Source organism: Cuculus canorus, chromosome 2 (assembly GCF_017976375.1).
Source record: "Cuculus canorus isolate bCucCan1 chromosome 2, bCucCan1.pri, whole genome shotgun sequence".
Classification (NCBI taxonomy): domain Eukaryota; kingdom Metazoa; phylum Chordata; class Aves; order Cuculiformes; family Cuculidae; genus Cuculus; species Cuculus canorus.
The window spans coordinates 84,386,752-84,458,840 of NC_071402.1; positions in this window are offsets into that span (position 1 = coordinate 84,386,752).

Below are 72,089 nucleotides of genomic sequence, written 5' to 3' on the forward strand. Positions count from 1 at the left end.
GGGAGACAGCACACAAGTATGTTGGAAGGCCTCTCTCACCTGGCAGCTTCTATCTTTTAGAAAGAGCTGATGGCTGAACTCCAGCAAGGACACTAACAGCTGCAATGTTTTACTTGTACCTGCCCTGGCTGAGTGTGTCTGTCGATAAAAATCCAGCAACGAGTTCAGTCAGAGGTTGCAGCAGTTTAAGTGATCAGATTTCTGCTGACTGCCAATCAGTACGTAGAGTGTCCAGTTAAAAGCCCAGAAGTATTACAGCACCATTTCCACCTTAAAAAAAGTTTGGGATGGAAAGCATTGTCTTGGGGCATCAGGCATGCTACTACTCTCATTCATTTCTGGCAGCAGTTGGAGCTCCTGGCTAGTCCTGCACCTTGCATCTGAGCGAGGAACAGGCTACCCTGGCTGTAGGTCTATTCAGCGTTTGTCCTGCAGGTCTGCCTCACGGTTCAGGCACCTCCATGCCCTTAAAAACTTGTGATGAGTGAAATGGAATAACAGCCTTTGAAAAATAACTATCTTTATTATGATAAACAACATATCATCAGAGGTAAATATGAATTATTCTGGAAGATAGCCTCCCAATCCAGGTGTCTTAGCCTTTGGGCAACTACGGGTCCATCAGGAGTGAAGATTTTGTGTGTCTTCCTCTTGCTGTGCCAGGGTAACCTCAACTACATTGTATTGCCTTATGCAATAAGAGATTTCCTCAGAGAGAGGAGAGAGGGAGAAAGTCAACTTGACTGACTGAAGCAGCTTAGAGGGCCATTTGTGGAAAAAAGCTACAGTTACCACAGTCACTTGATTGGATATTGCTCCTTAAAGGAAAGAGTGGGAAGGAGCAAATGAAAGATGGTATTATCAAAGACTCATCACTTCTAGCTGGAGTAGATGATATCACAGAGGGATTTATCACTGTTTCTTTGACTGCTGAAATGCACAAAGAGAGTAATCCATCGAGGAGGATCCAGCAGCTGCATTGGGAAGATTGGAGAATTTAGCTTTGAATGACCTCCTTGTAAGCTCATTGCTTATTGTCAAGAAAGCCATAAACGCTGACTTTATGTGAGTGATTCACAGTGGGAATGGGAAAGATTTAACAAGCCTAGAAATAAAATGTTAGTTTTGAGTGGGCGTTTTAGTTTTATTTAGGTATATTACTTCCTCATCCTGTCCTTCAATGTGATAATTGTTTCAGTCCTGCCACAGTGCTTTTGGCATATTTTTCTCTTAATAAACTTTCTTAGAGGTAGGATTGTCTTAAGCTTCTTCTCCAACATGGTCACCAGATTTCACCTCAATCAGTTTATTTTTGTGCCACTATTACCCTAAAACCCTCATAATTCTTCAGGTGCTGTCATTCTCAAGATAGATATTAAAGGAGTTCTCTACCTTTACACTGAAAAAACTGGAGAATCTTGTGAATCCTCTCATCCATTTTCATGCTATGCTGAAAGATTCAAGACAGGAAATCTACCCCTTTTTGACACTTCATTGATACATAATACGCTATGATGACAGCTGCCTTTAAAAGTCAGCAGTCTGTGGGTCAGAAAATCTCTCAACAAACTTCTTCAGAACCATTGTGGTTTTGTAGGCTTGATTTGTTGATACCTAATTTTTTCAGAACAGCTATTTAGACTTCTGTAAATAAATTTACATGAGGAGAATTGCATAGCAACAGTGGGATTTTCACTCTAATTTCCATTTCAAACTGTCAGAGATGTTAGCTATTTTCTGGTTTTGTTCTTCATCTGTCAGAGCTTCAGGTACTGTCACTCTCTTTCTTTATCTTTCTTTCTCTATGTCTTTCTTTACCACTTCAACTTTGGGAGATAGCCTAGTTTATGTCCTTAATATATGCGCGAGCTGATTAAATCAATGAACCACACTTTATTCTGGATCTATTTTATCTATTTTTGTATCAGTCACCATGCTGCTCCTTACCTAAAAACATCCTCTATATTTTGACAAAGATGGAGACATTTATGCCAAACTTCAGCATAGACCACCCTGATTTTATTTAGAATACCTTCACTATGATTAGTCACACAGTCTGGACAGTTATGCAGAAAATGGTTGGAAATAAAACAAACACCCAGTGCTGATAATGTCAGTGTACAACTTTTAAGGCTGTATGCAAGTGTAGCTATTAAATCTGTATCTCTACCTGTTGTTTAGATATTTCATTAATCATAGTTAAATAGCTATTAAAACCTTTCAGATGCTTTCTGAATTCTCAGAGAGGTATCTATGGTATTCATTAGGCAATTACGGTATATCCGGTAAACAGTATTGTATAAATTCAGGGAAATATCACCATTTATTAGAACAAAAACATAACAAAGACCTTAAGTGAATTACACAAGGACACATCGGAGTCTGTCAGCTGAAAAGGCTGGGGATGAGTCAGGCGTACTAACCAGTTTTGATTACATACTCCCCCCCTCAAGCATGAACTCCCCCTTGCACCAGAAGAGGAAACATGGTACAGAATGTAATGGTACAAAAGCACCAGCCTACAGTGGCTGAAATACACTGTCATTTCAGTTCACTTGTTGAAGCAGTACTGCCTGCCTTAAGCATCCTGATCTTTTGAGTTATTAACTCTAATAAAAGATCATTAGTAAGATAAATTACTTAAATTTGCCCCTCATTTCTGTGCTCCCAGTAGACCATGTCATGATGGCAGGGGGCCACATTAGGGTCTCTGTGACAACAGAAATCTGATTGAGAATAACTTGATTCCTATTGAGGAATTTTAGTATGAAGACTAAGTGGCTCAGTGAACATGAACAAGAGTCTATGTGAGACAGTGTCTTATGACAATAAGGCTGCCTTCTGATACCAGAAGGTTTTGGTTGGGAAAGCGTTTAATTTGAAACCAAACTGCTAAAGGTCTGTGTAAGTTTGAATGTTCAATATATTTTCTTAAAAAAAGAAAAAAAAGGTCCATTCAAGATTCATTTATTATGTGGAAACATATTCCTCGATCATTCTAATATTTACTAGTGAGCCTGATAAGTTTACAGCTTTCTTAAATGTCTTTGTAAGGACATCGTTGACCGCCTACAATCTTGCATATTTGTTTATTGCCAACTACTTTTTCTGGCAGGCAAATCTCTTTAGGAATATTTATATGCTGACACCTAGTGGCTTTAAATTAAATGTTGCCTCGTAGATAGCCAGTGACATATTATTACTTGATGTCCTCTCCATTTCTTTGAAGTGGTTGTTTGCATTCTATCAGACATATTTTTTTTCTTTCTTTTTTTATTTTAAATGGATGGACACCTGCTTGAATAACACTGAACTAGTTTATGTGGTACATTAAAGTCTATTGATATTAATTCTGCCTATGATGAGAGTGAAAACATTCAGATGTCTTTTCCAAATCCAGTGTTAGAAAAGATATTTATGTGCTTTGGCTTTTTTATTTTCACCATATATTTTAGTCTAGCAAAGTCCTATCATTCCAGAGGAACTCTTCAAAAGAATAGACTTAATAAGGCCTTATGACAGGCCATGGAATTGTAAGATCTAACATTTCCACATCCAGTAAATAATAACCCACAAACACAAAGAATTACCTTTGTTCCTATCTAAGAGAAATTCTTTTCTGCCACTTAAGGTAAGAGTACATGTCATTTGTTTCAGTGATTGGGGAAATGTGTTGGGTTGACATAGATCCCTAGAAAAAATTGTTTACTCCGGCCTTTTGAAGATTGGAGCTTTGTTTAAATCTTTTTTTTTATTTTATTTTTTTTTTTGATAACTGATTTTTTTCCCCAATATGTACCACATTCTACAAAGGTCTCAGGAATATAAGTTATCTCAATTGTAATGAAGATTTGCTATAGGTAATGAAGTAAGGATAAAACCAAACTAAAAGAATGTTTTAAATATTTACATTTAAGCTTTCTCAGAGAAGTATTAGGGTCAAGCAGCTTTTATTCTTGAGGGTAACTGTATGCTGGAAGTATAATTGGTTTATTATGTTAGTTGTCCTCTTGTTTTAAGGGCCAAAATAATTAATAGACAAATGGAAACAGTATAATAAACCACATTTATTAGCCAAGAATCACATTATTATTGAGAACTACTTAATATTTACAGGGGAGTTTATTCCTTACTGCCTTATACTACAGAGAGGGGCAAGATAGTTATTACAGTAAATTTAACTTTTTAAGTTTGTTTTATTAACTACTCCTTAAAATCCAAAGTAAATTATTTCTTATTTCATTAGTTGTTTTAAGGCAGTGTAAATATTGCCCATTTTCTATATCAGTCTGAGAATGAAAGAAACTCAGATTATTTTCTGACAATAATAAAGATATATTGTCTTCTGTTTATACAAGCACTTTTGGATATTTGATCAAGATTCAGATCAGCTAACTGGTCTTCTAAAACTGACTTAACCTTTATAAGTCTGGCAAGTGTCTGAGACTCAACTACTATCCCTGAACGATGTAAACCTTCCACTTCAATACTGGGTAAAAGTTCTTCCAAAGTCCGAGCATCCAAATTACTGTTTGGGCTTGATTGCCAGTGGGGATTTTGTTGTTTATTTTTTTCCTTTTTTGATTCTCTTTAAGAAACCATACAGCTTAAAGTCTGATTATCTGGGGCTGCTGAGAGAGATGAATATATATTTCAGATTAATAAAAGTGCAGACCTTAGCAATTTGTCTCTCATTTCCATGGTAAAATTGCATTGGTGTTGAACATCACTACGTATTATCTTCAGTTACCATTTTACTTCCTTTTGACATCACACCATGAAAGTAGTTCAAATGTGTAGTTCTTTATTTGCTTGTAAGTCTCATTTTTGGTTGCACAGGAAACACGGAAAAATATCTTGTGTTATACCAGTGATGGATTAGTAGAAAGACAATTTAAAAACAGAAGATCAGAGAGCTTCCTTTTGGCTGTAGAGGAAAAGGAACGCAACAAATTCTTTTCAAGCTTACATGCTGCTGCTGTTCATCACAGTAATGGAGAGTCTTTTATATAGAAATGAAAACAGTTGAAATACATAGTAGCTTTTGCTGACTCAATGACACTCCATTTTTTAATTGCAATTTCTGTATGAGAATCATGGGGTTTTTTGTTTCTTTAACAGGCCATAAGTGTTTTGCAATCACGTATTTTGTTTTTTTTTTTTTTAAATGTTAACATAGAACAATTAATATTGTTTCACAAACGCAGTGAGGCTTTGATACCTACTCATGAAAGATAAAACCAATGTACCTTAAACATCTTCCAGATGGCACTTCTTCTTTGAAACACCTAAGAACTCACCCTTTTAAAATAACAGGTTAAATAGCTTATTTTAAGTCTAGTGGGAAGTTTTGCATGATATTTTGCTTTTTTCAATGAAAAAGTTTTCTGTACTCAAAAATTTCTACAGAAGATGCTTATTTCAACTTGGTAATTTTAAGCCTCAGTTAAAGAACTGAAAATGAGAAAACACATAAATCTCCATTACAGAGATGAAGTTTTTAACTGCTCTCATTTTTTATTTTCTGGAGTGAGAACCATGGTCTTCATGAGAAGACAATAAATAAAATAGAGGTTAATTTTCTTCCATATATTTTCATTCTAAAGAAGGCAGATTCTGTTATATTGATCCAGACTTTGGTTAATCCTTTAATTGAAAAGGCACTATCTTTTATGCAGCTTCCATTTTTTTCTTTTCAGACTCATACTCAGTAACTTCATTTCTTACTGTCCTTGATTTGTTCTACAGCTTCCAAACCTAATACTCACAGAACATGTTGTATGTTAGCTATTATCCCTACCTTGCCCTAAATGGGCATGAGATTTGGACACCTCGTTAAAATGGATTTATATTTTCTACATAGAAAAAAAAAAGTTACTTTGATAACCCTGGTGCATTCTCCACCCATATCAGCACTATACAAACCTTTCTGCTTTTGTGATTTAGGACAAGCAATCAATTTTTCAGTCACTTGGTGAATTTCCACTTGGTGTCTTCCCTCGTTTCTTCATTCTCCTCCTATGTCTAAAAGTCCATCCTTGGGAGCTTGTCTTTCCAGTTTAACTCAGACAATGTTATATTGTGTTATGCCAGTAAAACATTAAAATTATTTATAGCATCATGGAGCTGATTTTCAGATTCAGACTTAGTCTGATGTTCTAAGGTAGAAAAGGGGCAGATTCCACAATTTCCAGATTATAGGTATTCTTCACTATCTTTTGAGTCTACACTTTAAATATTAAGAATCTAGTTCAGTCTTTGGCTGGAACGGTCAAAAATGAGCTCTTTACTTTGCATTTTACTTTTTTTTTGTGCATATTTTTAAATATTGTGTTTTCAGGTATCAAATCTACTAATGAGATTGACTTAAGACAATGCCTTTACATTCTTCAAATTATATTCAGCATATTTTCCAAAACTCATTGTTTTTTAAATTTTAATAAATCTTTACCTCCTTAATGTGAGGGTAAGCATGCATATGTGTGTACATATATAACTATATTAGATAAATAGCCTTTCTTGTCCTACAATGCCCTATTTGCAGCCAGGGCAACCATTAGAAAACCTTACAAAGTCAAAAGACACTGTTTCCTTGGCAACAGGACCCATGTAAAATCTCACAGAACACCTGTCTTTTCTACTCAAATTTCATTCTGCTAGTAGTTGGAAAAGTGGTTTTCTACTTCACTATTTCACTTAAAATAATGAATCACGGTGAGGGAATACATCTGAAGACCCATAGTAGGAAAAAAATCTGTTAATCTCTCGAAGTATTTGACCCTTTTCTAGGGATTAGCATTTTACCAATAAAACATATATTTTACTCAGACTTCTTAATAAAAACTTTGCAGTCAGTAACATTACTTAACTTAAAAAAAACCCATCTAGGTATAGCAGGAACTTACACAGTGTGAAATGACAATGCATTACTAACATCGCTTCTCCGTTGTCACCCTTAGGCTTTCTTGTCAGCCCGAATTCATAATTCATAAAACATAGTAATATAAAAGGGCAATGTGCCTGAGTGCTTGAGAAAATTACTGTCAACTTCTACTTTATAAATTTTTAAAATTATACATTTTTGTCGTTGTTTTGACTCCTTCAAATATTGAGGGGTTTTCCCCTCTTTCATCCTTCCCTTATTTAAACCTCCCACTTTTCTGCAATTGTGTCACATGTAATAAAATCAAGTTTTACTATACACTGTACCTGCATACTATACTGTCTCTGTGGTGCCATTTCTTGACACCTACTGTACCCTGAAATTTGCTTTAATTATTGTCTTCTTTTGTGAAGTATTCCTATTAAGAAATTTGGACATCAAAAGTAGTTCTATTAAGACAGCAAAGTACATTGCTAAATGTATTTCTGAGGAAGTAGCATTTCACATCTGAGGTAGGTGTTACCTGAAGGTCTCAATATAGTTACTGATATTTGTTCTCAGAAGCATCTTGCGTCAGCAAAGAAATATGTTTAAAGCTTTTTATTTCTGCTGGATAAAAGCCAGAATAATTATGTGTCATGGATTCTCCGCAGGCATGATCGTTATCACTTGTTATTTGCTCAGTCAGGTTCACCATTTTGCTACATGTACTTTACTTATTACTGTGATAGAAAAGAATGAAATGGGTCATTCACTTCATTCTAAGTTTGGCATACATAAGATACTCCTTAACCAAAAAAATATGGTTTAGTGACACAATGACTGTATTTGCTTATTCTGACTTCAATCCCAATGGTTATCTCACAGCTTTATTGTCAGGCACCTTCTGTTCACAAGCAGGTAACTCTCGATAACCAGTGATACTGTGGAAAGCACTAAGTTTTCCATTAGCAAGCATGCTGTCACTGTTGATAGTTTCAGAGTTGCATGACTTGCTAAATGGGGAGGTGAAACCTCAACTTCTGAAAACTGTTTGTGCCTTGGTCATAGCCTTGAACCCAAAGCCTATTAATTTCCTGTAAACCTGAATTATACCAAACCAGATTCTGGACCTTAATATTATGTATACTATTTAGAATATTTTTTAGAGTAGAGTTAGCAATTAATGACTAACCTGATGGATCTCTGTAGTCTTATACAATCTGCTCTGAATCTAATTTTGACCATTACAGAATAAGAACAATTGAAATGACTTTTTGCTCACAAACATTACATTGACAGTTTATGTTCATTTCTATCTAATAAAGTCAGTCTGAGCTCCAAAGTGTTACAGCAATACTTGCAAGAGGTAGCTGAAGATTTTCTTTTATATGGGTGATGTTTCAGCATTGTCAGATGTCTTCTCCTCTAAAATGTTTATCAAGCCTTATCCCTCTGTTGGCATGGACATCTTGCCCAGCTTGGGGCAAACGTATCATAGCCCTAGTAGCTGAGAGAATTCTTTTCATTGGGATTAAATGTTTTAATGAGTTAATGTTACTACGCTGATAACATTCAGTTAAACGAATTTTACTCTTGGAGATTTTCATTAAGTCATGAGACTCTTCAGGCTGAAGCAGACAAAATTAAAAACTCTTTGATCAATTTCCAGGTTAAAAAAAATAAATAAAAAATTAGTGAAATTCTGGACAAAAGAACCACAGAGAAAGTTGCACAGAACTTAATTTTGAAGAAGTTCTAGGCTAACATATTAGTTAGACTTATTAGTCCATTTGTCCATTTTTGGTTTTTTTTTTAGATGTGTCATCATGCCCTCCAAGGCTCAACACAATAAAATATAAATATAGCAATCTCATAAAATGAATAGTTATGTCCTTCCCTAGGATGCAGTTCAGACTGGAAGGTAGCTACAAGAACCTGTCTGGATCCTCATAAGTGCGTTCTTCAATTCTAGACATTTTGTGGAGATGATAATGTTCCACTTAGTTAATGCAAACTAAACTCTAGATTTCTCCTCCAACATGCACTACATGATGGGGCTTTTTGCAGATTTCCTAGTCTGTCTGTGGAGACAAATGTGACTTATAAAATCAGGCTCTTATGTCATGTAAAATGGTGAAAAATTGCAATTTAATTCAGATTTTAGTTCAAATAACCAAAAGTAATTATCAAGTAGAAAATGAGATATAAATTGAGTACAATTGATAGTGGAGGACTTAACTTAAAAAAGAATTTTGATCTTCTACTGAATGGGCGTTTAGAGACTAAATTGGTGCACAACTTTCATCAGAACAGTCTAGAATCCATTTAGATGTGCAAAATTATACTAAGTCATCTATGACTGTACATCCATGTTTCATAGAAAAAGAGAGATTCAATGTATTCAAGACTACTCATAAATAAAATAAAGCAAACCAAATTAATAGCATTACCGTCTCTCCCTGATGTCTTTCCAGTTTTGAGTCTTTTCTCAAGGATCATAAACATTTTGTGGAAAAAGGATGTAAAAGTGACCTTTCAAACTTGATCTTGATTCATGAATTTATATTACAATTATATTTCTAAAACTAATAAATTGCACTATAAAATCATATATTTGGGGATATATCCTGAATGACATGTTTATTCTACTACAAGGATACAAAATACTTTGGCATATACATTGGGATAACTAGGAAGGGAAGAGAAATGTGCTTCATTGCATACAATCATGAAACCAGGACAAATTTAGGGTTCCTTTCCCAAGAAGCATTCCTGATTCTCTCTTTGTAGATATAACCAGAGAAAGAATATCTTCTCAAAGATTAATTTAGAGCATCTAATTTGCGCAATTACTATGAATTTCCTTCTGGCATACTCTTTCTATGTTTCTCTTCACTGAGTTCCTGCAAAGCTGTGGAGGCTGAAGCTCGATGGAGAACACTGCACTGGGAACAGGTTTTGACCCCACAGATCTAAAATACAATTCTTCTAGAGTCACTTGTACTCAGTATACTGGAAGTCTTGGTCCTATCTGAACTAAAGTATATTAGATAAACTTTTCACCAATCGTCTGAGCTGATTGTGATTGGAGTAGGTTAAAACACACAAATTTGCAACAGTTCGCAAGTAGGGGATTTAGGGCTTGTATTACACTTTTTTCTTTTTTAATATGACAGTGTAGTTCATCAGTAAAAGTAAAGATAAAATTATGAAAAATAATTTCCATTTGCATTATTTTATGGCATGTCTGCATAACTATAAGGAGGAAGCTAAATCTTTGGCCAAATTCAAAATTTTGCATAAAAATCAGGATAAACATGCATATTCTGTAGAAACACAGAAAGAAATTCAAACTGCAACGTCCCTTTAATTTTATATCTTTCATAGATGGTGCATTTCCTATTCTGCCTTAAAGAAGTTGCCATATCTGCTAGTGAGTTAAAAGTAGGAGCCTTGTTGTGATTTTGTTTTCAAAGAATGAGACGCTTCATGTTTTTCTTTCAAAGCATATTTTTTTCAGTCAGCTATGCTGATACCTTCAGCAGCACTTGACATATGCTCAGAGAAAATGCTTAGTGACAGGAAAGTCTGGTTCTGAGTATTAGAAACAGGGACAACTGTTCTCATTTACCAAAAAAATATAAAGGTTCTTACCTTGTAGTTTATGCTCCACTGTCATGAAATAATTCTTTTTTGACAGAAAAACAAGTGTCTTTAGATTCTTCCTTACCCTCTGCAGATGTCGAGAACTTAAATTCTTTTTTTTTTCACTGTTTTTCACTTTGTCTTCTTTTTTTTTTTAGCATCTGAATGTAATCACAGACGCAAAACTGTATGACTTCCATCATTTCATAGATTGAAACTTATGTCATCACAATGTACCAAGCATCCAGTTGCAGGCTAAATTTTCTTTGTTATCCAGTTTTATAAGTCTTACAATCAAGATTTTTTATTTGCTATGATAGAAATTATACTATTTAAAGTAAATTATACTTCATACTTTCACAACACATATATGCACAAACATCAAAGCAATGTAAAATATGTTCTAGGAAGAACAGAAGATGCCAAGAAATGTCAACTAGAAAATAATAATGATGCCAAAACTTTTCAGCTACCTAATGCCTACAGGGACCCCTGTGATTAACATTAAGATAAAACATTCAATAGGAAATAAATGTCGTCAGTTATTATATTTCTTAGATAATGCAAGAATCAGAGTACCATCACTGGCTTGTTACAACAATAGATAACATAGTTGAAATATCACTTTCAGTGATTATGCAATAGTACTTTCTTTGAAGGGTGCTTTGAGACATGCATATTAAAAGTCAGTGTATTGTGAGATGGCTTTTAACAGGAAGAGCTGTGAATAAAGAACCAGTGGTTGGCTATATTATCTATCTTATCTATATAACAAGGTAGATGTTCATGCTTTATTTTTTTTTTTATTCTTGAATGCAATAGCTATCCTGGGGCTAACTTTAAGTATGGAAGAAATTGATGGGCAATCTCGACTTCAGAAACATCCAAGGAGACAGAAAAATTATTCCTGAGGAGTAGTCTATCATTTATGAAAAGAAGGACATCAAAAGTAGAACCTATGCAGTTAGAATAATCTATTTGTATCAGACAGCGTTTTGGCAGCCTTTATGGTAGGCCACTCTATTCAGGAATGTAAGCAGTTGATGTTTTAAAAGATATCCACCTCCAAACGCATTGCAAAGTTCAGGTAAGACTAAAACCACCAACAACAGTCGTCAGTATTTCTGAAAAGATCAATAAAATTTCAATCTAGGTCTTAAATTTTTCTGTCTCATACACATTTAAATAGTCATAATTTCATAAAACCCCCAAAACTAGATTAATCTATTGTACGATGCTTTTTGTTCAAGCTCTGATAGCCCATGTCAAACCTGCTGTTAGTCGTTGCTTGGTCTTAACTCAAATTAAAATAAGGCTTCAGAGAAATCAAACAGATCTCTTCTTACAGAAATGACAGGTTTCTACTATCAAACAGTTTTTGGAATGCCTTTTTTCAAGAGTTAAGGAAATTGAGCCATCAGACTGAAATGTGAGAAGGCTGGGGAGCAGGTAGTTTTCACAGCATCATTCTTTGACACAGAGCTCAAACCAAAGATGCCGCATTGGAGGGTCGACCGTTCTTTTGAAACTTGCATTATCAATATTATCTTAAAGTTTTTATGTGAAACTCATCTGAAAAAAAAAAATTATAGGAGGTCTTCTGAACTGCATTGAAAAAACAGAGGGCATGGAAAAGGGCTTTCCCCCCCCTTTCAAGTCCTTTTATAAAACTGCTGTATCTTAAATCATAAATGACAACAGCCTTTTTGGTAAGTATGTATTCCCACAGTATCTTTCTGTGAATGGCCATTTGGCCATTTTTATTAGTAGAAAGTGAAACAAATTTGTGCTCCTAAGAAAATATATAGTAAATCAGTGTTCCTTCTGTTTGCTAGGCACCTTACCTATCTTCTTTTTCACTTTTTTCTTTTGTTCTGACTCTTTGTAGGATTTTTTTTTCTGCTGTGGAGTGGTGTATGTTTAAATATCTGTGTTATTATTATTCATAGCTGGAAGTTACAATCGATGTAATATGAAACACTTTAAATATCTCTTCTACTGCACTATTGGATTGGGTGGGGATATTTTCAAACTTTGTGTTTGGCTTGCTTATCCTGTGGCCCTTTCCTGTGTGGTAGACCTGTAAAAGGTGACTGAGCTTTCCTGCACAGGATTACATTTATTTATATGTGTAAAGTTTACTGCTCATTGATCTGTGTTCCTTGGGCCTTACAGAAACTGGGTCATACATGTCTGTGCAATTCCAACAATTTAACTGTTTACCTAGACAAATACTTGTAATGTATTGTTACTTATGAAAGCCCATGTGTTGATTTGTTAAGAAAAAACACAATTCTTACTGAATAGAGAGTTATTCCCTGTTAAATGTCCACTTTGAGAACTATTCTCAGTTCTTGATCTCATAATGTGCAATATAATGTACAACTAGCTATCTACAGCTTCTCAAGATTAAATTCCCTGCTGACCATGACCTCATTTTTTGTTTCTTATAGAAATGAAACAACTCAACCACAAACATTTGCTTTATAGAAATTACTTGCTTAGTTATGAATATAGCTTTTTCCTGGAATATTTCCACTGATTTCAGTGGAGTCACACCAGGAAATTTCCCTGTATAGGGAAGTATGGACTTCTCTATCTAAAGTCCATTGAATTTGTACTCTTGTTTATATTTTGAAAGTGTCTCTGAGCAATAAATACCAAATGTCTGAGATTTGGTGTGAGTGTGCACACCACAGGGTAAAAAAAAAAAAAAAAGTACTCTCTTTTAATTAGTAGGAAGGATGTGGTTTCCTGGTTCTCTTCTTTTAATCCTTGTTACTGTCACAAAATTTACTAATTGTTTGACTTGAGAATTGTGTTAAAAAGGACACCTTAATCCCCTCCAAATATTCTTTGTATTCTTCTTTTCATGAGAGAAAAACCCAGAAATTCTCTAGAAGAAAAACTTCCTTACAGCTTCCAGAAGACTCCTTTGCTCCTCTGGGTATTCGAGTACTCTACAAGTATCTGTTTCTACTTAAAAAAATCACTGTCCCTCTGAGGACAGAGGGGAAAAGAAGAATAATGAAATTTGGAAAACATGCATTTTTGCATCTTGGCAAAGAGTTTATCTAACCCAAATGTGATTTTAGGTCTGCTTATTATTAGTTCAAACACACTCGTTTTTGTCTCTAAATATCAAACCCCAGCATAATTTAGGACCCTGATGTATTCTGAAGTATGTGAAACATCTTTCCCAAATGCCTATAGGTTTCAATTCTGCAGCTCTCCATCTGTTAGAAGAATGTTTGGATTGCTGTTTATTATTTTTATTTATTTTTCAAATACAGCCTCAGCAGCTGTGCTCTCAAAAAGACCTTAACTGTCACTATGTACACTATGAAACATTAAGAACCCCACAAAAACTTGCATTAATTTTATTTCTTTCATTTATTTATTTATTTCAAGCTGTCTTGCTTTTTGCATTGGGATTTTATTTTCATAGTATTGGCACAGTTCTTACACCTAACCACTTAAATGGAAATATTAATTGATGAAGCAGGAAGAGAGAGACTGGGACTATTTAGTTTGGAAAAGAACTGGCTCAGGGAGATCTCATCAATGTCTATAAATAACTGAAGTGAGGTGTGAAGAAGAGGGAGACAGGTTCTGAAATACAGGAAGTTTCATCTGAAAGTCCAGAAACATTTTTTCACTGCGAGAGTGACTAAGCACTGGCACAGGCTGCACAGAAGGATTGTGGAATCTCGATTCCTGGGGACAGTCAAAAGCTGTCTGAGTGCGGTCTTGGGCAACCTGCTCTAGGTGGCCCTGCTTGATCAAGGAGGAGTTGATCCAGATGATCTCCAGAGGTACCTTCTAACTTCAACTCTTCTGTGATATCATAAAATCATAGAATCACTAGGTTGGAAAGGACCCACTGTGTCATCGAGTCCAACCATTAATGTCAGAAAAATGGCACCAGTTCTGTTTCAGATACTGTATCATTTCATATCAAAAATATGTGATATATTTTTCTCCCCCAATTTGTGGTTTATGTGATGAACAGCCCTCTAGAATACTGTGAACCTGACATCACAGTGCTAATCAAGGGCCAATCTAAGAAATTCAAAAAGAGCATCTATCGAGCTTTTCATAGCTTCTAGCTGAAATTGCTGTGTTAGATATGTATTTTAAATTGCAGCTTATTCTAGAAATCTTTAAAGTGGACTATGTCACTTTTGACTGTAAAACACCCAATGCTACACAGGAATGAACAGATTCAAACCCTAAGCATAGCCTGAATTCCAGAAAAACATCTATTATTTCCAGCAGGAAAAGGCCAATACATCAGAACAAATATAGTCAGGATCTACCGAGTCTGGAAAGGCTAAGCAATTAACACTAACATTCTCCCTTTTTCAGACTCCTTAACTTTATCTGGATTCTGTTCACCAGTGCTCACTGGTCATGGAAGAAATACAAACTTCTGAGACAACTTGTTATACCTTTAAAGTATGATAAAGGAAAGAGATATATCAGATATACTGGCTGAATACCTAGGCTGCACTGGTATTTAAAATTATTAGTCACAAGTAATGCCACCTGCAAAACCTGCCTGTTCCCGTTTTACTTGATTCTAACTTTAGTTAGCAAAAAACAAAGCAGTGGCTTAGGAAAACAGTCTTCCAAACCCTTCGGACTTTCTAGGCTGCTGCATAACAGAAGTCAAGCTACTGCCTAAAACTGAAACTTCTGTTTGAAGACCTAACTGAACTGCTTCCCCCAGTATAGTCTGTTTTAATCTTTAAATGAATTTTAAATACTATGTGTTGATTTATGTTGGGCTAAGAAGGCTTGTGAGGTGATTATTATACCAAAACTAATTTTGAAAGGAGTTACATTGACTATGTGGTTTTTTCCACCTGTCTCAAACTCTTACGAAAAGAATAAGGGAACGTAACATATCTTTGGAGATGATTCAGACACAGGTTCTCTGCTTACTATTATTTTTTTTTTCAAATGCCAAGTTTTTGGCTGATTACTGTACAAGTTTGCTAAGTAGGAAGAGCTACAGGGGCAGCTACGTTCTCTACTTCATTAAAATTACAGCCAATATTTGGAAAATTGTTTTTCAGAATGTTATAATGGCAAACACAAATCTTCAGAAAGTGATGCAATGTGAGAAGTAGCCAAGCACCTTAAGAAGGTAAAGACTTTTTTATTTTTCTTTCCATGCCAGTGAAATCAGTGAAAATCTGAGGTATCTGGCAATGTTCAGGATGAAGAGTACAACTTGTCAAACTGAACCGTTGAGGCAATCCTAATGGTATATCACAAGATATTTCCGGTGCTTAGCAAGTTTCAGGTTAAAAGTATGAATTATTATGATGTCTGTGGTGAATACTACACTGAGCACGCTTAAAAAGTCTCACACTTCATGAACCTTTTAACTTGAGAATGTTGTTATAGTGCTGGTAGTGTTTGAAAATGAACAATGCCACCAGTGTTTTATCTGTTCTTGTGAGACAGAGTGTTAAAATCTTATTACAGTCTATCATCTGGTGCAGCATGTAGTCTGAAAATATTGCCACAACACTTGGATAAGTGAGAAGTCAGATCAAAGAATTCAGTATTGATACTTGAGTAAAACAAAGCAGCTTGTGTAGCAACTAACTGCATTTTCAGTGGTTCAAGTCTGAATAGAGATTCAACACACTCAATATACCTTTTATAGAAATTTTATTTGTTTTGGGTGGGGTTGCTGGCAGACAACTTTGGGACATCAGCAATCTTGGAAATATCCCAGGGGAACAGCATGCTTGGAAATAGATTGAAAAGCATATAAATGAAAGAACAATGAAGTAAATGTCTTTCTACCTTATTTTGAATCATATCCTAAATCAGAGCTTTTTGCAGACCTGAATTAAATCAGGTTACTCAAAATATTGAGGAAAAATATCCTTTGGGAGATCTTAACTACTAATGAAATACATTTCTTCAGTTGAACAGCCAACTAGAAGGAGCAGTAGATGTTGTCTACCTTTCTGACAGATCCTGAGGATTACGTAGTGCAATGCAGTGTATTATTAGCAATGACCAAAAATGCAGTGACTAGCATTTTCCTGATCTTTGTTAGACTCATCCTGGTTGTTTCAGAAGATTGTGATCAATTTCAAAGAGTTCAAATGCAAGCAGGATGGCAAACATTCTGAAGCGAATCAAAACCTGCTTTTCTGCAGTTCTGAAAGCCAATGAGTGTTCATTAGAGTTGTAAGTGAAGATAGCAAATGCATGTACGTCTTTTTTTGAGTCTTGCAGTGTACCTCTCCTTTAATGCTGAGATTTTCTTTATCTCTACACACCCAAATAAATGACAAGACTGTATCATACCTGATTTTTTCAAACCGAACAGGTGGAATCTGCAGAAACATCTATAATAATCTCTTATTTTCTTCCTTCTTTTCCCTCCAACTACATGAAAGTTTCCCAGTTCCGTGTTTGTTAAGAGAAGCCAGAGCCCAACAATTCTTCATTATCCTGTGTGTGCTCAGTGCTATTATAGCAGTAGTGCTCTTAAAAACACAGACTGAAGAGTGTGAGGATTTAGAAACATAAATTCCAATAATAGTTGTTGAAGTTTCTGTTTTTAAAACACACCAGCATCCTTTATGTCTTTACTATTTTATGTCTTTACTATTTTATGTCTTTACTATTGGCATTTCACTAATACTGCATAGAAGTTCCTTTATGATTAAATATGAATTTTGAAAAAAATGTCTGTTAGAGATACTCAGAAACAACAACTATATTATCAATGGATTTCTGTAGTAAATGAATGGCTAGTGCCAAAAAATCAAAGTACAAATGAGTGGGAGAACAATGCTGTACAATAGAATAACTAAGAGGTAATAATATCCCAGGGGCAAAATCCTGGCATTTTGTATCATCTACTTGCATGAATTCCATACAGTGGAATGCCTTAAGGACTGAAAATGTTTTATTTAAGTAATGCTTCCATCAGTAGAGGCAGTATTAAATATTTTTTTTTACATCTGCCTCTACAGTCATAAATAAATGGTCTACTTTATTTCACAAGTAAACTAATGTGGCAAAAGCTTGAATGCATTGCTGGAGGCTGCAGCATGTGCAAATCACTGCTAGATTTGAAGTCCAAAGGCACTTGCCTCCTAGTCCCAGACGAGACAGCTTTTACACTTCTAAAGGTGTTTGTTGTTGAATGTGCAGTTCTTTCAGGCCTTCAGTGGGGCAGGGACCTGGAATAAAATCTCTCACATTCTATGTATTTCTAAACCTTTGTACTGAAGTGTAATAGCTTTTTTTCTCCCTCATTTATGTGAAGTAGAATGGCAGAAACAGAAAAGATTCAGTGTCAGTCCATAACTTCAAACAACGGGAAACACGGTTCATGTGAAAAAACCTAGGGTATGGGACACATGGGTTGACATGCCTGGTCTGCCTCATTCACTGCAAAAATTTAAAATATTTTTTTCTGGAATCCAAATAAAAGTTAAATGTTGTTCAATCTGTTCAGCAAGCTGGATTTACTATTTCTTTATTTTAGTTTTTAGTTTTGGCTCATATATGTGTACTCTGAAAGATTTTTCTTTGTTCTTTAGTATTTGTGAAAATTCATAAGTAGATTTTTTTCTCCCTTCTTCTTATATAAATTCTTCTATTAAAAAAGTGAGCCAGAGTTAATGTATATTTATTCATAAACATCCACCTTTAGTAGTTTTGAAAAGAAATTGTAAGTTGAACAACATATTCCCAATCAAGACTCTGAGCTGTTATAATGTAATAATGAAATTGGAAAAAACATTTTTGTTCTTCCATCACAGTACTTTTTCATTTTTCAGTAAGTATACAACTCCTTCCTTGGTAAACATATTAGTTACTCATTTCCTTAGTAGACGGAAAAATTGTAGATGGCTAACAGGATGTAAAAAGCAATCTTCGTGACATTTACTAGAATATTTAGTAAAATACCAGAACATGCTGATTGATGAGAAGCTTGGCGTGAGCCAGTAATGTGCGCCTGCAGCCCAGAAGGCCAACTGTATGCTGGGCTGCATCAAAAGATGTGTGGTCAGCAGGTTGAGGGAGGTGATTCTGCCCCTCTATTCCTCTCTAGTGAGATCCCACATGGAATATTCCATCCAGTTCTGGAATTCTTGACATAAGAGGGATATGGAACTGTTGGAACGGGTCCAGAGGAGGGGTACAAAGATGATCAAAGGGCTGGAGCACCTCTGCTATGAGGACAGGCTGAGAGAGTTGGGGTTGATCATCCTGAAGAAGAGAAAGCTCCAAGGAGACCTTATAATGACCTTCCAGTACCTGAAGAGGGCCTAAAAGGAAGCCGAGAAGGGACTGTTTACAAACACTTGTAGTGATAGGACTAGAGGTAATGGGTATAAGCTGGAGAGGGGCAGATTTAGACTAGACATTAGGAAGAATTTCTTCATGGTGAGAGTGGTGAGGCACTGGCACAGGTTGCCCAGGGAAGTTATGTATGCTCCATCCCTGGAGGTGTTCAAGGCCAGGCCGGATGGGGCCTTGGACAACCTGATCTAGTGGGATGTCTCTACCCATGGCAGGGGGTTGGAACTAGATGATCTTTAGGGTCCCTTCCAACCCAAACTACTCTATGATTCTATGATTTCCTTACTTGGCAAGCCAATGCTAAAAGTAATTTTCTAGAACAGGATTAGAAGGATTAACTTAGTGACAGAAGATAAAAACCCAACTCAAAAGGCTAGATAAAAATATTTAAATTAAACTTGTAAATTTAGGAAAAGCAGCACTCTACTAAGTTGCAGAAGAATAAGTCACATCACTGTGTCTCCCTGGGGTCTTTCAATGGGGACATCTAATGGAATTTGAGAAAACGTCTGCAGAACACACAGGCTGGAAAGATGTTTTTTTTTACAGCGAGCTTTTGATGTCTGAGTACTTTTCTGTCTGGATCTTTTTTTTCTCCTGAATTTCACTTCCCGTATTATACCTGCAGATGAGGTCTGAGCACTCAGCTGGAATCTAGAATATTTTGCCGACAGCAGGCACATAAAAATCCAAAAGGAATTGATGGAAAACAGAAGAAAATTTCCACCCCTACCTCTTTATGTTTTTTCTTCAGCATAAACATTGCATTCTTTCAAATGTCTAGAGTGTGATTTATTTGACTATTGTATTTTCTAAATTGTATATCTCTACAGCATGAGTTACTCACTGTAAAGTTTAGCTGTAGTCATAGTTGTTCTCAACCATGGAATTTACAACATGACTCTTCACATCTTAAAGCAGGAAATTAAATAAATTGAGCCTTAAAAGTGTTTACAGTACTCCCTTAGTGAGGAAGAGAAGTAGGACTCTTAGCTCAGATACAGATGCCTACAACACAAGCACCAAAATTTAGTGAAATGAATGCCACTCTGAAAACCACGAAGATGATCACAGTGCCTAGGAAATCTTGCAGTTTGTGAAACACCTGGAGAAGAGGTGTGTATTTTTCTAGAGCTCTTTTCTTAAGTTTAATCAGTAGTTATTCATTCCATACGTGAGAAACGTATTCAAACAGGAGGAAGTTTGCAAAAATACTCCCCGAGTTCTCACTCTAAATTGGATGATATTAAAACTGGCAGAGAATAAGCAGGCAAGATAACTAAGCCTGGCTTTAATGTTTTATTTTACAGTGGTGAATCTGGTCATGGACTTTTTTTTTCCAAAATTATTTTTACTAGCTTTTACACCTGTAAGCTCAATTTAAGAGGCATAGTCCCCAGTGTTAGACAAACATAACCACAGAAGTCCTACTTCTGCTTTCAACATAGTGGTGTTTTTAAGCTTCTGTCACAATGACTGAGTATATAAAATAAATTTATTTATATGTTGTGTACCCCATGCTTTTCCAAGGAGTTCTAAATGTAGGATGACCAAAGAAGAAATAGGAAATGACACAAGTCATATTGCATGCTGCCAAAATAATGCTTAATGTTGCAGAGTTTATATCCCATCCGCAAAATCCTCAGATCACAGCTGCTAGGCTTGCATTATTAATTATTTTGTAAAAGAAGAAGGTCTTCAGTGAGTAATACTATTTAATATTAATCTTTAAGAATGAGTGGCACTGAGTAGCAATAAGCACTGGCAAGGCTACACGTGACCTTTCAACTTATGCCTCTATTCTTTCTCCACTGTAGATCGACAGTGATTAGAAGGTGTTTCTGTCCAGTGGCAATTTAATGACTGGACATGTAGATATTAAGATATTTTTCTGTAGCTGACTTCAAGGTCAAGAAATGCCACAAAAGATTGACTTGCTTAGTCTAAAGACTAAGGAGGCATCAGGCTCTTCTACTGTTGCTTTTTTGGGTTTTTTTGAGGAAAGGAAAGATTGTTCAGAAAAGCACTGATATTTAGGTAATTAATTCTTCTATTCCTGCTGCAATCAGTACATCATACTCAATCCATTGGAAGACTGAATGCTAAGTTCAGTTGAAAGACTGACAATTTCAGCAAATCCCAATAGACACTTTTTGCCACAGTTTAAAACAGTGTAGTAATGGTTATTTATAAGATTATTTGTGTCCACTTTTATGATTAGTTGATTTTTCCTGACCAACTATTTCATACTGGGGCAGCTGAGTAAGTGCGGAAGAGATGGGTTGTGAAATCTCACTAAAACTTTCAATACTTTGGTAGTGAAATGTTTTAGTGAATAGACTCTAATTGTTAAACTATATGCAGATATGTTATGATGAATGTATGTGCTTGACTTTTTTGGCCTTGAAAGCCCTGTAAGACCTTCACAGTACTTTACTTCACTATGATAATTAAGGAAGAAAAAAAAAAATATCCCAAGACACACACACGTTCACCATAAAATTCTTAATGAGATATAAATAATCTCAGCTCAAGATACTATAAAAGACTACTTAGCATTTTGCTTATGATTTTACATAATTCATCTAAATATAGTTAATTGCAGAACAGATTTATTTTTGTTGTGCGTGACATTTTCAGACTGTAGCTTGATCACTTTGTTTCATAATGTTATCCCCCGTATCTATTCTGGGGTATCTGTAGAACTTGAATCAATATACCTTTTCTATTCTTACATTTCTAAGCCTCTTATATCACTTCCAGTTCTGGCTGTATGATGATAGCGTGTTTATATGAGGTCTGACACAAAGAAAAGGAGACAAACTCTATAGCTTGGGAACCAAGGCTGTGAGGGGAGAGACAAAGAGGTGGTTCTAATCTGTTACAGTGAGACAAGGCCTACCTCAATCACTACATGGGTTCAAATACGGGTGTTTTCTTACCCTCAGTCAGAAAATGATGGTGCGCACCAGCCTACAATGCTTTGCTTGTGGAGTAGTTTTTAGTTAATAACATCACTGTGCTTGAGCACGCACCCTGTTCACCAGTCATGGTTCCCTGTGATTTCAGTTTCAAAGATCAAGTTGGCTCTCAAAGGAATGCATTTTTTGTTTTTAGAAGATGTGAAAGCAGAAAAAACACAGGTCCTCACGCATTTTCAGAACATGATCTGTGAAATTTCTTTAAATGCTGGCAGCATCAGATGTAGCTGCATGTCAACTCAGAAGAGAACTATTTCAAAGGTGATCATAGTGAATTTTCTTAATTTGTTAAAGAGTTACAGGCACAGTCTCGTTTTTTTGTGTTGGACATCATACATATACATACACATATATAACTTACACACATATCAGGCAATGTCTAATAACTTCAGGTTTAATAACAATAGTATTCAGATGGGCTAATCTTTCAGCTTTTCAAGCAGATTGTCTTTTTTCTTTTTGATCTTCATTCCTTACAGCATTCCACTCAAAGCTTAAGTCTCCAAAGCATATGAACATGTGCTTAAGCATAGCTGTGCATTTAGGTCATTCTTACTCATCAAAACTTTAAAGGCAGTGCTTGAAGTTATCGTATGTTACTCAACTGAGCCCTTTTGCAGCAGGTGAGGAGAAGTGTTTATTTCCTAAGAGACCTTCTACTACAGAGACAGATTGACTTAAGAACAAGAAATGCTCTGACTCTGAGAAGGGAGTGAAGGTGAGTCAGCACAACCTATTTTCAAAGCCAATAGAAACCATTACAATTATTTTCTTCCTGCTTGAGTTTTAGCTGAATATTTATTTGATAAGTGTCGAAAGACATTTTATAACTCTTGTGGCAAAACTGAATGAAGGGGTATTGTAAAGATCTAAAAGAACCCTATTCCCCCAGTCCTGCCAAGCAGGTTGGTTGGGGCCAGTTTATAACATGCATATTCAGTAACTGATGCTAGGTGTTCTTTGAGAGATCATCCCTTGAATTACTGTTACTGAGAGGACGTAGTAAGGGATATTGTATCTCAATTTAGTAAAGAGGTATGCATCTTAATTTATTACTTTCAAATGTCAATATTATTCTTCTCCAATGTAGTTTCTTAAAGGTGTAAGGGGTAGTTATTTTTATTACTTTCAAATGTCAATATTACGCTTCTCCAGTGTGGTTTCTGAAAGGTGCAAGTCATATGTAATAGCACTATCTGCCATTCCTCATCCTTTCCTTTTCATTCCAGACTAACACCATGAACACGCTAACTGACTTCAAGCAAAATTAAAAGAAAGCTACTAGTCTCAAAGATCTCATTTTCACAGATATTACATGAAAAGAGTCAGCTAGAGCAAAAGGAAACTGTATTAATGTCCCACTGGCAGAAATCCTGCAGGACTCTGGTTCTTATCAGGCATCAGAACTTTCATAGAGGTGTTCAATATAACTAAGCTTGGTTGCCTGTGAACTTCAATAATTTCTGCTGTTCATGAAATGTATTTCTTCATAGTATCAGTGCTGTTTCTACTGCACATCTGGGATTCTTACAGGCTAAACTGTTTAAAATCAGCTTCAAAATTACAGCCAGTGTGTTGGACCATATCATGTAAAGTGCCAAGCCCATTACTCCCACTGAGGGTTCCTTGCTGAATCACATCTTTCATTTATTCTTACATTATGAGCTCTGCTCCTAGGGGTCCGTCTTTATATCACAGGCATAGTAAACATGAATCCATATCCCCGCTAGATGCTCCCTCAATAGAAAAAGCATAAATCATCTTTTGAGTGGCTGTAAGTGCACAGCTATTAGTCTAAACCCAGAAACCTATTAAAGCATCATTAAGCAATTCAAGTCAAATATTCCACCAGAAGAGTACTCTATAATAAAATCATATTCATTCCCTTCCTATGGCATCATTGCTGGCAAAGGTTACGTCAACTTTCTTATTCATGGCAGTTCTAATCCTTTATGTGATTACAGAAATAATGACTTTTTAGCCAACAAGTGTGCATTGTGAAAAAATAGAGATGCATGTGAGGACAGTGACAAGAATAAAACAGAAATCTTTTTTTTTCCTCCAACAATCTACAGTGTATAAAGATACAAAAGTAGTGTGAGGGCATAAAAGATTCCACTGCTGACCATGTGCCAAGACAAACGGCCGATGCCTTGGCATACCTGCAGTATCATCAGCAAGCACAGAGCAAGCGGCCAATCCTCTCATGCTCGCTAGCTTGAGACCTTGGAATCATTAGCACAAGACCCGTGGGACAGTAAGAAAAGAATGCGTATGACAAGCAAAGAAGGAAAACATGAAGATAAGGGGCACATCTGTAGCAGTAGTCGTTGCACTTTATTGCTGTAGCTGTGGGATCTTCAGAAGTGGAAATTCACTGGGGTAGCTGTTAGCCAGGCAGAGAAACACTATATGAGCCTGAGCCTTTGCCTTTGCACAATAAAGGGATTTCGTTTGTCACCCCAAAACGGAGTCCACTCCTTAATCACTGCATTAAAGCATAGAAATTGCCACAAAAGGAACTAATTCTCATCTCAGAACTTTGGCTGATGAATGAGAGAAGCAAAGGCTAGGAAAGAGAGAGGGGGAGGGAAAAGTATTTCCAGCAGCAGTTAAACTAAAATCTGGGGGGGTTCCCCATAGGAAATGTCTGTCAAACCATCCTTTTCCTCATATTTTTATGTCTTTTCTTATACACCCCATAAATTTTACTGTGTGAAAGTCACCATGTGTTGTGCCTTTTCTGGCTGTGCCCTTCTGCCAAATGGCCGGTTGGTAGCTAATTCACAGAGTGACTTTTCAAAGTGACCAGACTTAGGTACTGGATTCTACTTGCTTTCTTCAGCCTGCAAAATTAGTTTAAGGCCTCTTTATTTCTCTCAGCTGCCAGTTTTCATAAACAGTATGCATGCTTTGTTGTTTGTGAGATTCCTGTTATTCTGTCAAATCTTGTTGAGACTGACCAATGAGTTCAAAAGCAGCTGTCATCTGTGATATATGAAGACAGGGCAGAATCCTCTAATTCTTGTTTCATATGGAAACTGAACTTTAAAAAAGAACACGTTAGGTGAAGCAGAAATATATTGTGTTTCATTTTTGTGAACTGAGTGTATTTGTTAGTGCTATGATGACATAAATATGACCAATCATACAACCTCTAAGTTACACAGGGTTAAACTGTCCTTGCAAATAACATTGTGATGTAACAGTCAAAAAAATAAATTGGAATAATTAATGAATATACCAAGCAGTAAATGAAGCTCTATCAGCACTGGGGAATAATATATAACTGCATCTCCTTCTTAAGTTAATAGGAAAATCTTCCTGTTTTAAATAGAGATAGAAATAGTCTCAGATACAATGATTTCTGAGTAGTAATCTATTTATTAGTCATCCTTATAACTTACCACAAGTTAGATGGAATTCTGTCTGAATTCTCATCTATCAAGAGTTTTTATCTAAAATATTAGATTTTTTTCACATTTTTATTCTTAAAACAACATGGCATTTCTGCGTGTCAAAATCAAGTACAAAGGGAAAAAATTACTAATAAATTGTTGCACATTTTCTAAAAGAATGCCATAATTCGACCTGGGGAAAAGCATATGTACTTGAAAATCTGTAATTAATGCAACTATCCATTGGGTAGAATAGGAAAACCTATGAGAACAGTGGTCCTATGTAATTTCTCTGTGCATTTTTTATCTTAAATATAGCATCATAGAAACATAGAATGGTTTGGGTTGGAAGAGACCTTAAAGATTGTGTAGTTCCACCCTTCCTGCCGTGGGCAGGGACACCTTTCACTAGATCAGGTTGCCCAAGGCTCCATCCAACCTAGCCTTGAACACTTCCAGGGATGGGGCATCCACAACTTTCCTGGACACCCTGCTCCAGTGTCGCACCACCCTCAGCATGAATTTCTCCCTAATATCTAGCCTAATTTATAGTCATAACACCTTCCAATTTTTAGCCATTCCCCCTCATCCTATCAGTACATGCTGTTGGAAAAAATCCATCCCCCGCTTTCTAGTATGCCTCCTTTAGATACTGGAAGGCTACTATAAGGTGTCCTCGGAGCCTTCTCTTCTCCAGGCTGGACAACTTCCACTCTCTCAGCCTGTCCTCATAGCAGAGATGCTCCAGCCCTCTGATCATCTTTGTAGCCCTCCTCCTGACCCATTCCAACAGTTCCATACCCTTCTTATGTTAAGAATTCCAGAACTGGATACAGTACTCGAGGGGGGGTCTCATGAGGGCAGAGTAGAACTGGAGAGTGACTTCCCTTGACCTGCTGACCATGTTTTTTTTGATGCAGTCCGGGATATGGTTGGCCTTCTGGACTGTGCACGTGCATTGCTGGCTCATGTCGAGCTTTTCATCAATGAGACTATGCACTGTAGAGCTCTTAATAAACAAAAGATAATTTAAATAATGTGAGAGATGAATAAACCATGACTCACAGGAGGCAGAGCTGTTTCTCTTGCAGCCATATGGAAAGGACAACACGAGATGCTGTAAGAAGCATTACATCCTCAGCCTCACACAGGCCATCTTAGTTTTTATTCTGAGTTAGTCTTATCACAGAGGCTGCATGAATGACCATATTTGTATTTGAGCAATGAGCCTCTATAACAGCCAATTTCTTTAACTGTCTCCGATAATTTGTTTTAAAATGTCTTAAACACTCATCTTGGAAGGAAACTGCTGAGCACTTGAGGCTTTCAGGCAGTCTGCTCCCTTGTTGCCACGGTTACAGGAAGGTTTTGGTCAGACAGAGAAGGGTTTTTCCAGCTAAAGAGCAGCTGTTAGCTGCTAAATTCTGACTGAGTGGGGGAAGAATGGGGTTTCCTGAACTGCACCTTTGCACTGAGGGTGTTCAACCAGCAGTTATTCTGGCAAGGGTCTTTTAGACTGCCAGCAACCACTATAAGCCCCAAGATCCCTTTCCAGGACTTTCCAAATCAGGAATACTATGCATGTGCCATCTCCAGAACCTTCCAGAGGAAACACTGCACAAACACACCAAGAATCCTCCTCTGTACACCTAGCATGCAAATAAGGGCTGGACCTTTACCTGCAAATAACCTGGGCCAAACATCACATGTGTACGCCTGCTATTCTTTGGACCACAACTGCATACAGAAGACCACAAGCTGAGGCCATTGCATCTCTGAATCTGATGGTGGTGATTACCTCTTCATTCTATCCCCTTTTCCTGATCTCTTCTTCTTTTCTCTCTTTTCTGTTTATCTTCTCTTCTAATCCACCTCAATTCTTGGCACAAGCGACATTGTCTATATAGATATAAGTCACTTTGCTAAGCTACTGCTGGCTTTAAAAAATAACTTTTGCCAAGATCTCGTTATTGTTTGTAATTTTGTTTAGTTTAAAGTAAAAGTCATGGTGTGACTGAACCTCTAAAGTGATTGTCAGCACTCTCAATTACTATGCAAAAGATCAGAAGTTAACCTCACCAGTCCTGCTGTGTGGGACCGGACATTTAAAGCGGTGTCATGGATAGGATTGTCTGTGAGAAGCAATAAAAATTTTCAAAATTAATAGGTAATACCAGCCACAGGGCTGAGGAAAGGAGAACTGACTTTTGATAGAGGCCAAAATCTCCAGCAGAGGATCATGGCAACCCAGGGTAAGCCTGATCTTGAATGTTCCCCACTGTTGGATTTGTTGAAAACCTATAAGGCTTGCTTGACTCTGAATGGGTGAAACTGGGCTGAGGAAAAATGGCAATCCCTGGCTGTTGTTGCATAGCAAATAAGAGACTTACCAAAAGAAAATGAGTTCAGACCTGGAAAGGGAAAACCAATAGTCTGCAGAGTGTTAGGAGCTGCTTTGATCTCTGCCTAAAAGGATAAATTCATTGATCAACAACTTAGACAGGAAAATTAATCCCTTCAGGCAATGGTTAAAATGCTGCAGGCAGAATTAGAAATAGAACAGGCAAAGTGGCAACAAGCCAAAAAAGCTTTAGCTGATGAGAAGAGGGTTAAGAAAAATTTACAGAGTAGTCTGCGAGATAGGTACGTGAGAGAAAAAGTTATAACTACTTGAGGTCTGTGTGGACGAAAACCAGGGTTTTCTAGTTTAGCAAAGGAAATTGATTTTGTAATGACAGAGGTTGCCCCTCACTATCCAGAGCAGGAAATTGGGATAATGACAGAATCTGACTCTGCCCCCCAGGCTTTTTGTTGGATATGACGGTGAGGATACTGAACTTGCCATCATCATGAAAGAAACACCATATACTGTCATGGAGCTGGCAGAAGTGAAGGAAAAATATAGCAGGCACACTAAGGCAACAAAAAACAAACGTGTGAAGAGGTTCCCTGATGAGAGGGAGGTAGAATAAGGTTTTCAGAGAAAGAAGTACATGGATATTGGGGTCCTGGTTTAATTTCAACTGTATAAGATGAGCAAGGTCTTTTACTGCTCTAGAGGGCAGTCTATTGGGCTAGGGGAGACGGGTCCCTTAGAGCATGGACATTCAATTTCCATTCCTGCTCTTGGGATCAGTTATCTTACTGAAAGTATACAAAAGGTAGATTACCTAGAGTTGCTGCATGATAGGTGCCTGGTTCTCCATCAGTCCTCTCCAATGTTAATATTTGCTCATCTGGACAGAATGACCCCCTTGATTAGAGGGTTACTCAATTCCTTAAAGCTTTATGCAGTACAAGATAGACTGAGGGCTACCACTGTGGGAGGACCTCAGGCAAGGCCGTGACTTACCTGGGGAAAGATTGCAAGGCAACTTAATTAATTATGGCCAGTGCACGGGGTACATCGGTAAAACAGGAAGTTACAAGTGGCAGTCTGTAGGACTGAGATGGAGGAAAAAGTAATCCCCCCTCACCACCAGAAATCTAGTAAGAGGAGTCTTAAGAAACCAGAAGGAGGATCTAGATAAGGGTATTCCCTGGGACCTGATGGACAGTCTAGTCCTATCTGATTTAGTTAGTTAGTGAAAATGTGGAGGCTAATAGATAAGGGCTCTCCAAGGAAGGAAGCTACTCAGATGGCCCTTGTGTTCCAGACATCAGCTATTTCTATGGCTCTGGTGGAAGAAAATTTCAATCCACAAAATCTGAGAGACATCCTGCACCACTGCCAGTAGGTGGGCCAAGAGGCGACCAGTGAGTGTATTTTAGGAGGCTCACTGAAAATTAACAGAAGGATTAATTGGTAGCTTTTCCCCTTGGTTCTTTTAAAACTTGGTTCAAATATTTGGTGAACGCAGAAGCCCAGGTGTCTGCATTAAATACCAATACTGCTGGCTGGAATAGAACTGTCTCTGACAAAAAAAAGATACGGGTAACCAATGTGTCTGGGTATACCAAGCTTCAACCAAAAGCCTAGGTTAAGTGATGAGCGAAAGCAGACAAGGGGGGTTGAGAGCATTCGTTAGAGCTTGGCGTTGTTCACCTTGAAGACCTTGGAAGTTGATAACAAAGGAGCCAGCTAGCAGAATTTTACTGATAAGTAGGCATTGGAATGTAGAAAGATGGATGCATTTGGTTCAGGAGTTTGAAAACAGCCAGAGGAGACTGAGTCTGCGGAAAGTTCAAAAAGAAATATATTCATCCCGAGGAAGACTTCCTACTTCATCCCCAAGACCCTGGCCCACGACCATCAGGAGGCACTGCTCAGGCACAAGACTGGAGCGAACTTTCCAGATCTAATTATAATAAGAAGCGGGGATAGGGTATGAATATGTAGTAGGCACTTATACCTATGCATGTCTTTATACTATAAGTAGCTGCTTGTTAAGCTATACAGTGTGCAAGCTAGGAGGAGAACCCTCTTGCACCCCAGCGCTGGAAATAAACATACCTGCTTTATAACTCATTTGGGGTTATAGGGTTTCATTCCGCAAAAGAAAGTGTTGCCAGGGAACACCATCCTCATTTTTGAGAGGGAAAGGAAAGGCCTGGATGGGTTCATCGGGGAGAGAATGGAAATACGGATCACTGATAATTGTGCTTTAACATTAGAGGCAAGAGAAGGAGTCACCCCGGTAACAAAGAAACTGCAGGAACAAGGAATGATTGTTCAAACCCATTCCCCTTACAAATTCCCCAGACTGGCCAGTCAGAAAATCAAATGGTATGTAGAGACTAACAATTGATTAATGACATTTAAACAGGCACAAGTCCCCTAACAGCTGCTGTTCCAAATATAGCTCATCTCCACCATACAAGAGCAGTCCCATCAAATCCTCACTACAATTGTTGTAAAATATATGTTTTTTTATGGTGCTGTACAGAAAGCAGTAAGGATTTATTTGCATTCATGTGGGATGACCTTCAATACATGTTCATACACTTGAAGGTGAATAATGGCAACCAGCATGGCTTTACCAGGGGCAAGTCTCATATAACCAACTTGGTGGCTTTCTATGATGGGGTAATCACAGCAGTGGACATGAGTAAACCGATGGATGTGATCTATCTAGACTTCTGTGAAGCTTTTGACACAGTGGATGGTGCTGTGGATAAGAAACTGGTTGAGTGGTTGTATTTAAAGAGTAGTGGTCAATGGCTCAAAGTCCAGATGGAGATCTGTGACGAGTGGTGTCCCTCAGGGGTCCGCACTGGGAGCAATGCTGTTCAATATCTTTATCAATGATATTGACAGCCTGATTGAGTGCACCCTCAGCATGTTTGTGGATAACACCAAGCTGAGTGGTGCAGTTGCCACACCGCAAGGACAGGATGTCATCCAGAGGGACCAGGACAGGCTGGAGAAGTGGGCCTGTGAGAACATCATGAGGTTCAACAAGGCCAAGTATAAGGTCCTACACCTGGGTTGGGGTAATCCTCGATTTCAATACAGGATGGAGAGCAGCCCTGCAGAGAAGGACTTGAAGGTGCTGGTCAAGGAGAAGCTTGACATGAGACGGCAATGTGAGCTCGCAGCCCAGAAAGCCAATTGTATCTCGGGCTGCACCAAAAGAAGCATGGCCAGTAGGTTGAAGGAAGTGATTATGCCCCTTTATTCCTCTCTTGTGAGACCCCATCTGGAGAATTGTGCCCAGGTCTGGAATCCTCAGAGTAAGAAATGTATGGAGCCATTGGAATGGGTCCAGAGGAGGGGTACAAAGATGATCAGATGATTGGAACACCTCTCATATGAGGACAGGCTGAAAGAGTTGGGTTTGTTCGGCCTGGAGAAAAGAAGGTTCTTAGGAGATCTTATAGAAACCTTCCAGTACCTGAGAAGGGCCTACAAGAAAGCTGGGAGGGACTGTTTACAAAGGCTTGTAGTGATAGGACTAGAGGCAATGGGTATAAACTGGAGAGGGGCAGATTTAGACTACACGTAAGGAGCAATTTCTTCACCATGAGAGTGGGGAGGCACTGGAATAGGCTGTCCAGGGAAGTTGTGGATGCCCCATCCATGGGAGTGTTCAAGGCTAGGCCGAATGGGGCCTCGAGCAGCCTAACCTTGTGGGACATGTCCTAGTCCATGGCAGACGGGTTGGAACTAGATGATCTTTAAGGTCCCTTCCAACCCAAACTATTTTACAATTCTATGACTTGTCTCAAGGATATCAGCATTCACCCACCTTGGCACATCACACCCTGATGCAGGCACTAGCAGATCACCCATGAAGAGAGAATTAAAGTATATCAATACATCAATGACATATCAGTGGGAGAATCTGATCTCAGTGCAGTAGGGCAGACCCCAAAAAGAATAATTACTCACCTGGAAAGATTATTATGCCAGAGAAGTTGCAACTCCATCTGCAGAGGTACAGGTTCTGAGCATATGGTGGAAAGGAGGATGAGTACGCACTCTTCCCAAGACTTTAACTGCCCTAGAGCAAATTAAGATCCCAGAAAACAAAAAGGAGCTACAACATGCCCTAGGACTACTATCTTTCTGGTGGAAACACGTCACACATTTTTCTATGATAGCTCATTCCCTGTATGATTTAACATGGAAAAGGGTTGCCTGAGATTGGTCTCCTACTCATGAGGAAACTCTAAAGTTATTAGGTTTTGAGGCAGGAGCATATCAAGCTTTGGGCCCAATACATCCAATAGACTCACTCCAATTGAATTGGATTCTATGATTCATGGAGCATCAATACATATGTGGTAGTGCAGACCAGAGGGTCCACCTCACTCTATTGGCTTTATTCACAAAATTTTAAAGATGCCAAAACCAGATATTCAGCCTGGAAGGTCTATTTGTGGTCAGTTTATCTCTACAGGAAGAGGAAATCACTATATGTCAACAACCAACAATCCTGCAAGGACCCTTCAAAGTCCTAAAGACTCTACTGGATGGCACCCGTCCTTCTGTTGGGATCATACAATGAGAGACAATAACAAAATGGTGTGCCCAACTAGAACATAATAATCATAGAATCACCAGATTGGAAAGGATCCACTGGATCATCGAGTTCAACCATTCTTAACACTCCCTTAAACCATGTCCCTAAAGCACTTCATCAACCTGTTCCTTAAACACCTCCAGGGAAGGTGACTTGACCACCTCCCTGGGCAGCCTGTTACAGTGCCCAGTGACCCTTTCTGTGAAGAATTTTTTTCTCATATCCAGCCTGAACCTCCCCTGGCAGAGCTTGAGGCCATTCCCCCTTGTCCTGTCCTCAGTCACCTGGGAGAAGAGGCCAGCTGCCTCCTCTCCACAACCTCCTTTCAGGTAGTTGTAGAGAGTAACAAGGTCTCCCCTCAGCCTCCTCTTCTCCAGGCTAAACAGCCCCAGCTCACTCAGCAGCTCCTCATAAGACTTGTTCTCCAGCCCCCTCACCAGCTTCGTTGCTCTTCTCTGGACACGCTCCAGAGCCTTAACATCCTTCTTGTGGTGAGGGGCCCAGAACTGAACACAGTATTCAAGGTGCGGTCTCACCAGTGCTGAGTACAGAGGGAGAATAACCTTCCTGGACCTGCTGGTCACACTGTTTCTGATACAAGCCAAGATGCCATTGGCCTTCTTGGACACCTGGGCACACTGCTGGCTCCTGTTCAGTCGGCTGTCAACCATTACCCCCAGGTCCTTCTCCTCTGTGCAGCTCTCCAGCCACTCTTCCCCAGTCTGTAGCACTGCATAGGGTTCTTGCGCCCCAAGTGCAGGACCCGGTATTTGGCCTTGTTGAACCTCATGCCATTGGCCTCAGCCCAGCGGTCCAGCCTGTTCAGATCCCTTTGCAGAGCCTCCCTACCCTCCAGCAGATCCACGCTTCCATCCAGCTTAGTGTCATCTGCAAACTTGCTAAGGGTGCACTCAATGCCTTCATCCAGGTCATTGATAAAGACATTGAACAGGGCTGGACCCAGTACCGATCCCTGAGGAACCCAACTTGTAACTGGCTTCCAGCTGGAGTTAATTCCATTTACCACCACTCTCTAGGCCCGACCATCCAACCAGTTTTCAACCCAGGAGATAATCTTACCTATCAAACAGAAAAGGAGCCCGAAAAAAATCTCCAGATACAGGAAGGGTTATTCACCTTCTCTTCCTATATAAAAGAACCCCTCACTGACTGATTCAAATCTAAAGAATGATTAACACATGCCTTTTCCTGGATGGAAGTGAAAATGTGGAAGTGTGCAAGTATGACAGTAGCACTGCATGTTGACTCTGGCAAACCATAACCAAACAGGAAGTCAGTGCCCATGTAGGGGAACTGATGACAGTATGGCATGCAATAACAAGAGGAACAAGTGGCACTGAACCAATATATATCTACACAGAATCCTACGCAGAATTTAAGGGTAGCACTGAATGGATCCTCTCTTGGGAGCGAAACCAATGGGAAGTGGTACCTGTTTGGCAAAAAGAAAGGTGGGAAGAGATACTAGGTATAGTTAAATGAACACCCGTACTAGTACAATGAGTAGCTGCCCACGTAACACATCTTAAACAACTGGGTAGACTCATCTACCCTCTTAGCTATCCAAACAAAGAAAGAGAATAAGAGAGATGGGAACACTTGTTAGAATGGCTGCATATCAAATGTGGTCACTCAGGAATCAAAGATCTCCTAAAAGAAGGTGGGAGCTGAGGATGGCCAGTCACTTGGGAACTGTGTAGTATCAGAATTTCATCTTCTGGCCTATGCCATATTGGATTAGGGAAACATACATTAGATGAACCTTCAGTCCACCTGTGGGATTGAAAATGACTATAGAAAACCTGGCAGATCAATTCCATAGGATCTTTTAAGAAGTCAGAGGGGAAACAGTATGTACTTGTTGGAGTGAAAATGGTATCAAGGCTCATTCAAACCAAGGTAGTGGAATGAGAGACCAGAGAAAGTATGATAAAAGGTTTGAAGTTGTGATTTAGCCTTTTTACCAAACTCAAAGTCAATTCAGTTAGAAATTGGCTCCCGATTAACTGCTAGAGTAGTCCAAGAGTGGGTGAAAGCCAAAGGACTTTGGTGGATATTCCCTACTATTCTTAAGGTAATGGGATAGTAAAGAGAACAAATGAACTTCTAAAATGTGCCCTGTGACCCCATGAATCTGGATGGCTCATGTGGCTTCCAGATTCCATGGCCAAAGTGAATGGTTATTTGAGAATTAATGGATGTTCTAAGCTCACTGTTATTTGTCGGACACCTCTCTCCTTACTCCCTGGAAGGAAAGAGAAAAGGGGCTCCATAGAATCCTGATATTAACCAAGATAATCTGCCTTTATGAACCTCCCAACAACTGGAGAGATACTTCTAACTTGAAAAGCCCTTCTTAACTTTCATGTGTGGGTGGGCACTTGTGCCCATGGAAAAGAGGACAAGATAAATACTTGGTGTTTTGTCCCTTCCTTTTAAAACTGGTTCTGGATGGACTGACTTTCTCGTTTCTTTCCTTTCAGGAAGAAGTCACTGCCGAGGACTCAAGAACACAGCCAGATTGTAGTGGATGTTAATTTCAGGCATTCTGATAGCTCTTGGTGTTCTTAGTTTAGAGATTTTTTAAGGAATGTATGTGTAATAATTGTGATTGATATTTTAGATGACCTTTTTCCTCTCCTTCACTACAGGAGGAGAGGGAGAAGGAACCCTCAATCCAGTTTGGGAATTGATTCAAGGGTTTATAAGACTATGGAATCATACTGATTAGGGAATTTGTGTTGCTATGCCTTGCATTGCAGAGGAAGGGCAGATTTTTTTCTGACACTTGTTAATCTATCCTTAGTGTTTAATATGATTAATGTGACTTCTTTCACTATCATTCCAAAGATAGGTGGTTATGAATCTAACATCACCATAGAATGGGCGAGACCCATACTAATAGAGGGATTAATTGAAACGTGGACAAATACCAGTTTCTCTAACCTAAACATCTCCTTTTCTAATGTGTGGTGTGACATGCACATACCTGTGGTTAAGATCACTATTGCCCCTCAGGCTGTTAGGTCTAACCCGCTGCTTGTATCTGGGAGCAGAAAGACCATGATGAGAAATATCCTTTTTGGGGAAATGATAACTATGCGGTATTATGAATTCCACCCTTGGGATCCAAAATTTCAACCTTTACAGAAACCAGATTATTATGAAGCTTTGTCTTATGTGACAAAGTTGACTGTGAAATGACATGTTATGCTTCACAATGCTGTAGTCTTAAATTGTTGAGACTTGTCAAATACAATGTAGCTGTGGTCATATAGTGCCACCCTTAAACTTCTGAAAAAACAGTCCAACATGGGAACCAGAGGATGACACCTTCTTTGTGTGTTCCAAAATCATAACATGCTATGATGGTCCAGGAGATTCCTAGGAAACATGGGTCACATCATAATTACAAATCCTGATCACAGATATGTGCATTTGTTGAGCAGAGTCTGAATACTTGATTATTATACAACCAAACAAATGATCACCTTGATGTTAGAAAATATATTTGCTCCAAATCACACATTAGAAAGTTATGAAGTCATACTAGAAAATATCACTTGGCAAGTACATATATTGAGCAATTGTACTAGATATGGTTTTGAGGAATTGAAACTACAACAAGCATCTAAAATGATGTTGCAAAATAGATTCTGCTGTATTCTTAAATGATACAATTACACTGGCTAAAGTGTAACTGAAAAATGGAATTTAGTCCCTAAAAATGAACTGCTAAAAATATCAGAGATATTTAAATCGAAATCCCTACACCAATTAATCCTGTTTTGGTATTTCTCAGTACCTGTTCACTACAGAGAGGAAAGTACTCCTGGAATTTTGAAGACAGCAAGCTTAAGTTTCACTTTCATTCTGACTAGGTTATAAAATTATTTTAGTTCCATGTTTAGTTAAAAAAAAAAATTGTTTGGTCAAGTGTTTTCTCCTGATGAAAAAAAAATCTTTGAGTAATGCAGATATTAACTATCTTTGCTCCAGTTTTATCATCTTTCTGAGAAAGGATTCATGCCTGAAAATACTAATAAAATAAGGCTTATCATGTGTAGCTTTTGAGCCATTTGTCATGTCAGTCCTTTGCTTAGGGGGATATGAGTGACAGACAGTGAGGAGAGGAATGTCTTACACTGCCTGTAAGTACTACTGCACCTGACTACACTGGCACTAAGGTTTTGTATTAAAAGATAGCTTCACATTAGAAGTTGTGATGGATAGATATTGTCTTTATTTGAATGGATTTATTTATTTAGAGTTATAAGGATGTAGTTGTATAATATGCAAAAAGCACAGTTGGCCAGTTCATCCTATATAGGCAAGGGGAAAATTGCACATTCCTTTGGAATTGACTAGGTTTTCTCAGGGAGAGAAATGTTTTACTAAATCAAGGGAAAAAATAAAATACTGAGAACAAAGAACTGGTATCCTGACACCAAAGAAGAAGATGCTGAGTGAAGCAGGGAGCAAACAGTTAAGTCAGAGCAGTCCAGAGAGAAAAAATCCCTGAATCCTGAGAACACTATGCAACGGCTGATATGACAGAGAAAGCCTGGGAAGTAAAGACATGCCCTGACAACACAAAGAATAAAGAGGCAATTGTGTACAAATTCTTTTTGTTCCTATCTTTTTATCACTAGTCAAATTGAATTTCCTGTCCTCTAAAAGTTATTGTGGTTTTTTTTTTCTTACAATGCATCTTTTCTGAATTTTAAAACTTATCTAATTTTCTGCTGTGGTCACTATAAGGAAAGGGAATAGGCCAGTCTTTTCCAAAAGATTGATTCAAGCATTTTCACACTAGATGTTAGTAACTCGTTACTTTATGCTAGCTGTTACTGGAAGAAGAGCCAATATTCCAAGTGGCGAACCAAGAGAGAATAGAAAAAAGACAGCCTTAGGCCTCTTTCCTTTCACTCCTTTTCCTTTGCAAGCAAGGATGACCTTAATGATAAGGTTAAAAATGGCCAAAGCATGGAAAAGGTACACACTACAAGCTGTAGAATACCACAGGCCTAAGTAGCAAGGTAGTAGCAGCAGTAACCATGTGTTTTTTATTCCTGTCTATGAAGGCGCATGAGATGCCTGGATGAACTGTTTCACCTATGAAGGAGAAGATTAGTGAAGAATTGGTAGTGGAATGATCAAACATTTTATTATTGTTTTTCTGTTCCCTTTCTTCCTTTCAGGTAACTCTGTGACACTAAATAAGTAAGATCAGCATAGAGACTACAGAAATTTGTCCTCTTAAACAATCCTTGAAAAATGAGATTTGGGAATCTAAACCTGGTATGTGTTTCAAAGCAATGTGCAGCAGTTCTTAAATCTCTCTTGTTTCCATATTTTCCAAGATATTAAGGCATCTAAAAATGTTATGGATGCTGTCTAGTGTTTTTGACTAGTATCCACCTCATGAGATTCAGTATCTAATGGTTATGTATTTTTTCAGTCCTAACTTCCATGGAATTTGGATTACAGGAAATTGAGTCATCTGGTGCTTTGTAATCCAGTTCAGAAGAGATGGGCAGGATGTGTGGAACGGGCATTAAGTGCTGTATGCAAGTAAAAATCTGAATTTATCATAATCATTATTTGGCATAATTAGATTTTCCAGTAACCATGAATTAGCTGACGGCAGGTCGTGTTTAACTGAATATTTTAAAACCAGTGTACTTCAGCATTTTATTGGCTAATGTCACTATATGTAAGTGCCTGTCAGTATTTTCATTATGAACCATATTCTGGAAAATGGAATTTAATTAAACAGTAGCTCTACCGTTCTAAATTTTGTCAGGCTGAGAGCTGGCATACAGGCCAGATAGAAAATATTTCACAACATAATTAAGGCCCAAAAGAACTGAAAGAATCAGACAGGTATGCTGGTTTTGGATGGAGTAGAGTTAATTTTCTTCACAGTACCTAGAATGGAGCTTTGGTTTAGATTTGTGCTGGGACGCCTGTTGGTAATACAGGTATGCATTAGTTACTGCTAAGCAGTGATAAATCAACGCCTCTTTCATTCTCACCCCACTCCACCAGCAAGTATGCTGAGGGTGCATAGAAAGTTGGGAGGAGACACAGCTGGAACAGCTTAACCTAATAGAACAAAGGGTTATTCCATACGTTATCACTGCATATTCAGCAATAAAGCTATTGAGAAGATTCGCTGGGGGATCAGTTGGTTGACGCTGAACAAATGTTTTCATTTGGATCGCTTGTTTGTCTTGAGTTTTATTTCTCTCTGTTATTTTCATTACAACTTACTGATCTTATTATCGTTACTATAAGGATTATAATATTTCAGTTATTGAACTGTTCTTATCTCAACCCATGAATTTCCTAAATTTTACTTTTCCAGTTCTCTTTCCAGTTCCGCTTCCTGAGGGGAAGTATCCAAGTGGCTGTGTGGTATTTAGTTGCTGGCTGGGTTTAAACCACAACCGCAGAACATAGAGCTAATTTATCAAAATACATCTGTTAAGAGAAAAATCTAAAGAAGCCGAAGTGAACGAAGGAAGCATTTGGGTTTTAATTGGGTATTTTTTTCGTATAACTTAATAAAAGTGCATTATAATCAGTTGGGAAGTGAAAACAGTTTAAGAACTAAAAGCAAAATTAGCTTTTCTGAGGAGGAAGGAAAATGTGTTATAGAAGAGAACATCCCTTGTTCCCCAGAAACTGTACAACTATTAAGTAACCTAAAATCTATGCAGTCAGCACTTTATGAACATGTACAATCAAAGTGTAAAATTCATAAAGTAGTCATACAGAAGTGACTTATAAAATGTGTTGTGAATATATCCTCAAGGCTTTGTGGAATAACCTCTGATCTACTGATAACTCTTGCAATAGAAGAGGAGAAGGCCAATTTTAAACTTTACAGGTTATATTTAAGTGGTATCTTCAGCCATTTGTTCCTGGAAAACAGGAGATTCCCGGTGTATGCAAGGCTGAAACTAGACCTGCTAAAATTATGAAAGAAGACTCTATCCTGCAGTCGTGCTGTACAGAAGATTGATGTCCTGTTTTAGAAGCTAAGTAGAATGTTCATTATATTCATTCAGGAACAAGGATGAACTTCCTGTACTAGTAAATGAGGCATGTCTACTTTCAGTACCATTTCCAAAATATGTAATACTTGCTCAAGTTATTCTACAGTGACTCAAAAAGAATAGTACAGTACTGAACACTACTACATTACAGATGTTTCATGAGTGCAGATGCTAGAAGACGGGTAAATTGCTAAGAACTAAAGGTGTATTATTTGAGCATATGGCATGAAATCTTCCAAATAGATGGCATAAATATGTCCAAGTAAGATTTTTACTTAATATAAACTGAAAAAGGACCTGACTGAACAGATGTAGGTGACTGGTGTATGTATTTTGTTGTTTGGTTTTGGTTTTTTTTTTTTTTCAGGGTGGTTGGGAGGAGTATTTTTGTATTTGCTTTTTATTTTAAGAGAGAAAAGTAGAGAAAGGGTATAGATTTACAGACTGATTTGTGGTTGTGTTTTATTTTTAAAAAGAAGATCACGGTTAACTGTGACAGTAAAATTACTTCAAAGAAGCACAGAAATGGATCAGAAAAAACCAAACCCTTCAGCAACAGTATGTGTATTTCTGACACAGCATATGTTTCACGTGTCACTTCAAATTTGTTAAAAAAAAATCAAGGTAATGCTATCTTGCCCTTTTTTTTTTCTGTCAGATATTCTGCTGCCTGTCTCTGAAGCCCTAGTGATATGCCTTCTTGGGCAGTCTATACTTAGCTGAAAGACATATTTTTGCTGTTGCTCCTTTCTGTATTTGGTTTATGCGGCAAGCTTTTCTAGGGGGCCAGGAGGCTAGAAGGGTGGCTTCTATGAGAAGATACTAGAAACTGCTTACACGTTGAGCAGAGCTAGTTCCAGTAGGCTCCAAGATGGACCTGTCACTAGTGATGACGTCGGTAGTATCTTTGTGATATTACATTTAAGAAAGGGTAAAAAATGCTGTGCAACAGCAGCTAGGAAAGAGGAATGAGAATATGTGACAGAAGCCACTGTGTAGTCACCAAGTCACTGAAGAGGGAGGTGGAGGATGTACTCCAGTTTCTGGAGTAGAGATTGTCTTGAAGTCTATAGTGAAGATACTGGTGACACAGGTTGTCTCTCTGTGGCCCACGAAGGTCCATGTTGGAGAAGATATCCACCATGCAGTCTGTGAAGAACCCCATGCCAGAGCAGGTGTGTGTGCCCTTAAGGAAGTTGCAGCCCATGGAGACACCACATAGGAGCGTTTTATGGCTGAGCCTGTGGCCTCATGGGTGATCCATGCCGGAGCAGCCCATTCCTGAAGGACTGCACCCGTGTAGAAAGGACTCAGCTGAAGAAGTTCTTTAAACACAGACATCCATAGGAAGGACCACACTGGAGAAGTTAATGAAGAACCCACTTGGGTGGGACTCCATGCTGAAGCAGAGGAAAAGCATGAGGAGGAAGAAGCATCACAGACAAAGCCTTATGAACTGACTGCAACCTTCTATGACTGACGGTGTTGGGCACACGCAGGGGGTCTGGCTCAATTTCTCACTGCAGCTGGGAAGCCTCAGAGATGTACAGTTTGCTGGGGCTTTGTCCATCACTACTGGTTGTGGCCAGCCTGGCCTAAGCAGTCACCAGCTGCCAGCCCTGTTGCTTGAAGTGTAGAGTTCTGGTCCACAGCTGAACAACTATGAGCTGCAGGCATTGGTGGTCTCCTTATGATACGTCACCCCGTTTACTGCTCACTGATTTTGTGTGGTCAGGCAACTGTGCAGCCAAATACAAGGTGAACTTGACACAGACCTCCATGAAAACACTTTCTCATCTTTCTGCTTTTGTTTTGCTTGTACGTGCTGTACAACCCACTGCCACAGTTTCCCTCCTTTCAGGGACTCAGCCATTACAGATTGTTGTCCTGATTCACGGACTTCTCACAGAAATCAGAAAATCTACAGTTGGCAGCCAGGTCCTCCTACTGTTCCTACTTTCTGCACACAGATCATAATGATATTGTTCTCAGTGCAGGAAACTTGCATGAGTTCACATCAACAGCCTCCACTTGACAGGAACTTCTTTAGATTTGCTAACAAGGAAAAGATTCATTCTGCTTCATCACTTAGTTTGCAAATGCCATCCAGGAAAAGGAGAAATGTTGTCATATTATGTGGTAGTGATACATGTTGGTTATATGATATCCTGTTGATGGCCTCATGCTTTTACTATGGTAATAACTGACCACAGAGGTGCTGGCTGGCTACCTAAATGAGTTGCAGATAAATATATCTACAGTGGGTTACCAGATGCATGAATTAAGTTGAAGTTGAGTAAAAGACAGATTGCAATCCAGTCACTATATCAAACAATGTAGTCACTGTTCTATCTGCTGTGACTAATTTGATAAAAATGTATAAATGCAGTCCAAGTAGAATAAATTCCTGTTTTCAGGTGATCTGAAAATATGCAGATCTTATGTTCCTCAATATATGACTGCAGCCAAAGCTGGTAGATTCTAGAAAGGAAGGTTTGACCAATGGTGAAGTCAAGGATAAATAAGTTCAGTGATCCAGAGAACAGAATGGAAGAGAATTTTCTTGTGAAGAAATCACGTAAATTTCTTGTGGTTTTGTGACTTGCTTACCAGCAATTTATCACCAAATTTGATTGTTCACTGCCCACCCACTATTCAGTTTTTATCATTCATAAATCTGAATGGGATATCTTACAAGAATTCTTCTTTTTTTTTTTTTTTTTTTTTTTGTGACTGAATAGAAGAAACCTTCTCATCTAGGAAAAATAGGTGTAGGAAAGCATGGCTAACCTGTAAGAAGTAATATATATTAAGGGATAACACTTGTAGTTTCTCAGTAATTTAAAAAAAAAAGCAAAACCCAAAACACTCAGTACAGTAGAGGAAAACTGAATTGCATTGTTTAGCTTCAGCTTAATGTGAATTTCTACTTTTAAAAGATCACTTCCTGAACCACGTACTGACACTTCTCATATCCTTCAGGGCACATCTAAGAAGGATGTTTAGGTCCTTGAATGCATTCAGAGGATAGCAACAAAGCTGGGCTGGAAGGAATGTGCTCTGAGGAACAGTTAAGGACTTGAGGTATGCCCAGTCTGGAGAAAATGAGGCAGAGAGGTGACCTCATTGTCTTTACAGATTGCTGAGGAGGACATGAGGAGAGGTAGTTTCTGATCTCTCTGGTATCGAGTGGTAAGACATAAAGAAATTATCAAAAGCTGTATAAGGGGAGTTTTAGGCTGGACATTAGGAAGCATTTCACTAACAAGAAGGTGGTCCAACACTTCAACAACTTCCTAAAGAGGTGGCTGATGCACCAGACATGCAGTTTTTAAGAGGCATTTGGAAAATACCATTCATAATATGCTTTGTTCAGCCCTGAAGAGTTCAAGCAGTTGAACTAGATCATTGTAGGTCACTTCCAACAGAAATAAGACTATTCTAGTCTAGTCAAATCTGGAGCGGGTCCAGAGAAGGGCAATGAAGCTAGTGAGAGGTCTGGAGCAGAAGTCTTATGAAAGGGAGCTGAAGGAACTGAGGTAGTTTAATCTGAAAAGAGGAAGCTGAGGGGAGACCTTATTGCTCTTTACAACTACCTTAAAGGAGGTTGTAGCAAGGTGGGTGTTGGTCTCTTTCTCCCAAATGATAGGACAAGAGGAAGTAGCCTCAAGTTGTGCCAGGGGAGGTTTAGATTGGATATTAAAGAAAATTTTGGTACTGAAAGAGTGGTGAAGTTTTGAAAAAGGCTACCCAGGGAAGTGTTGGAATCACCATTCCGGAGGTGTTCATAAAATATGTCCATGTGGCACTTTGGTACATGGTTTAGTAGGCATGGTGGTGTTGAGCCGACAGCTGGACTTGATGGTCTTTAGAGATATTTTCCAATTTTAATTATTCTATGATTATATGATTTTATTTCAATAGTATAACATAATATAACATAATATAATATAATATAACATAACATAACGTAGCATAACGTAACATAACGTAATATTTTTCTTTATTATTTATACTGTCTCCTCTCTCCCTGCAAGTTATCTCTAAATTAACTCCAGCACTAAATCCTCCAGTCATAGTTGAAGGAGGCGGGACTTGAACATACTCAGCATTCAATCGAGTAAAATTTAGCTGGGCCATGATTTGCCTTATCTGTGGAAAGATTACCCTAAGGGAAATAGAATAGGTTTGCTCTTAAATGAAAGGATTTCATATGCCACTTCCATAACATGCCTCACCTACCACAGTTCATCTGCTCATTTTCAGCTCCCTTAAATTTTTTAAACTGAGCTTAGACAGAGAGTCTTTTAAACACTAAAAGATCTCACATATACTCACGCGTCTCAGCTCTTACTTGCTGATAAACTTTGGGCCAGCATTTCAAGACAAACAGTTCCTTATTTCCCCTCTGTCCCCTTTCCCCTAGGAAAAACTAAACAGATAATCAGACAGAAGTGATATAAGGTCAAGGTATCTGGGGCCAAGAAAGAGATCAGCAATCTTCTAAAATAGGGGAGAAGCCTCCACTGTTCTATTGTGATTCTGAAAGTAATCAGAACAATTTAAGCTTAATCTCATATTTTATTTTTTTTTAGGGGGGAGGCTTTGTTTAAAACATGACATTTGATTTCTTAATGTCTGGCATTTTGAGTTAAAGAAAATTTCACCAGCATAAAGTGTACTGAAATCTCTCTGACATTTATTTAGTGTTTATGCTAGAAAAAAGAAATCCACTAGGGGACTATAACAAAAGACAGCATGGCAAGAGCTTCCTCTGAAATGAACAGAATGAGATAACTTTTACTGGACTGTACCCTGTTTGCTTTTTTCCTTCAAGATCGGACTTTGTGTCTTTTTTCAAGTAAAATAATGTAAGATTGTTCTGAGAAGAGCTCTGACTTTTATTTTTTTAAATAATTTGAATTCAAGTGGGAAGGCCTCTAACAACTTTAAATTACACCATCCCAGGCCAGAGACCTGATCTTTAAATGAAATGCTTATAAAAATTTAAAGTGCTCTACTAATTTTAAACCAGTATATGCTGCAATGCCCAGAACCCTGACCACTTCCAAATTTCACTTCCAATAAATTTAAATTGCTTTGTGCGATGCAGAGTGATTTAAAATTATTGGAGTGCTTTAAATTCCATACTGAAGTGCCTATAAAATTTGAAGTCCTCTAATAATTTTAAATCACTTTACATGTTGTACTGCAGTTTAAGCCTATTTGAAAGCAAAAGCTTAAGCATACCATGTTTTAATTTGTAATGGTAAGCAGCATTGGGAAATGGCAGTTAAGGATTTACATTAAGCATGTCAGTTCTCAGTGAATTAATTGAAATAAAGATATCATATATAATGAGGAAGTATTTAAAGAAAAAACTTACACTTCTTTTTAAGATAATAGGGAAAAAAAATCATTATTATGAGAGAGCATGCTACTACCGTAACACAAATAAAGTGATATGTGGAGTGTGAGACTAGGAGAGCTTGTGAATATAGAAGTGATTTATGTTTGTCAAAACCATAGATATAGATGACTGCTCTTCAGTAAGCTGTCAATATACAAGATATTGAGCATGAACACATCTACAAGATATGTCAAGGCACCAGATGCCACCTGAAATATGTCAAATATCAGTGAAGCCAAATTCTACCCTTAATTACATTGGTGTACATTCAGAGGAGCTTTCTTCACTTTGCTTTCAAAAACACTTTATAATGTACACGTGATGTGTATAATATACATGTGACGTGTATCTTCCAAAACAGTATCCATACAGAGAAGTTCTCTGCCTTTTCTTATGTATCTTGAACACATTTTTAGTCATCTAAGGAGCCAGGAAATAAATAATAATTTAAAAAAAAAGGAGATATAGTGACTTGATATTACTATTTTAGCATATTATATCTATTATATCTATATTAATTCGTAATTTTCATAATACTGTATTGTGAAGAGGTGGTCCTGTGCCAGCCTCATGAAGTTCAACAAGGCCAAGTGCAAGGTCCTGCATCTGGGTCAGGGCAATCCCAAGCACATTTACAGGCTGGGTGGAAAATGGACTGAGAGCAGCCCTGAGGAGAAGGACTTGGGTGTGCTGGTGGAGGAGAAGCTCAACATGAACCGGCAATGTGCACTTGCAGCCCAGGAAGACAACTGTATCAGAAGAACTGTAACCAGCAGGTTAAGGGAAGTCATTCTGTCCCTCTACTGTGCTCTTGAGAAATCTCATCTGGAGTACTGCATTCCATTCTAAAGTCCTGAACACAGGAAAGACAGACTTGTTGGAACAAGTCTGAAGGGGGGTCATAAAGATGATTAGAGGGGATTATTCAGCCTGGAGAAGAGAAGGCTCTGAGGAGACCTTAAAGCAGCCTCCCAGTACTTAAAGGGGGCCTATAGAAAATCTGAGGAGGGGCTCTTTGTCAGGGATTGTAGAGATAAAATAAGAAGTAATGATTTTAAGCTGAAACAGGGTAGATTTAGATTAGGTATTAGGAAGAAATATTTTACTTTGCGGGTGGTGAGGCCCTGGAAGTAGTGAATGCCCCATTCCAACTGAAACCATACTATGAGTCTATGTTATCTTACAAGGGCAACAATTTCCAAAAGCGTACAGTGTTAGCTTAGCTTTCTCCAAGGGAAATTAGAAGGCAGATTTTTCATTGTGGAGAGAAAGAATGTTGATTATTTGCATTAATATTCTTTGAGGGATAAAAATCTTGTGCCTTTGTTCTGTTTTTTTCTTTTTCTTTTTTACAGTCAGAAACAGGTAGCAAAATCTGTGGAAGGGAGGAAAAAAACGTATCAGATAGAATTAAAGTACAATTTTATGCCAAACTGGAAGCAGAACGTCTGCAGTCATTTGGATCCATGAAGGAAACTGTTATTTTAAGACTCACAATGAGGTAGCTCAGTCTATGTTCCAATCTACTTCCATGTAATATATTTCTTTTTCCTTTGAAGACCAAGCAAAACACTCTAAACTAATATAACAAATGGAAGTTGTCAGCTTAAACTCAGAGAATTCATTAGGGAAGTTAACTTTTTGTTTATAGAAATAACTTCACCTAAAATTGACACTGAAAGTATAATAGAGGTATCACTAGCTACTTGGAATAGCATGAAGGGTCTGAGGAAAAATTTAGAATCTTTTTGCAGCTGTAGAAGGAATTTTGCATAAGATAAATGGAAGCGTGAGCACAAAATGAAAAATTATCCTTTTAGTGGAACACGTAAAATGCAATTATTATCCCAATAAATTCTATGGGCACTTTTGAGAATTGCACTTGACCAAATGGGAGTCACATGACATAAATTGAGGTTAAAGGACCAGTTATTTTTTTGCCAGAGAGGTCTAAGAAGTCTTTCTAACCCACACCCTCCTTTTAGGCTAGGTATTTGTGATAGTGAGATGACAATTTTCTTTGCCATGTCTTAGATTTAAATGATGGGAAGCCTTGTTCCCTCTAAAATAGTTAATTTCATTTGTTGGCAACCTCAGTAATTATTTGTGCCTAGGCTAATAGACTGAATTTCTGGGATAAGACAACGCCAGACAGATGACAAAGTACATCTCATGTCAGTGTGAGAGTTATCTATGACCTTAGTTGCTTCTTTTTACTGCTTCATGCCTTCTCAGGTGTGCTGCACAAAGTTCTGAACTAGACAGGAGAACTGCTCCCAGCTAAGAAATAACAGTGATGGTCTTTTTTCAAAGCTCTCACTGCTACTGAGCGAAATGTCAGCTAACAGTACCCTTTCTTTTATTTCAGAGTAAATTTTTTACCTCTAGGAAAGTTCATCCACGAGTAGAAAAGCTATTGCCATTGGTTGTTTCAGCTGCCTGAGAACATTTTAATGTAATGAAACAGAGAAGCAAATTTGACACATAATCATATTACCTAAGAATGAAGAAAGATAACTAAATACACAAAAGCTTTCTCTTTGTAATTATTTGCTTAGAAGAGTGTTTATATATATTTCTTCCTGCATATAAATTGACCGAAGCAGGCAGCTAAATAACACGCAGTTGCTTTCTTCCTCCTCCCCATAAGTGGGGCAGGGGGAAAGAACCGGAAGAGCAAAAGCACAAAAACTCGTAGGTCAAGATAAACATAACTTTATAAGAAAAAAAGGAAGAAAACTATGATAAAAACAGTGATGTGAAGGCAGTCACTCCACACTTGTCACAAATAGACTGATGCCCATCCTGTCTTTGAGAAACAACTACATATCCAACACACTTTCCATGCCCTTGACTTTTTATTGCTGAGCGTGACATTATACAATATGGAATATTCCCTTGGTCACCTGTCCAGCTGCATGCCCTCCCAACCCCTTGCCCACACTCAGCCTACTGACTGGGAGGGGGCAGACTGGGAAAAGGAGAAACCTTGCTATTGTGCAAGTACCTTTCAGCAAGAGCCAAAACACTGCTGTGCTATCAACACTAGTTTAGTCATACATAGACAAAAAGGCACCAAATGGAGTGCTGTTAATAAAAATGACTCCATTCCAGCCAGACCCATCACAGTCCTGCAAAGAGCTCTTCCTATCTGTCATGATCAGACTCTCTGCTGCCATCTACCTCCTGAAGGGTTGAGGTTACAAGCCTGAGGCACAAAGTGGAGTTTATTAGCATAAGGTACTTGCGGGGGACTATTCTACTTCTATTTCATATTACTTATAATCTGTCTAGTAGGTATCACTCAGTTCCCAGGAAAGGATCCATACCTAATGTTCCAGGTAAGGGGAGATCTTCAAGGTGTGGACCTGCTGTTCCTCAGGAGTGCTTGAATCGGGCTCTCAGAGAGCAGTCCATACATCCCTCTGCAGAGGTTCACTGCCCAATGGTATAGTTTCCCTACTGCTGGGCAAACCCAGGGCTTGGAACTGCTGGCCCAGCACAACAAAAAATCAGACCAAAGCACTGCTATTCAGTCCAGATTGTCTGTCCCTACTCCCGTATTCTTGCATTTCTTCTGACTCTTTTCTATCCGATCTGAGTTGTAATTGATGATGAATCAAATTGTTGTTATTTGCCCCAAAATTAAGATTTTCTGTAGCTCAGCTTATTTATTCTTAACCATTTTGTTCTGTGTTAAAAAGTACTGCTTTGTAACTCACAGAAACACATAATGGTCAGAATTGGGAGGGATCTCTGGAGGTCATCTAGGCCTACTCTTCTATTAAAGCAGGTTCACTTATAACAGGTGGCACAGGAGCGTGTCCAGGTGGGCTTTGAATACCTTCAGAGAAGGAGATTCCACAGCCTCCCTAGGCAGCCTGTTCTGTCACCCTCACACTAAAGTTTTTCCTAATTCTTAGGTGGAACTTCCTGTGTTCCAGTTTGTGCTTATTGCTCGTTGTCCTATTACTGGGCACCATTGAAAAGAGCCTAGCGTCATCCTTCTGTCACCCACCCTTTAGACCTCTATAAGTATTGAGATGATCTCCTCTCAGTCTCCTCTTCTAGAGGCCAAACAGACCCAGGTCTCTCATCCTTCCCTCATCAGAGAGATGCTCCAGTCCGCTAATCATCTTTGTGGCCCTCTGCTGGACTCTCTCCAGTAGTTCCTCATCTTTCTTCAGCTTGGGAGCCAAAAACTCCAGTTAACTCCCAGAACTGAACAACTTCTCTAAAATTCTCAGAAATACTTTTTTTTATCTTTCTTAGCTACTTTTGTTTATCATCCTGCTGTACCTTGGATCTAAATTGTCCAAAGTTTAATCAACAGCCTGTCATGTGCAAATCAATGTAAAGGCAGTTCAAGAAAAATACATCCTAATAAGTTACATCTTGAGCATCTAGTGGTGAACAGAGCGTTAACAACTACTGTTATACAGCTTTTGAGAAGCTCCCATTTTGCTGTTAATGTGGCATCCTGCCTTAAATCAGATCCTGATTATTATTTCACATATTTTGACTGCTCATTATTGTGTATGCACAAAAAGTTATACGGAAAATTCTTGCTTTCAGGGTACTGTTTGTCTAGAAATTTCATAGCAGCTCAGTGCAGATATACTCAGCCTTCTAAGTAACAGCCATTGAATCCGTCAGTTATTCCTGGCTGTGTCTTCAAGACACTTGACTTTTTAGACAGACTTGATTTTCAGAAACTGAGCTTAGAAAACAACCACCAGCAAAAACATATGAAGGCGGTATTTCTAAAGCCTGTTTGTTCAAATACAAGTATTTTTTAAAAGTAATGATATGTATGAAACTGATTTTGGGGTTTTGGGTTTTTTGGGGGGGTGGGTGGGTGTTGTTGCTGTTGTTTTGTTGAAGGCTTTGCTGAGTACATCAACTGTCTTGCCATTCTCTATGGTTAACATGATGCGGCACAAGGTGATGAACATAAGAAGATATATAAACTTTAAAGACGGTCAAAATCTATTTCCTAACAAATTCTAGGCACTTGGATTTACACTTAAACCTGATATTTTTGTGGAATTATTCTTAAACATGACATTTGCGCTAACTACATTCACAACAGCTTATTTCTTCTACTATCCAGAAACATCTCAGTGGCTGGAGTCCTAGCAGTTATCTTTCTGCTTGACTAAGCAATATTTTTACAGTTAATACAGGACATACCAAGCTAAAAGCACTCATATAGACTTTCTTTTCATCAATGAATAAGGATATATCTTCTTCTGTCACTTTATCTGTTTGTCAGTCTAAAGCTGCAGCTGAACTTTGTATAACCTTAAAGTTGCAGAACTCTAATTATAGGGGTCTCTATTTTGTACAGTGGGTGAGAGTTTTATATTTAAAATGTGTAAGTACGATTCATATGATGGCACCAAGAAGCATCGCTTGCTGCTAAGTGAAAATCTACACTTGCAGGAGCAAGAATAAGAAATATAATTGTAAAGATCAATTTCTTTATGTGTTTTTTCTATGTCTTCAGCATCATCAGAGTGCAAGGCTGTGTATGCCTCGGGGCTTTGTACAGCCTGGCAGCATCAGAGGAGAGAGAAGAATGTGTGGGAGTAGGCGCTGTTTCCTGCCCTTCATACATACACATGAGGTGGTGTCTCCTGGTGCTGAAGAGGCAGGAGTGTTCTTGACTGCAGACGTGTACTCAAAGGTTTCATGCGGGGGTAGTTTCTGGCAAGGATTGGTTGAACTGTCAGTGACACCTGGTCCCCCAAATCAAGAACTTTCCTGGAAGGACGTCTACACCAATTCGAGAACTTTTCACACAGAGAAATGGCACAGGTGGAAAGAGACCACTTCGTGTATGCTAATAGGAGATGGAGCTCCTCTAGAAATAATCGCTGCCAAGAAGCACAGGTGTGCATTCACTCTGCCCCTTGGACCACATTTCCCGAGAAATCCTGCTTGATGCTTGCCAAGATTAGGCAATACTTCAGAACAAATTTAAAAAAAAGAATAGTTTAAATGAGATTAAATGGGAAAGTAAATCATGATAAACAAACATCTAATTCTTTTTGGTGTTTCTTTAGTTGGGCGGGAAGGGACACATGTTGGGTGGGTTTTTTTGTTACACAAGTGTTGTGATTTTTATATACAAAAGAAACATATATCTCTCCTATCTGGTCAAAACCACTTAGTACAATACTACAAGGTAAATTAGTGGACTTAATTTAGAGGAAATTATTAAAGGTACTGTGAAAAAGATAGCCCATTAGCCTAAATGAGAATAGCATCAACATTAACCTCAGTGTCAGGCTAGATGGATAATGGAATTTTTCATAGTTAAGTAGTAAACAATATTTTCAGAGTTGATGTGACACAAATAGTAAATTATGGGCATTCTTAGCAGGGGGAATGCTGAAATAATTCAGGTGTACAAAACACCTGCTTTCTGAAAACTAAAATAATCTAAATAGTTTTTAAAGATAATAGCAGAACATGCAATGTTATACATCAATCTAATCATGGAAACCTCCATTAAGCTAGAAGTAAATCAGTGAAAATGGCCAAGGAAAGGAAATTTTCGTGCACTAGTTTATTGCAGAATCATATGAATTGCCAATATATGTTAGCTGATAATAAAATTATCTTTCTCAATAGAGAGAAATACTGGTACAATTGAATAAGAGTTTAGTAAAACATTGTCTGAAATTCTATACATAATTCTGACTGCCCACTTTCTAAAACTGAAATCAAAACAAGTACAGAGCAAGTCAGGAATCTGGAAAGTTTATAGGGACAAAGACTAGAAGAACTTTACTCCTCTTAAGCTTTTAATTTGCTAGCATAGAAGATGGGATTGCACTCTGTACCCATATTCAGGGCAAAAATACCATGGGAGTTGAAAATCTACTTTAGTTAAATATGGTACTAGCATAAGAATATCCATACCCCAAAATAATCTTCTTTCTGTCTGACGAATAATTCTTTCTGCAGTGATCTATGGAAGCACCTAAATATTTCCTTGTGCTAGGACAACTCAAAGCCTATCAGTATCAGCAGTTAAATTATATAGATTTCCTTATTGTCTTTTATTCATAAGAAATATATTAATGCACAGTGTGTAAATAACATGGGTATGAGCTGGAAGTCCAAAAATGAAAGAATGGCATATAAGACACATGTAAGGGAATATTTAGTTATAAGTATTTTTCTTTTTTTACTAGTTATTTTTAGGTTAATAAGGCAGTGCAAAAGCTGTAAGAATTAATTTTCACTGTAAAGTACCATTTTTAATGCTCAAAACTTTGTTGGAGTTTCTTGGTATAGATGCAATTTTACCTTTTGTGCAAATGCAGAAAATGAGGGAAGGAGAATTCAAACACTTTTAATGGGTTGTTAGGCAACATTCTTGCATATTGGTAAAACCATAGTTCTTGTAATTGTCTATTGCACTTGACATTTCAGTCTTCAGCTTTATATCAAGAAATATATATTTGTATTTTGCTTGAAGGATCTAGCAGGGGAACTTAATGCCCTTCTAGCATTACTTCATATTAACTACCTTTCAATATTGATTTATGCATTCATTAAAAATTAAGAAATGATTTTAGATGGGAAAAGATCATTTGGAGGATAAGCTTTGCATTGCTAGAAATATTTTTTTCAGTTTGAAGATTATTTCAAAGGTAATAAATAAGCCCTTCACAATACAGTAAAAAGAATGTTTTCTCTGAAAGCAACTCTGTATAAAGTAACAATAAAAAAGAAAAGAGGGGCTTTGAAACTTTTTGACACAGCACAGCTTCTTTTTTTCTTTTTTTTTTTTTTCTATCCTTCATATCCATACAAAGTGACCCTAAACTAGCAGAGCACCCAAATTGATAGGATTATTTGAGATAGTGCTGTGGTATTAGTTCTTATATCACTTAGCTTGTTGGCGATCGGTGTCAGAGTTATGACCAGAAAGCAATGATGATAAAGGAGAGCAGGGAATGAACTCTCCTGTGCTATGGTGGCTGTTAGCTTCTGTAATGCTCCCCTGAGGTATTCAACACCTGGCACAGCTGTAAGTACTCTCAGTCCATTGTAGATTATACCACGTGGCTAAAACAGCATGTCGTCTATCTATGATTATCGAGGAGATGGGGGTTAAAGATTTGGGTCTGTTTTTACTGATTCATAACTGGGAGCTGAGGCAAAAACTTCTTCCTTTTTTAAGTTTGCATTGTTGCTGTTGGAAATAATATGCATATGCACACCTGTACAAAACATAGAAATGTTCTAGAATAAAATAATTTTATATGGTTTAGTTTGAAATAGGAAAACACATAGTTAAAAATAATGAAGCAAAAAGTATAGGAAACAATTTTAAAACACAAAAATCCATATGCTGCATCAATTTGGGACAAAATTATATCCATGATGTGGTAACATATTTGAAATAACTCTGTGCCAAATTTCTTTTCCAGAATTAAACCAAAGGCTTTTAGTATAGATACAGTATAGAAAGATGTCAGCCATTCATTTTGATCAAAATAGGGTTCAAACTGACTGCCACTGCAATGCAGTACCAGTTCTGCTGTTGCACAATAACACTGGACAGGAGAAGATGTTTGAGAGCTTGTGATGCATGAAAACCACTGCAATTTTGATTTGCAAAACTTGATGTACCAAACCTCACAGTAAGAAAGAATGGACTAGTTAAAGTTAGTCCATAAAGCAGCCTATGAAATAACTTAAACACAGAAGCTTTCTCACTGTCTCCATCAGGTAAAGTAAAAATATTAAAACATTTATGTATGTATTTTACTTATAGCGTATACTAAGCTGTTCAAGAACGTGAAAAGTGCAGTCAATACAATATATGTTGTTTTCAAAAGAAAAGGAAAACAAAACTACAAAAGAGAATAAAATAAGACATCTGGAACTATGCTACAGAACTTCCTCTCCTCTATTTGGCCTGACCTCATACCAAGCTACTGCTAAATAGAGATGAGATTCTCCTCAGCAGATCTGTTAAACATTTTCAGGGACTGTGAAAACATGAGTGCCCTTAAGAAAACTATTAAGCTAAACATGTGATGGGAGTTAAAGTTGCTTTTTATGGCTAGCCAATTATCCTTTCATAGCCGTCATTTTTCTGGCTCTATATTATAACTTGGTGAACTCCTTGAAAAAGATCATGCATTATGTTGTAACAGGAACCTGTCTTCCTTACGAAAATACTTATTTGACAGAAAAAGACTCAAAAGAGTAATAGAAGTCCTTCAGCCCTGCAACACTAGGAAGCAGCCACAGGTATATTGTTAAGATGCTGAGAAAGATTGTCAGTTGATACAGATATAAATGGAAGAAACTGTCTTTCCCTAGCAGATCCTGAACAGCCAAAGAGAGGGTCCAAACACTGCTACTAGCTGAGAGGGTCAGTGCAAGATACATATATCCTGTAGGATTGTCTCTGATATCTCACAGAATCTTAGCCCTGGAAAGAACTCGGAACAGACCTTGTTCACCTTTCATTACAGAAACTGTGGTGAACTAATGTAACTGTCAAGAGGAAAAATACCATCAGAACTTATGAAGCTTAGAAGGTGCTGCAGCAGAGCTGTGGGAGGGGAAGGCTCAAACAGGCACCAGGAAAAAAAAGACAAGTAGAGCATACCAGTTGTCTTTGCAGTGCAGTAACTCTCCACTGCTGAGGAAATTGAATCAGCAAAAATCTTTTGTCCTAATGTAGTGTAATGTGTGTGAAGGGAAGCGTGTTCTGCTGATACATGACTGCCCAGTTTTTATAACACAGTGCCTTGTAAAGGGAAAATATTTCCTAACATGTGCCAGGAGGGTCTAATTACCTTACATATTTGAGGTACTATTAAATCCAGACCTCAGCTTAGCTCTTGCAAATAGGTGAGTTTTTAAAAAATTAAAAAAAAATAGTGCTGATCTGAAGTCCAGTGATGCTGCCAGAAGTAAGCCCATTTCCTTATGTAATCATCTAGTTCCACCTCCCCTGTTATGGGCAGGGACACCTTCCACTCGATCAGGTTGCTCAAAGCCTCATCCAACTTGGTCTTGAACACCTCCAGTGATGGGGCATCCACAACTCCACTAGACGACATTTTCCAGTGCCTCACTACCCTCACAGTAAAAAATTTCTTCCTAATATCCAATCTAAATCTCCCCCCTTACAGCTTAAAACCATTACCCTTCATCCTATCCCTGCACTCCCTGATAAAAAGCCCCTCCTCTGCTTTCCTGTAGGTCTGCTTTAATACTGTAAAGCTACTGTGAGGTCTCCCTGGAGCCTTCTTTTCTCTAGGCTGAACAAACCCAGCTCTCTCAGCCTGTCTTCATATAGGAGGTGCTCCAGTCCTCTGATCATCTTTATGTCCTTCCTCTGGACTCATTCTAATAAACACTTTCCTATAAAAAAAGATAAATGTACTTTTCTAGGATGTTTCTGATAAATCCTTTTTTTTTTTTTCCTGTATTTCCCGAGAGAGAAACAATAAGGGAATTATCAGAATAAGAAAACATTTCTTCTTCAGTGTAAATTTCTTTATTAAAAATTACTGTATTTTAGCATGTCCTATGAATTGTAACAAGAAACAGTACTTTATAATGAAGCCTCAGGGGTCCATACTGGGACCAGTGCTGTTCAGTATCTTCATCAATGATATAGACAGTGAGATCGAGTGCACCCTGGGCAAGTTTGCAGATGACACCACTTGAGAGGTGCAGTTGTTATACCGGAAGGATGGGATGTCATCCAGAGGGAGTTAGACAAGCTGGTAAAGTGGATCTGTGTGAATCTGATGAGGTTCAACAAGGCCAAGTGCAAGGTCCTACACCTGGGTCAGGGCAATCCGCAGTTTCAATGCAGGATGGGGGATGCTGTGATTGAGAGCAGCCCTGCAGAGAAGGACTTGGGGGTGCTGATTGATAAGCTAGATATCAGCCAGCAGTGTGTACTCACATCCCAGAAGGCCAACTGTGTCCTGGGCTGCATCAAAAGAAATGTGGCCAGCAGGTCAAGAGAGATGATTCTGCCCCTCTATTCCTCTCTTCTGAGACCTCACCTGGAGTACTGTGTCCAGTTCTGGAATCCTCAACATAAGAATGATATGGGACTGTTGGAATGGGTCCAGAGGAGAGCAACAAAGATGATCAGAGGGCTGGAGCATCTCTGCTACGAGGACAGGCTGAGAGAGTTGGGCTTGTTCAGCCTGGAGAAGAGAAGGTTCCAGAGAGACTTTATAGTGACCTTCCAGTACCTGAAGGGGACCTACAAGAAAGCTGGGGAGGGACTTTTTACAAAGGGGTATAGTGAGAGGAGAGGAAGAATGGCTGTAAATTGGAGAGGGACAAATTCAGACAAGACATAAGGAGGAAATTCGTCACGCTGAGGGGGCTAAGGCACTGGAACAGGTTGTCCAGGGAAGCTGTGCATGTCCCATCCCTGGAGGTGTTCAAGGCCAGATTGGTTGGGGCCTTGAGCAGCCTGGCCTAGTGCGATGTGTTCCTGCCCATGGCAGATGATCTTTAAGGTCCCTTCCAATCCAAACCATTCTATGGTTCTGATTCTACTTAAACACTGTTGAAGAGGAAGCCTGTCTTAGAGCCAGCAGTTTGCGAAGGCATAGAACTTTCCAGTTCTCATACTGCCAGGCAATTATTATGAGGAAAACATGCTGGATTTTAATGAAGAGTTGAAGAAAATAATGCATGTAGTGGGTTTGAATAGGAATATTGTCATGGGTCACCTCTGTAAAACTCTTCCAAAAACATTTTATATTTTGGATTGTTAGTAATTTGACAATTCTGAATAATGAAAGAGATAGATGCAAATCCTTGGCAAAATCATTCATCGAGCTCCTTTTTTTTTCAATAATAAGCTTGAATTTAACGTATGACTTTGACATCATGAAAATATAAGCATTCTTAATACATCCATTCCTCCTACGGGTACCTGTGTTAACAACTTAGGATCTAATTCTGCATTGCCTTCTCAGTAGGATATCTGTATTCTCTTGAGCAGCTCCATTGAAATCAATTGTTACTGACTTTATTCTGCTATTGTCTGACTTATATGACAGCAGCAGGTAAATTTTTGGGGTGTGATTCTCTAGTTTACTTTCCATTTTGGACCTTGAAACTAAATGCAGTTTCCATGTCTTGATAGCTTTCATGTGGAAGTACTGCACAGGATTAGTGCTCAGCTTTTCTATAGCTCACTGGATTTATGATGACTTTTGGTGAAAAAAAGTGTTATTTTTGTTATTCTGTAACCACCTTTGAAACAAAAATTAGTCAGGAGGCTCAATAAAAGGAAAATAAGCTTTGATTATATATAAAGATATTAATACATTTTGATGATCAACATATTACTAATACATCAAGAGAATGTTAATGTAATGATTTCTTAGCATAATTATGATTAAGAAAAACAGCATAACAGATAACATATTACTGCAAACTAATTAGGCAGAAAATGAATAATCTGGGAATTTGGGAGATGTAACTATTAGCACAAGAAACATAGAAATCACTGTGTTAGAAAACAACACTGTTACCCCTCTGGCATCTTTCTCCTATTCCTACACTCTGTCTCTGTTTTACGATGCTATACAATGGAAAAGCTATTTCCCGGTGGTTCGCTTTTTGTACCAACATAGCTGACCAAACTTTATTTGCTATCCTTGTGAATCAGACCAGAACTCAGCTTTTGTCATCACTGTGCATCTTTCTAGAAAAGACAAGTACATGGCAAGCATTCATCTGGTGATTTCTCAGGAACCTCTCAGGTTCCAGTATACATCAGTTTGCAGGCTTTCTAAGCCATAAGTTGCCTCAGAACCAAAGATCTTATCCATGAAAAATTGTCTAATATCCTTTTGAACACATTTCTGTGGTCTGGTCCCACTACCTCCTTTGACAATTAGCTCCACAAATCATGTGCGAAAGAAAAGGAAATAAAACTAGTTTTAGCTTTAACATTTTTTAACTTTTTACTTCTATTGATGTCATTATTTTATTTCTTTTTTAACAATGCAAGTGCATTGGGCCTGGCTGAGATGGAGTTAATTTTCTCCATAGCAGACTTCCTAGTGATGTGCCTTTTGTTGGCAACTCGAAAGGTGTTGGTAACACACCAGTATGTGTGCTACTGCTGAGCAGTGCTGCACAGCATCAAGACTGGCTCTCCAACACTCCCCCTTCACCAGAAGGCCGGGGGTGGACAAGATTTTAGGAGGGGACATAAGCACGGGTAGTGATCTTTTGAATCAAAGTACTAATTTGTGCTGGCTGGTGCTTCATAGTAAAGCTCAAGAAACCCTCAAGAGACAATTAAGACAAAACATCTCCAGCTAAAATTTCCTCCCAACTTGTCACAGTTAGAGGTCAGTCTAGTCTGAAAATGCATGGATTTGTATCTTTTCCTGGGGTCCATTACTTTGTATATGGTCAGAGAACTGAAAATGGAAGTTAGAATTCATTTAAGCTGGTGTGTAGGATCAGTCAGAATTTGTAATTATATTGGCCCAGATGTACAAAAAGATCCACAGAATGTAGGTGCTCAAGGCTGTGTCTCATCATCTTTTCAACATTTAGGTGTCTTAGGGTCACAGTCGCTGCGATTTTGAAATCAAGTCCTCCACTGGCTTGAATGGACAGTGTTCCTTTTTACTTCAGGAGATCATTGTAATTTTGGCTTAGATTAGGCAAAACCCAGAGTTTCACTAATGTTTAAAAGTATGTGTCTTACAAATAATTTACAGCCTCATTACACCCTTCAGTAGCCTATCTGATGAGAAATTGAACACATTCTAGAGAAAAAAAGATTGTAACAGGTTGAAATGCTGCTGCCTTTCTAGATATTACAGTGATTGAACACTGCAAATTCTTACAATAATAAAATAATCATAGAACAAGAAATGTTCTTGCATTTTTCTTTTCATTAAAAGAAAAATTCCAAAGAAGTCCTGTAGGTCTTTGACCCATGGCAGAATGGGAGAGTGTGCACTACTGGCAAGATTAATTCTAGATTGTAGTGTAGCTTTATCCTAAGAGGTTCCTTTTCTTGAGTAATATATTACTTGTATACCTAGATATGAGCACAACATTTATCTCCTGCTCTGTGGGGGAGCAGGATGGATTACTTCTGCATTACTATTATCACAGTCTCACAGTAAGTACACCTTTAATAAGATTATTTCTGTTTCCTGGGATGGTGGATTGGTGGATGTACTAAACCATATAAGAAAAGGCATGTGGAGTACTGATGAACAAATGAAGGGGCAGGAGTGTGGAGAAAAACAGTTTCACAAGTGGTAGAATTTTGGACATCTCCGTGGATATGTATTGTCTGACTGCTAATAAGAAAACAAAGGTCACACTCTGCTCTTAACCCAAGTTCTCTCTCCTCTGTCCCACTGCCTGTTTTACAAACTTCATAGAAAATGTATACCTTTGAGATCATTTCTCATTTGTAAACTTTCATTGAATTCAACAAACAGTCTAAAAGTTGGAGGGAGACATTCAAGCAAGAGTTTTGGCCTTTGGAGTCTGTGTGTTTCAATAAATCTAATAGTACAAAGTTTTGCTTCCTTTAAGTAGTCCACTGTATTTCATTGAGTCATAGAATGGTTGAGCTGGGCATACATAGCAGGTCAACTACTGAAGACAGGGAAAACTCACTGACATAGAAACATATCAAAATAAAGGAAGAAAGGGAGTTGTAAGGTGGTGACTAAGAAATGCCAAGGGGCTGTTTCAGGGACTGGAGGAAGTTACCCCTGAGTGGATTTCATGTCAAAATTTGCAATTGCTTTGTCAGTCACTAGAACTGTCAAGACCTTTCCATTAGAAATGCTCATTTCCTCTGCTGCTTTTTATTGAAATCATCCTTGCTAATGTCTGATATGAACATTTTTTCAAGCACATCTGCAGTTTATAACATGCAAGACATAAAGCACTTTGGACTCACTCCTTCATTAAGGTAGTTAAAGACTTAACTATTCAAATTATCACTTCTATTTAACTTTGTACCTGAAATCTTAACTGGCATTCAGTTGAGGAAGTAAAAATGTAAACATGCAAAATGTTCTTTGTAAAATGTCAATTTCTTTATGGCTTTAACACCAAAATTAGCACCAACTCAGACCACTGTTTTTTACAAAATTCTTTCAAATCTAAAAAAAAAAACCCATAAGAACTGGATTAACAATAGACTATTTCATACAGATTCCAGCTCAAAATTCACATCCATCAGTGTATTGGGAATAAAGACTGGATATTGTGAACTTAAGAGGTTTAGAAGCTTGAGATATTGACCAAATAAAGCGTTCTAATTTTTAGATATTTATCGTGGTGAAATTACTTTTGAGGCCTGTCTCTTTTTCATTCATCTTGTGTATTTGCTTTAAGGAGATGTGCTGCAAATCAGAATAATTTATTTATTTAATATTTATTAGCTTATGTTCTAGCTGAATGTTATATTAAAGGCATTAGTATGAATCTGAATAGCAAATTAGTGCCCCTTCATATCTGATATTATTAGGATGCTGGCAATATTCTTCAAATAAACCCTGAATTTTAAAACAAAACTCAATATGGATTAATAGAAGAGGGTTGCTAAGTTAAAATTTTGATCATCCAGATAGCATATATTTTAGATAGTTCACTTTCATTACATGTACAGCATTGACAAAAAGAAAATAAGAGACTTTCCACATCAAAGCATTTTGCAAAACCTAGGAAATATCATGTTTAAATAAGAAGGTAGTGTTACAGAATCCCAAAATAAATCTACCATTAAACTATTATTCATCAGGTTTATTATTGTTACATGTTTCAGATCTGCATTATTTAAAACTTCCTGTCAGTTGCACAGAATACATGATTTCAAAGAATGCCTTGATCTTGATATGTAAGAAAATTATAAGTGACAATTCCCTTGAATTTTAAAAAGTAACCTTTCTCTGAAATTTTTTCAAGAAATTAAGTAAAAGCAATGTTAATTCTTTAACAAAGAATATTGATCATAAAAAATAAACAGTTTTATGCAGAGAGATTCCACAAGAATAAATTACTAAAGTTATGAAAAGAAGTTTAAATTTGAAGATTTCTTGAGTTTTGTTTTGATGAGTACTTGTAATAAGGAGAGGAGATCTTTTGTTACTGTGGTAGCAACAGAAATGATAACCATCACTCCAGAGGTTCAACAAAAATGCAACTCTTTACTTTTGAACTCAGTCCAAATTACAATAGTAACAACAAAACCCTAGCAACAGTTTGGTTTTAGTCAATAGCAGTAGTTCATAACTATATAGAGAAAAAAAGCTTGGTAAAACAGTGAGTTCATAACTATATACAATGTCACCCAAAGGTGTCAAGAAAGATGAGGCAGACCTAGGGAGAGGACAGAGAGAGAAAGAGGAAAGTAGCAAGAAAAGGAGGACAAAAGTAAAAGTCACTCCCTGAATGGATCCAATGAAGGTCTCACCCTGAGGTCTTCTGTCCATAATCATGGTCCAAACGGCAACAGGCATGAATGAGATCTTCTTCAGCACATAATCTATAGACCTGAGTTCATCCTTATTAGCATACGAGGCATATGAACAAGGGATCTTGTAGTGCCTGTTCAGTGTCTCTGTCGGAAGGTTCTAGAAGTAGCACATGCATGGTAGTCCCTTCTGGAAGGTTCCTGTTTGGGGGTTTGAAGGTTTTTAAAGGTCTCTTGCAGCTCAAAAGACCCTGGCCCTGGTTAATCGCTGTGGGAACTACGGGGGCACAGTTTGGGGTCCTTTTGCCTCTCCAGGCCAGTCGGAGTGATTTTTCATCACTCACAAGCCACAGATCCCCTCCCTTCTCTGGTTTTGTGGTAGCAGGAGCAAAGTTTCACCAGAGCTTGCTAGACTAGCACAGTTTACTTTTGAAAAAAGAGATGAGTCAAAATCAGTACATCATACCAAAGGAGTTTATACATGTCTCTCCAGGCTGTTAGAGGTGAGAAGGGTCTTTCAAGCAGGAAGTAGAATGGAGGACTTGCAAAAGACAAATGCATTCCTTTGAAAATGAAGGACTATTGTTTTAGTGCTCTTGACATATTGGGTGGCTAACTACCCTAAGTGTCTAAAAGCAAGCAAATAGTACATTAAATGACAATACTCATCCTTGTGTCATTTCGAATTAAATACCCATTTAATAGATGTATGCAACAGAATAAAAGAAAAGCTTTCTTTTGGGCCACAATTCAATCCGTCACTGGCTGTTGGCTATGATTTTGAAATGGTCACTCTAAGCAAGGTTACCAGACAACTAACAGGTAGTTTCTTATGTTACCCCCAAACATCTAAGCCAATTTTCTTTTTTCAACATATTAGGACGTTTCTCTATCAAAAATATCCTGATTATGTGCTCTTATATAGCTTTGAAGTGAATCACTTCATAATGCCATTAGGCAGTCACTCATTCAGTGCTTACCAGATGCTTGTGGCATATATATTTCTGTTTATTCTTTTTTACTAAGTTTATAAAGAAATATGCATGCTATCAGAGAGTCATGTTCTAGCTGAACAAAATTCTGTTTCAAAATAAGTGGTGGTTAGAAGTAGAATGCTTTTTATAGCTGAGGAGCTTTGATAAAACTGTACAAAATATAACATAAATTGCAGGACGTAGACACAAGTAGGAAATCTAGTGGGTAGTCAGGTATATATTTCTTAATTCATATTTGTAAATTGTAACTTACAAAATCAAAATTCTAATTAAATAGTGGGGGGTCTAGTCAGTTACTTTATTAATCAGCATTATTATCTACCAGAATTTTCTGTTTGGAAATTTATATATGTAAAGGTTAAATTTTAAGCTTAGCAAATTTATAACATGTTAAATTAATAGCAGTGATCGTCCTATAGGTGTGCTTGTGGAGAGTTTGCTTTTATCCTGGAGAATTTGACAATTTCCTGTTTTAAAACATATGGCAAGTTCCTGAATACTAGAAAGTCTACTGATATTTCTGAGCCCTCCCAGTTTCCTCTAAGGAAGTGTCCACTGTGCAATTAGGTTGACATACGGTTTATGATTTCAGAATCAGAATTGAGGTGCATTGGTCATAGTAATAAATTAGATTTATCAGTGAGGGTACTGGAATCTGAATTCTTCTTTTTACTTGTTTTTCAGAAGAGAAAGAATGGAACACAAACTATTTTCCTACTTGTCTGCTGTTTGGACAGTAAATTTTATTACTATTTGGATAGTAGTACTGCACATCACCCCTATTAAATAATTAGTTTTCTTCCTCTGAAATAGACTGCTGGCCTATCCCAGTCATTTACTCATTGCAGAAAAAGGCTTACCACATGGTTCGGAAGTGGCACTTCTGAAGTGATATTTTGCACTTCCTGATACTATACAGTCACTGTAAACTTGTTTCAAGAGAAGAAATCATTCTGAAGAGCAGCTTCTTTCAAGTTTGCCTGTATATTTGGAGTACTTTCTACTGCCATATTTTCAGTTGTAAAGCATGTCTTACAAAACCAGAAATGATTACTATATTTTATCCTCTGCTTTTGAACAATGAAGTAGAAGGACAGTGCAATTTACTCATAAATTATCAAGCTTTGAGCTTGAAAGTCTGAAAGTCTATATAAATGTGGAATTATATACCAGTATCCATTCCTGAGTGTGGTAAGCTATAAATTTGATCACAGGGACACTAACAGATGAAATTATTCACAAGAACCTATTGTATCTTATACTCAGTCCAAATTCTAATTCACCATTAGTTCCAAATTTAGAAACTGTGAAGATCACAGTGGTAGCAAAAGGTACATTTCCAGTTTTATAAACACCTTTAATATTGTATGTAGATATGAAAGTCTGACAATTCTTTCCTGGAAGCTTTTATATTTATGTATAATTTTTACTTGTCACTTTGATAGGGTAGTTGTGTAGCTCTTAACAGATGAAAATCTGATGTTATTTTGTTCCTTGCCTGTCTCTTCTTGAGGAATCCCTCCAACAGAAATGCAAAAATACCAATTTGCCTGGGTGGGATAGGAGAAGATATTGGGGGCAAGCTAAGATGAAATAATATATTACAGGTCTCATTAAGTCTGCATTTATCAATATCAGTTAAATTATTTAAAGCCTCCTTAGCAAAACTACAAGCACCATGGAAAAGCTGAAGGCAAGCTATGTATTGTGTATTGATACATGTTTAGAGAAAGCACGGACTGTAATTTTTGTATGGTTTCTTTCCAAATGTAAACAAAAAACCCTCAGAAACAACAGAAGAATTTGTGTTTGAGATTTGTGTTTTATCTCATCAGGACTGGGTGATTTTGATGTGAAAAAGCACCGTAATAGATGTGAGCGTCAGGATGTGTAGAGGATGTGGCACACTCGAGAACAGGATGAGGAAAAAGCAGGGACACAGTGGGAGTATCCACAGGGTAAAATATCTGAGCCTCTACAACAGGAGGGATTAGTCAGTTGCTACAGCAGCCCAGCTGTGGCAGGAGGGAGAATGGCTGTAGAAGAGTGCCTGGGATGAGGCACTGCTCCATCTAATAACTGTCTTGAATTGGAGCCCAAGGTCATGGAATGGTTGACGCATGCTGAACTGCTACAGGAATATCCCCAGGCACACACTGCTATTTCTTTATGAATTCAGAAATACTGTAGTCCCGCCATGCTTCTGCTCTTTGCTTTCTCACAGCTGGGTCACAGGGCTTTATCTTGTCTATGAAAAAAGTCACTGTTTTGTTGGGTCAGAACAAGTCTAGCTAAAATAAGACAAGATAACTGAGCTAGAACAGTTGCACACTCGTTAGAGTGGGAAGGGACAAAAACCAGAGCATATAAACTCTGACCTCGACTGCTTTACTTCTTGTTGTAGATTGCTCTGTAGAGCTCTTCCATGGGAGTGGTTCATCAGTACTTGAAAACCTCATCTTTTACAGTTTGCTAGAGAAGTTGTTCAGGCTGTTGTGCACACAGGATTTAGTGAGGAGTCTGTTTTCTACAATTTACAATAATGCAGAGCTGAAAGCAGGAAAAGAGAAAAAAAATCTATGGTTTCTATTTCATCCTGGAGTTCTTTTATTTTTGTCTCCTTTTTTTTTTTCATGAATGTATTTCCTCGGAATTATTAGTCTAATTATTTCATTTTTTATTCTCGGGAAGAACTGTAGTTTTTCTACTATAAACCAGTTTACCCTGAGGTGGGCTGGGGAGTACTTGAGATGAGAAAGGTTTCGGAGTCATAAGCAATACCTTTCTATCATGACTACAGAGTAAGGAAGAAAATACAGAAGTAGTGTGTTGATCTGTGCATTCACCTGCAAAATCAAAGTACTCTTAAGATACTAGATTTGTTTTCATTGTAAAGGAAACTGGATTACAGTCTGGTGATTCAGTTCTGTTGAAGAAAGCTTTGGTTTTTTTGCAGGTCTATGGGCACTAGACTCTAGGATTTTTTTAACAGTTTGTATGGCGCATGTACTTCTGTTTTAAAGTCTGACAAACTATTTTGAATTTTGCTGTGATAAAAGTCCTCATGCATCATTGTGTTTTTTTATAGAGACGGGATTGGTAAAGACATCCATCACTCCTTTGTGATGTGAGTCCATTCCCTGGCACAAATTTCACACCTGGGCTGAAAGCCACTGCTTTGGGAGATGGTAAAACAGGGATATCAACAGGGATTAAAGGGCCAGTGCTTCAGGTCCTCCCTGAAACCTGCATCTCTTTTTTTGTCGCAGTAGTAAAAGGTATTCAAGACTCAGCATAGTAACACACAGCATATGTCTGGAAAGCTGCTATTTTCTGTATGACATGCAGTAAACCTAATCATCACTCTTGTTTGACTTGAGGTCAAGGCAAATTTAAGGTTCTGTTCCAACCTCAGTTAAGCTTATCTCATGTTACAGTTTCTAGGATTACTATTGCCAAGTGGATTGCTATTGCAAATTGGATTGCATTGGTAATATTGTTTTGTCCCCTTACACTTATGAACTATATGCTGATAATGTGTGAGTGAGACAGGACCATGCTCATACCCATGCTTAAAAATCTCTGTTGCTGAAAGTCCCTGTGAAATAGATCTTTTATTCAAAATGTGAGCCAGAAATCTGGCCCAGAAGCTGGGTTAAAGCATTCAAAGATATAGAAAAAAGAAAAATCAGTGTTTTTCTTGAGGTTCTGCTTCAGTGCTTACAGTTCAGCACTGCTCACTAGTCAGTCACTTAATAAAGCCCTGTACAAAGGAAGAATTATACGTTCCTTAGTATGGCTCATAGGGGTTAAGATTTATATTGCTGCAAAAGCCAATCTTTTCAGAGACTTGTATGCTCAGTGTCAAGCAAAATTTTTTTCTGGGCTAGTTACAAGGGAATTTTGTATGTCAGTGACCTAAATATATGGCATTGTATAACACTTTGGCAAACTAATTGCTTATTACAGAGGAATTTAAAATGAGTGCTTAATGAATGAATACTGCCTGCTTAAATATCAGCTTATGGCATTGTAAATCAAGGTTACTGTGCTTAGGTCATGCAAGATTAAGAACTATAAAAGTGACCCTCTATCTCAGTGAAATAATCTTTTTAACTTGAAATGTTTTTAAAGAAATGTGGGTTATGGATTGAAAGACCTAAGGGCTTTTATTTCAAATCTGTATTTTCAACAGCTTGCCTTCGGGTCTTCTAGCCATCGTGGAAGAAAGTGGAAACTATGAGTATATGAACATACAGATAAAGTCCTGAGCAGCCTGGAGACCCTACTGCCAACTTTTCTTTGAGCCGGAGATTGGGCAAGAGACCTTATGAGGTCCCTTCCAGCCTTAATTATTCAGTCCTTCTGTAATTATACATAAAATAAAGTCCAGAAACAATACTCAAATGAAAGCTGAAATTGTTTGGTGATATTCTTTCAACATGTGCTTTTAATTTACTTGAAAATGTAACTTCCATTTGTAGCATTCTTCCTCAGTCCTAGTGGTAGGCTAATGTATTTACTTATATAGATAATATTTATGTCTTCTAACTTGATGACAAAGCATTTAGAGACAGGAAAACCTGCAGTCATTCAAAAAAAATGATACCTTTCAGGAACCCATTACATAAGTTCATGGCTAATCCCCTAAATCCGTCTTTAAAGGTCATATTTAAAACCTAAGCTGCACAGAAACTTGTATCGTCTGGGAAGGTGTTTTTCCAAATAAAGTTGTTTTGGTTTTTTATGGTTTACTTTACACCAATGTTACAACTAAAAAAAAGAAAATTTCTTGCTGTGCTGTGGTTCTTCTTGTGATGACAAAGGTAAATAAGTAAATCCTGTGCTGCTTATATCTAGGATTACTATGCACTTTACACAGGCCCCAAATTAATCCTAGAACTGAGTAAATATATAAAGTTAAATAAATAATAAACCCGAAAGCCCATGCTGCAGTATTTTTTCCAGTTTTTAATCTCCACAAATAAACACATTCAGCTTTTAATTTGTTTCAAGTGTTGTATCCATTCAGACAAGTAATATTTAGTTTAAGAAGCAGAAATGGAAAAATGGTCACCAATGTGTGGGAAAGAGGGGAAGGGGGTGATCAGTTCTTCCTGCAGATTTTGGGAAAATCAAACAGTTGTGCTTACCCCTGTATAGATATGTCCCTAGTTGGAAAGTCCACAATATTATTCTGCCAGATGAGCAAGGTACATCAATACTTTATTAGAAATTGCAATCAAAACACAGATAGACAAACCTGAGCTAGTATTAATCTAGATAAAAATGAATTAAAATACATTCAGAGTGACCAGTTGTCATTAACCCTGTGCTGGGGCAAAGATCGTATGGTTTGCGTATGAGGGTCCAGTCCTGTGTCCTTCATGCTCAGTTAACACACCAAGTTGTAGCACTTCCTACCAGTGGTTAGCTTACATCAGAGGTTTCATTGTGGTGACCAGAGTAAGAAGAAATGCATAGTGTTTTAGAACCAAAATGAGTATTTACATCACTCTTTAATTTGTTCGATATGACTTTATGACAATAGCTGCCATGTCAGTAACATCGTATTAGCCATCTTAGTGGTTTATAAAACTCATCAATGAAATCAAGAGGCATTTCAAAGCTCCCCCTTGCATCTTGTGACTACAAAAGTTTTCCAAGGTAACGAAATTCTATTTAAAGGGGAAGCATCTGCATAAAAGAGAAAGAAAAATGTATGGGTACTTTTTCTTCCTCTTTGCCTTCTAATCTGAGTGGTATTTCAAACATAGGTAGAACTCTTTTATGGTGCTTTCATTTATATAATTTTAAATATTTATCTGTTTCAGAATCTGTGTCCATATTTTAATTATCATGTAGCTGTAGACGTCTCTGCTAAGTTTTGTTTTTCAAGGATGATTTAACAATAAAGGAAAGATACTTCTTTCCTCTGCCTCAATAATTTAAAAAACCCCAAACCCCAACCCTAAAATGTTTTTCTTGCACTCCAAAGTCAAGTCAGGCCAACAGTCTTGCATATCTGTCTGAATTACATCTAGACCTGACTTTCAAAACAGACCTTTTTTGCTATAATATTCAAAAGAGGTATTCCTAAGAGAAAGAGGAGTTTTGAAGTTAGTACAACAGTGGATCTCAATTTCCGTCACTAGTTAGGTTGCAAGTCTGTGTGAAGATATAGGCATTACAAATAATCTCCAGAATCTCAAACTACAAAGAGAAGAGAGTAAGCACAAAACATAGATAGTATACTGATAAACAATACACACATAAGGGTTGTCTCTTCAATACCATTTTTATCACTCCTTGCACCCTGCCTTCCTATCCCAATGAACCAAAAAAAAACATGTATGAAGTATGTTTGAAACTGCAAAATATTGCCAGTTGCAGGGTAAAGAAGGAAAATAGCAAGCAGGAAGAGAGAGCAGGATGACATGATTCAGAAAACAATCAATCACAAATAGTAGTGTTTAAAAGATTATGGAAATTAGCTTGAGTGAGTGATAGGAAACACCACAAAAAACATCAATCCACTGCACATTCAGTGCTTATTAACCCTATGTGTTTTTCCTCATTTGTAATTCCAGATTATTATTTAGCAGAACCAAAAAATGTAGAAGATTAATGATTTTGATAGCATTACTCCTACTAGTTTTACTGATCATAAATAAGGCTACATTAACCAATAACTTAGACGCATTGTTTATTAGACCATTTACTCTGACTTTACACTGAAGAAAGCGAGACCTGCATGATTTTATGAGCTGAGTGGAAAACTTGTCAAGGAGTTAAAACATAGAATAGAATGGGCTTCTGGAAAAAAAAAAATCCATAAATAAGGTAAATTTGAGATAATCGACAGCCAAGAGAAAATTAGAATTTACAGTAAAAAGAAGTAACTGACAGTTAAAAGCATCAACCATTTAGCACCATAGCTAAAGAACCATTACGTGCTCTGTAGGTGAAGAAAGATCATGGTAAAATGAGTGAACTTATTTCTTTCTGCTTTTCAAGCAAAGACTACTCAGTGTTCCCAGCATTATACTTTCTAGCTGCTTTTACCAGACTTAACAGCAAAGGGCTAATTTCATACAGTGGTTTGTCTTCCAAGAAAAAGAGTTCCTGATCAGTGTATCTGAACATTCCAAATCTGAAAATTTAGTCTTTTCCTTCACAAAAAAAAAAAAAAAATGAGAGAGAAAAATAGAAAAAGAATCATTATTGGTGGAGAAAAATAGGCACTTCTATAGAACTTAGCAGAGTTCTGTGATACTGGATAGGATGAAAGTATAAAGGATAAGGAAAGTTTGTTATTTTTACATAAGATATACGTTAAATACACCATCTTCTAATGTCTGATTTTAAAATGCATGGAAACTTACTAAGGTTTACATTATGGAAATATAAATAACATTGGAATTCCTTTCTGAGACATAATGTAGTTGCTGTCAGTTAAATTTTGTTTTTGTAATTCTGACCATTGCATTATTATTAATTTATTCTTTACAGGGGATGAAAAAGTATTGTTAGTTTTTGCAAGCAATTCTTTATAGAGCTTTCACTTTCACTTCAGCTGCACAGCAGTCTATTGCCATTCATTAGCACAGGCTTCTATAAACTGTAAAGTCTGTGGCATATTTTTCCAATCATGTTTCAAGATCTTCCTGAAGAAAGAAGGAAGTATTCAAGGTCAAAAAATTTTGCAGTTCAGTATAGTAAATGATGACTGGCACAAAAATATTACAGAAATAATAATCATCCAGTGGTTTAAAGAATGGCAATACAATATTTAAAAATTATAGGACAGCGAATAGCCCTTATATGAAGACAAGTAGAACATGGGGAAACTGAGTAAGCAGTCTTTTCTTGTGTTTATAACTGTATTGCCAAATTGGCAAGCCAATTTGAGAAAGTCAGTTTGCCTCTGAGCTTTCTTCAAATGCAAGGAGTTAGCCATTTGGATGTCTTAGTTCTAGCACAAGCACAAAATTGTTATACACTACAGGACAAATGTGATTTTTTTCTTTTCATTTAGTCTGGCAAAGTTAGACCTCATAATCTATTTAAATTAAAACATTTTGTGTCTGTATCTTTCAGATATTTCATTACTTTCATACTGACCTAGAAAAAAAGTCCCTGTTTCTCCAGGAAAAAAGAATGGCTATTGTTATTAAGAAGCTGGTCTTGATCTTGAGATCTGTATCTTGCTCCCACCTTCGGTATGTTGCAATATGTATTTTTATCTCTAAAATTTCTGATGAAGTTCTGTGAAATGTTGATTACTGTTGAGAAAAGAGATTGTGAAAAGCATATATTTAAGTATCAGTCTTGCCTAAATATCTGTGGGGGTTTTGATGGTCCAATGCTCAATTCTAATCACATTTTCTCGAGTTCCTGTATTCAGTTAAGCAAATTACTTTGACTAAAGTCTCCAGAAATACTCAGCTGTTAAGGATAAGGCTCAGCTCCAGATTAAGTCTTAAGTTTAACTCTCTTACATATATATGTCAGTTTTGTAACTTAGTGTCTAGGACCCTTGTATAGTTAATGGAGATCTAATCCACATTGTCAGTAAACTATAGAAAGCTATGCTGGTGAACCAAGGTAGTTTGCTGCTTTAAGATTAATGAATAGCTCTTGGCACTCTTTCCTGTATTGACTAATCTGAATACAGACAATGATATTCATCTGTCTGAATGTGGAGCTAATCCCACCCTAAATTAATCTATAAGTAATGAGGCAGCTCCTCTGAGTTAGTTAACAGAAATAAATTAGTATTCTCAGATATTGTCCTGGTCCTGCCCCCAGATGCCATTTAGCCGCTTCAAAGGGTGATTGACTCTTTACTGCCTCTTTTTTTTTTACTCATAGTGACCATAAAACAATGATGTTCTTGGAAAAAGTGTCTAACTTGAGTTAACTGGGTACCAGTGGAATTTTTCTTCTCTATCTATAGTTTTTTTCTAAACTAAAGCATTCCCAGGGAACACTTGCCCCATGACAAACAGACTCCTTTACAAGTAGTTTCCTAAACTATATTTGCTCCACATTTGCATGTGTAAGATGGAAATAATAGCACAGGATTTTTCAACAGTTTGAATTGTTAGGTTATATAATATAACATTTGTCCTTAAGCTGTCTTTTAGAGTGTACAACTAAGGCATCCATCACCTGAGGTCTCTAATTCCTGTTAAGACCTTACAAATTCTATAGAGTACAAAGACTAGCTGTGGTTTTCTTATTACATATAAGGAAATTGTTTTGGCAACAAAAAATAACTATAGTCTACAGTTGCTCCTAAGCGTCAATTAAATACTGTCACACATAGAAAGTCCCAGGTAGACTTGGATATTCAGAATATAGCCAGATCTAGAATATTGCCTGCTTAGAGATTATGAGGAGTGATCATATATGTATAAGATGTTTTTGAGACGTTAAGTTTTTGCTTTGGCACAAGGATTCCTGTGTGAACTAGGTGAAGTCTGTTACGTGAGGTCTATACAAAAGATTCTGTCAGCAGCCAGATACTGAAACGACTCCTTTTGTACTTATGTTCTTCAGACCTACGCTAAGCTGCCTCAAGGCCACAATAAGGTCTTCTTGGAGCCTTCTCTTCTCCAGGCTGAACGACTACAATTGTCTCACCCTTTCTTCATAGACTGAGAGTGTTCAATACCTCTGGCAATTTTTGCGACCCTCCTCTGGACCTGCTCCAACAGGTCCACATCTTTCCTGTGCTGGGGACCTCAGGTGATAGATACTTCAGTTGCACACCCTAAAAGACAACTTAAGGACAAATGTTATATGCAGTACTCCAAGTGGAGCAGGGAGGAGTAGAGGGGCAGAACCACTGCTGCTGAACATGTTTCTTCTGATGCAACCCAGGACACAGTTGGCTTTCTGGGTT